Genomic DNA, 72,089 nt, shown 5'->3' with positions numbered 1-72,089 from the left:
TGAGTCAGTTATTAACGTTTTTAATTATTAATACTATTAGTCTAAAAGTTCATTACAGAGCCAAAGGCAATTTACATTATTCATAAATTCTTTTTGAATATTCGACCGTGTTTTTGTACCTAAGCTATAAGAACTTGATAATCACGCTTGTCTGATTGTTTTTCTGTTTTTCCACATTGTAATATGCTAATGCAAATACAATAAAGTAACGACACGATGAAGTAACAAACTAATTAATAGCAACATTTTATTTTCAACAATTCATTTAGACCGCGGTTAGTTCATTAAGGTTTGATTATCAACATCCTATTCTCATGTTGTGTATTCGGCTTCCCCACGTTCAATGGCTGAATCTAAATGTAAATGACCCTGAACAGAGGCTGGAGTTCAATGCCTCGTCTAGACAGGTGATATGTGTAATGTGGTAAGCCAAAACATGAGCCCCCAATTGATGAACAACCTTTACAGAGTGCGAGATATGTTTGATGTAATTATAAGTAATTGTTCTTGCCTTCTACAAAATACATTTGTGATCAATGTCGATGGTTATAATACGCTTTTTATTGACATTAGGTTTTGATCTCGGTTCCGGCTAAGTGAATGTAATTTTATTCAGGTTGTTTCTTTATACAGTATAAAGGGATACTGCTAAATTACAGTTTTCTAGATCCAAAGGTTTAACCTGGGCGTTGAAGAGTTAGTGAATAAGTCAACATGCATTTTGCTTTATATATAACTTATATCGTTTCTAGTTGTATCCTAGAATAATGTCGTCGACGCTGTTTTTAGCCGTCTGGCAACATGCAATTTTATGAAATAACTTTGATGCATTTCTCTCTCTTTGATATTGCAGCTACTTTTCTTCACATTATATATTTTTTTGATATGCCATTCCTTCAGTATTGTTTCATTTAATAACAACATTTTGCTAACTTTCGTTATAATCGAATCAACCAGTTGTGTTTTTGTTGACTTTTACTTTTTATATAATTATAATAGCACTAGATTTAAAATGGTAAACTGACTAATACTTCATTTAAGATTATCAAACTAAGAATTGAAGAAGCGCAACTTCTGTGTTTTCCGTGACTTTTGACTTCTAAAAAGAAGTCAAGGCTACAATCAGTCTGATTGTGTAATCCACAGCCTCCGAATTATGTAATAGAACTGCGTGAACAATTTATCTTTTCTTAAAATACAGCCTCGAGAAGTTTTATTGTAACAAAGTTCACTTTATGAGAATTAAAGGCTGAATATTCTATATTTGTAACAAAATGATACAGAATACAGAGTGACTAAAATTAACACAAAACTAAAACTGATATCCAACAGAATTATCTTCATTAATTAAGTGCTAATATATTACTTTGCTCTCTTAAATATGTAATCATGTATTGTTGAATACTAAGTCTAGGAAGTTTTTTTTTAATAAAAATATAAGTAATTTTTTTTTTTTTATTTAATTGTAGAATACTCATTAGAATATGATTTAACATAAAATAAAACGCACACACGTATTGAATATAAAACTCAAAGGCGTCCGTAGATTACAATCTATCTGCAGCCAGACAAATAAATTGCAGTTCGCCGAAGTGCTGCCCATAAAGGGAGAGGTGTTTTGGGCCCAGTGTCGCGTAAATCACAGTCTGGCGCAAACGCGAATGCCGCCAAATATTTTATCTACATGTGTACTATACACACCATGTGGATATATTGTATGGCTTCGGTTTTGAGAGCGGAGTACCGATTTACAAAGGGAAGCGTTTCGTAGCGTCATAAAAGCGTATGATACACATTGGTAGGAGTTATTAAATTCTACTGCTGCACACGAACGTCATATATGAGATACATTTTAGAGATGTGAGTGCTTACGTTTATCGCTCCGTCCTTATGCGGAATGATTGAATTCGCATAACTTTGAAATGCTTACGGCATTGTGTCCACCTCCAAACTTTGCATAAAATTAAAGCATATTCTATTCGATATAAATACAAAGTATTAGTCTTGTTTATGTGAATAAATAAATCAACTAATAATTATCACAAATTACTCAGCCGGTGTATTTTATGAGTCACGTAGTAATCTCAGCAAATTTTAAATATGTATATAAAAGTAATTTAGCTTATTGATGTCTATTGCTGTAATGGACCTCCCGGAGGGAGCCCCAATCGTCCTTGTCGGCTCCCTTCAATCTACACTTAATATTTGGCATGAAGGTTCTCTAGGGTGAGATTGGATGGCAAGGGCTTAAAAAAGATTTACACAAACCGTTATGCGGTTATAAATTTATTATCTAATCAAGATTTTATGGTACACTGAAAAGCAAGGAATAGCTACTTTAGCTTCATTGGATATATTTATGTGTAAGTATATACACAAACAGAAAAACATTCAAAAGAATGCTGCAACATTCTAAGCGCAAATCAAATAAACCCCTAATACGATATACAAAGAAACAAGGGCAAAAATAACAACGTTCATAATAACTACACTCGCACAAATGTAGTATTTTGCCATTATAAAATCAAGCCGCTTTCATGTGGGGCGACGGTTCTCAAAGCATCGTCTGCGTTCACGGAACAATGATTGCCATAACACTTTGCAGAAAGCATTCCTGAACACCACTCAGAAAACTATTGTGCGCTCAATATAGCATAAATCTCACAAGGCGATTCAACTGTAATGAATTTTCGAATACTATCGATATTTTCAATGGAAAATATATGGTTATATTTGTATTTTTGTTATTATGCTACTGGCCGGTTCGAATGTATGATAGAAAACGCAATTTTAAAAGTATATAAATGTTTTCCTCTGTGGACGACCGAAGGAAGTTTATTTTAAACTTCAGCGTTTCCTGATTTTCTATTGCTTAAAATAGCAACTTCATTTTATATAGTGCACTTTATTAATGTTTAATAAAGTTTATTATTATTTTCTATGTTTATATAGTGTCTATACATACATACCCATATTACTGTATCCGTTTATACCTATGAAATAAATTGAAGCAACAAGGGGGGATAGAACCTTATGATAGAAGAGCTGATAAGCTTAACACGTCATATTGTATCAAGAACATGTTATACTTAAATATTTTTAGAAAAAAAAAACACATTAATCGAATGTTTTAGCTACCCCATAAGGTATTAAACGAACCTTATGTTATGTATGAATTCATTAATAACCTGTAATTTATTATACGGGTAATAGTGAACATTAATCCACCGAAATACAATATATGTGTCATATTTTGTATTATGCTACATGATTTATAATAGTCGTAGTAATTTACGTAAAACTAAAAAAAATCTAGGTATAGACTGTGGAGACATTTTATAAATGAAAAAACTTACAAAAAGTGGTTCAGTAGCTGTTCGTCTGACTGATTAGATAAATGTTTTGCAACAGATTTTTTTTTCTACCCAAGTAACAGATAAAAGTTCTTATCTGTGTACACTTGAGTAGATTTTTACCTGCTCTCGCTAACGCTACATCCATTTAACCTTCGGGAAAGCGGATACGTGCATAAAAAATCGTATAATGTGAATAATAAAAGGTTCTAGTACGACTTTTTAACCTCTATGAGAGAACTTAAAACCAGATATAGAAATATTGTAGCACACAAATAAGATTAAAAATAAAGAACACGTGTTCGAAATGTTAAATCGATCATTAATTGATCTCATTGATCTTGCAAATACAAGCGTTATTAATACCACCTTCTTCTCAATTAGATAAATTGCAATTCTAATAATTGACGTCAATGTCCTCAAGGATAAAATATACGTACGTTTTAGAAGTCGAATCACATTTGAAATTATAACCGTAACACATTTTCGTGTTGGCACGATAAAATATATCGATAATTAAATAGCTAACTGTAAAATACGAAGGTTGCAAAAATAGGTGTGCCATTTTACCGTTGTCATAAACAAACCCCTTGGCACTCGCGCGGCCATTCCGAATGGTACGCACAACGCGTATAACGCATTCTATAATTACCAAAAATGTTATCGTGCCCTCGCAAACAATCATCCGGACGAGACGTGTCTTCCCGAAACTCAATTAAGGCAACTCGTAAAATGTCCCAACCCGACTATCACCCCCTGTTACTTCTACCCCCAATTTATTAGACGTACCACTGAAATGTGTTACAGACAGCGGGTAATTGAACATCCTGCGAATAATCTCCGCCTCTCGAGGTATAATTTAATCAAATTCTTGCGATAAAAAAGGTCCACAGATTTCAAAACGACGCCATGGCAGTCGCTATTTTTTGTTGCAAAAGTACCCCAATTTATCTTGGCTGTCACCTGCAATGGTTTCGCCCCACATGAAACAATAGGCATTTTAGCTTACGCACTCTCGGCATGGGTGGGCTGCAATCGATGTGCAGTCGAATATGGCAGGCCGGTTGAAATGGGTGCATATTTATAGCACCTCAATACGGGGAACTATGACATTGCTATGCACGCAGGCTCGAGAGTAGCACGTGACTTCCGTTGTCGAAATAGATTGACTGCGCCTGCGTCGCTCCCATGTTTGTTACAGTATCGTTCTTGGAAAAAGATCCGGCGCGGTATGGACATTTTGTTTGGATAGGGTCGAAAAAACAGTAAAATTTGACAGATGACAAAGTTAAACAGTATTGATTAACAGTATTATTTATACTCGATGGTGACTTGTCTTGTATTTCAGATACTGCAAGTAAAAGGGACGGAGAGAATAAATATTTAGGAGCTAGTTAACAACAAAGTAGAACATTTTCAATTCAAGATCTCAAGTCGTATATATCATTACATTTGACGGTTATGAGTAAACTTCAAGTGACTCCCAAAACTCGTAAATCTACAATCAAATTAGTTCATAAGGTCGATCATGATTTAGCACCTCGAGGTGAAGTCAGTTTTCGACCTAAAACATTTATAGGCCAACTAAGCTGGGATTTCTTAAAACATTACCTATATGAGTATAATTGTGTTATATTTATTTTCATTTTTTGTTTTATTTTATCTTTTTTATTGTACATGTTATACTAATGTTGTCCCAATAATAAAATCTTTCTTTCTTCTATGTAAATACGTAACAAAATCTATACTTTATTGTTGACAAGTTTACACTTATATTTTGCACGTATATATTATACTTGTAAAATTATTTTTAACTTATACGAGGCTCTATATCGTGAATATATCCTAATTATACCAAAAATTAAGAACCAATTTATCATAAGATTATTGCGTACTTTTTAACGTCCAACGTTTGTGTTAAATTATGTATTTGTCAACATGAAATATGCTGTTTCATCCGTTACGGGCAAAAATTTTCCAGAATATAAAGCGTTCTGATAAATATTTCACGCCAAAAACATTTCAGAGAAGTCGTTTTTAGAGATTAGGTGTCGCCCGTCCACATCGAAAGTTATAATTTATTATTAAGAATGTTCAACACAAAATTTACTTTTAGACGTACCGTTGCAATAACTTTACACTTAAATTCGCCTCATTGTTTTAGTTTTACGTACGTTGTGACACCCATAGTCTTAAACTCAATTAGAAATAAACACGCGGGTTGTTCGGCTTTTGCATTAGTCCAGATTTTCTCATACGTTTTAACTACTGCAATCTTTACATGTCGATTCCGTGCGCACACAGCATTAAAAAATGCCATGGTTGGAACGAACACGCTATTTCCATTACATTAGATTTTAAACCTCCACTAAAGTCGACGTTACTGTTTTAATCCCTGGTGTAATTAATGTTTCGAACATTATCATTTGGCAGTGCATTGTTCGATTAGGAAATTATAATTCGTTGGACTTTTCAATTTTATCGTGTTATATACTTTAATTTTACGTAATATCTCTAAAAACACTATACATAATATCTTACATGATTTGATCTCTCTTACAGCCCTGTAATTGCCATCAAAATGAACAAACGATGTCAACATTGCCAGAAAACGTATTATGTTTACTCGCGTTTATATATTTACACTCGGCTGACGTTACTTTCCTCATTCATATTACATTTCTTAGTAAAAATTTCGCTCCCTTAACATTTACTCAGCGAGGCGAATTTCTTGAATACCCACGTCACAGACGAGATGTATCTCGAAGAAATTACGTAATAACACGAGATTGAAGCGTTTTAATTAGTTTTTTGTGTGATGTATGAAAACGAAGTTGTTTGTTGGGGAATAATTAATGTAATGTTTCGGATGTTGTTATATTAAGTCAATTCACTTATATTTGAGCCTGGTTTATTAATAGGATTGCGTTTACTCGTGAAATGTATGGGTATTGGATTAAAATAGCGTGTAAACCACACCGTGAACACGCATTTACGGATCTTGAAAGTTTTCCTTCAACGGCACGCGAGGACCAATATCGCTGCCCTTTTAACCACATGTCCCCTATACAACTGAGGTCGTTCACCGATTTCTACTTATCGTTGGATATCAGCCTATATCCTTAGAGCCTAGAATGAGCCAAGTGCGTGACCTTAACTCGACGTTTCATCCATCACTGATAGTAAATACCCGTAAAGGAAGGAAGGGAGGTAAAGTTTTTGCAGGAAAATTCACGTTCCCACGAACAATTGTCGTGCGACAAAAAAGAGTTTTAATAAACAGATAGCATCGGGCACGCGATGAACTTTCTGGAAGGGAATTCAATCAGATACCGTATATTATTCAAGTTTATGATGAGTGTGATTACCAGCTGACCTAAATACGTGGCGTCGGATGTAGTACCCTTGCGCCCTAGGGGAATCGCGCGCGATTATCACTCTTGCTAAAATGTTTTTGGTGCATATTTACTTTTCCACAAAACGACGCATTATATTTTATATAATATTTGGTTATAAACGTTGCCGAGAAGTAAAGATATCACTATGCTAGATACATTTAATTATGTCTAAGCTACCTTAGCATGCCTTTCCCAAATACTCTATGTTGCCATACCAACTTAAAGCCTGCAGTAGTCCTCTTGGTCTCATTAGAACAATTCTTGCGTGCGGGACAAAGAAGTACTTCGAATTACTATTGACTACGATCCCTGTACGGTGTGGCCTTCCCCTTCGAATCAATGTACAGGGGACATATACGCCCCACACATCAAAGATTACCCTTGGCATCAACGGTGGAACCCTTGTTGCGGCCAATAACGAGGTTGAACGATGTATAAGTCATACACCTACAAAAAGTATAAAGAGCAAGTCCAAAGTCCACCCAGTGACCACTCGTGATTCCCGATGTCTCCATTAGATGCTTCTTTCGTCAGACGTTTGTTGTAGTTCTTCAAACGCTATGCATTTTGTTGCCGTAGAGTCGAGGCTCTTGCGCAGCGCGAACCGACATTACGTGGAGTTCTCTATGTGCCCTCAGCAAGTTGGGAAAGATTCTCCATGTTCAATTAATTTATGATGATATCGTCCCTGATAATAGAACTCATTACAGGTAATATCTATTTAATTAACGTGATACAGAAATACAACGTGTCGTAAGCGGTATGTGCTGTTATATTTTTTTGCTAGTGGCGTGGTTTTGCACGAAAAAAAAACAGGGCTTGAGTTAGCCATTCTTTTACTTTGATGAGTACAATTTTTTTAGTAAAATAAATTTTCAATATACATTTTTTTATTTTATTATCTTTAAATTGTATTCAAATTGCCTGATTATATTCTACAGCAGTGACGCTCGGACAGTCGTTGTGCGTCTGAATTACGACCTATCGTTTTATTGCTACTGTGCGTGCAATGTACACACATACTGATAAGGACATGACACAGGTATTCAAATTAGACCTTAGCATGTACTTTTGACCTACAATGTCATCTTGAACAAACAATATAAAGGGCGTATATCTATTGCATACTCAATTCCTGTTTTTCTTGTAGCTAAATTTATCCCATCTTAATGTGTGGTCGGCGCGACATACTTGGTCATGTTTGTAGCATAATCGATTTGACTGTTTTTACGAATGATCATGTGTGTCACCAGAGTATCATGGGCAACTCTTTTTAGAAAGTCCGCACAAAGGATTGCTTGAACTGGTATTCGAACCTAGTATCTCTGTCCACAGTTCCTATATCATGCCATTGGAACAATGCGACTATCCATACATATAATAATAAACTAATTTATATCGATTTTTCGTATCTAAGCAAGTTAAACTCCGTACCCTATTTAAATTTACAAACCCCTGTAAACTTCTAGAACATTCTAGAATTCTATGTTTAACAACACATAGTTAATCAATAGCGTAATAGTAAATAAATCTTAATTTAAAAGTATAAAAAAAGTCTAAATAGGGACTTTATTTTTACTTTATACAAAACTCAAATCTATATTTACAATAAACTTAATAGATACAGATCAACTTACCCTAAAATACACAGCGTCTAGTCTCCTCGAGCCTTTGGATCATATACTCGAGGGGTACATTTTTAATTTTTCTTATTAGTACTTCTATTCTCAGAAATTGAGATATAAGGGTAATGTTTATAACTCGTTAATGTGAGAATACGTACTGAGTCAATATTGATTCATATTTATCTCTGCGGTCTGAACAGTTATGTGTTTGAAATGACATAAATTGCCTATTTTTACTTGGATACATCAATGACATAATATCTGACTCACTGTTTAAGTCACAAGCTTAGTATAATAAAGGAAGTCTATAAATGTCTTAAGAATCCTATTCCAAATAAGTGTTAAAATATTTGCATAAACATTATGTGTGCAATTTATATAAGAACCTACTTCTGGCATCCATAAGCTTGTATAGTATTATTATAAGTCCAAGATATTTCCAATATGGCATCGTTTAAACAACAAAGATAAACTAGACTAGCATTTCCTTAATTATAATATACTAGCGACCCGCCCCGGCTTCGCACGGGTGCAATATTTCTCCACTATTTAATGGATGTTATTATACATATAAACCTTCCTCTTGAATCACTCTATCTATTAAAAAAAACCGCATCAAAATCCGTTGCGTAGTTTTAAAGATTTAAGCATACATAGATAGGGACAGCGACTTTGTTTTATACTATGTAGTGATAAATAAGTATATTGTTCGCTTTCAAATTCGTAACTAATGACCGTAATTCTTGACGTTGGATATATTATTTTGGATAAAAGTTTTCTAAAGGACCTACGGCAACAAAATTTATGAAACATTATTGAAAAAGATTATCGCCTAAAAGTGTTTGTAGCAACATTCACTCCATATTAAACTCTATGCTCGAAACATACAGTCGATCTTGCCAAGTGTATTTTTTCATTGTGTACATCAGAACTACAAAATATTGCCAGATTTGAAAGCTGCCGTAATAATATAAATGCATGCACGTTATATATTTGTACAAAGGAGAGTTTGTCGGGGGAGAGATCCATTGTGGTAACCCTCTTATTCGCCGGTCCCCTTACAAAGCCAAGGGTAAACCCGAGTGGTTGGCTGCCTCTAACTCGCTTACAAACTTGGAATAGCAAGTGCCTATATTTCACGAAACTTTGTCGGATAAATGTTTTTAAAAGTAACAATTTTGGGTATTAAACTTTCATCTTAATATTCTGAGATGGTTTGTAGTTCTCTAGAGTGTAGTTAATAGTTTAAATGGCGGATTAATCGCAGAGTTTTAAAAAAATATCGCCTAGATATTATAAAATTAAAAAGTAATTCTCAGATTTTACGTTGTTTAAAATAGAGGTCAAATAATTGTCTGGAATCTGTTTATTTCGGCAACGGAATAACGAATAAGTGAGAGTAATCGCCGTCATCCATAACCACAAAATTCGAGAGAAATCATGGATGCGCTGCTACCTTAAGAAAATCAATAAGGATTAGAAAAGAGGGGGTGGTTTGTGCCTCTGGAAATCTTACTCACCCCAAATTACCACATTTCGTTAATTTTCTTTAACAAAATGGTTGTACCCCGGCCAATCTAGCATTTTATGTATCCTAACAATTTAATACATACATAAGTAAATATTATCGCACTACCCCAAAGAATTCAAATCGTAACAAATATTTATGAGACAAAATGTAATTTATCTATTCCAAATCTAATAAACAAACCAAAGTTACTTACACAAAACCTTTTATAATACAAAAGCACACAAAAGTTTATACGAAAATTTAATAAATTCGTATCTCTGCGGTTATGAAATTTACATTTCAAGGAATGTTCAAATTTAACGGGTATTTCTTGAAGCGTGAAAAGATTTCGTTGAAATAATTTTCGCAATCCACCTACATCATGTATTTAAGAGTGTCTGCAAGACTGAATAATACAGATCGTTTGAGGAGAAATTCAAATTGCTGTCTCAGGAATCGGGATTTTGTAAAGGATTCGCTCGTTGATTTATATCGAGTCTTTGTGGCGTGGCTTCCGTTGCCTTTTGATTATAAGACTATTATTTGACAGTTAAGATAAATGGTGAAATAGGTCAACCCATTCTGATCAATACTACGTCCATACCATTATTTGAGTTATCAATGTAGGGAATTACTTTTCATTTCCTGAGTTCGTTGTGCAAGGTGTGTTTGCTGTTTGTAAATTATACAGTCATTCTTTTTACATGTTTCATTTTGGATTCATATGTGTGTTTAACACTCACCAACAAAAGATTTGAATCTTATTAAGAAATGAATTCCGCTCTTAGTTTTATTTATATGTTTTATACGCAATTATCCAATTATAATAAGGAGCAAATGAAAAAAAATCTCTAAGTGTGATTCTTTAGCTGATTTACATCAAATTTATATTGGTATTTGTTGGAAAATAACTTTAAATATGTTTTATTTGTTTCTAGTATGCTTAGATATTATTTTGAGCTATCGTAAATGTTATTACTCTTTGGTGTTAAAACATTATTCTGTTAAGACGTTTTTAATAAAACATGACAGTGTATACCGATAACCTTTTGTTCCTAGTATTCGTTGCTTATCTTTTTAATACATCTTATGCCAGTAATGCTGAATAAATATTTCTTAAGTTTATTTTATTGTTCTTTTAAGCCATAAATATACACAGCTTTCATTAAACTATCAACGCTAAAGACATTTACAAAAAGTCATAATTCCACTCTCCATATTTATCCAATAATTAAGCAAATATTTTTCCTTTTCATGCCATTTTTTACACGCCTCTTGCCAAACAACGGCTTCATACATATTAAGAAAATTGTCCACTGTGACAATGACCAAGACAAATATAGCTACAAAATGTCAAGATAAAAATGTTTTAACGACTATACATTTTAAGTACAAAGGACATCGAATTAAACCCGCGTCAATTAAGTGAAATTTACCTCGAGTATTTTTGTACCGGCGGGATTCATGATTTTAGCCTTTAAGGACTCTAATGGGCGTGCACTACTCAACTCGCACTTGACCGTTTATTACGAGCACGTTTTATTTCGAAATGTTTCCGTGTCTTCTTTCTGCTTGAAAATAATTGGAGTGGTCGAGTCCAGGACTTAAGACCCCGCCCGTAAATCATTCTTAACGAATCTGTTCATATCTAATTATGCGAGGCTTATTTAAAGTACATCTACCATTAAATGTGTCTATTTGTTTAGGTATTTATTTGTATAAGAACGGTGTTTTTGAAAGGATTACCTGCGGAAGAGATTTTATAAAACTGACCTGCGCACATCAAGGGCTCGCCATGCTCAACTTTATTTCGAGATTGATTTAGTTAAATATGGCTCTAATAGCCCAAGATAAGTTTCGTCTATTCTACAAGATCAAAGAGCGGAAGAAAAGTAAACATTTTTAAAAGAAAAAGAATATTATTCAATGCATTTGTTGAATCTGTGGGATTTGATTAATAAGCGCAACAAAGCGTGCATCAAAGAAAACCAAATATAAAAACAAATTTAGCTTCAAACAATCGTTTTAAACATTTCAACGGTACGTACGGCACATTAATAATTGTAAAAGGAATATAAAAGTATTCCCTGAAGTTGTTTCGCGACAGCATGCTAAGGAAGGCGCGGCTGTTCAAAAGCTCGTTCTATTTGTGTCCAATCATTATGCGCTGGCACGCGTCTTTAACTGTGTAACAGTACCCGACTCGTTTCCGTTTGCCCTCCCTGCTCTTTCTTATTTATTTCTAAGTCATTTGTACGCGGATATTTGACCAAAATTTGTATGTGTCGACTGTCGGGTAAGTGTGATTGGGATGAGACAAATTACTTTATTACGGAAATGCGTATAGGTTTTATATTATTTACATATTTCGATCCTTCTCTCTTCGACGTCTAATGAAATTCTTGGAATAGGAAGCACGTTTTGTCGATAAATAGTGAGTCGAAGAGAATACTTTATATTCCTATGTTAAATGAATGTGAGGTATATGTAAAATTGTTTTTATTGAGTAGGAAATAATAGTTTATTGTAGTCATAGAAACTACACGTTTACGTATTCAGTAGAAACGATCGTGAACTTTAATTTTCAAACACGTTTAACTTTAGATTAAGATCGCTATAATAAATTTATAACTCGAAACACGCAAACAGATTGGAGGTAAATAAACTGAAATTACATGGAAGTAATAAAATTTTATTGGAAGGTCACAGTTATTTTTAATGTTCCAGACATTAGTAAACAAGACACAATGGGTATACAGTATACAGACATTGTATTTGGCTCGTATTGTCTGAAGGTGCATTGTTGCAGATGATGTGTTTATGAGAGCCGAGTGTGGCGAGATGGGGCGCGCGCAGTACGTCGCGTGTGCGCTGTTGCTGCTGTGCCCGCTGGCGCTCAGCAGGCACGACGACGACTTCGCCTTTGACGCGAGCGAAGAATTTCAGGTCAGTGAGGATTATATTAATGCTAATGTACAAGGAAGATACAACAGTGTGAGACGGTTTAATGAACGTTTGCCTACATGAAATCTTTCGTAATTTAATGTAGCATTTGGACAGGATCAATACAAAAAATAAAGGAAAGTTCATAATAATGTGTCATTAAGTTGTTCAATATTACAACGTAATTATGAAATCGTTATAAAGTTTAAACATCCTAGTTGTATTCAAAAGTAAATTTATAAGTAGGAAATATAACATTATTTTTATACATCGCTATCAACAATATGGCAGAAATATGTGACTAATGCCTCCTCCTCGCGAGGATGACGTAACTTGCACATAAAATATGGCGCGAAAACTATTTTCGCACATGTTTCGCGGATGTTTGACAATAGCCCATTATATTTTAAAATAAATTGTTCTCAAACGCAAAGAAAATACATTACAGTTAACATTACTATTATGTATGTACGTCACATCGAGAAAAGGCAGTAACTCGTTATGACGTCATCATTGCAAAATGTTCCTGCCTTTAGAATCATTACTCACTCAAGCAGACCGTTATGTCGATGCATTTCCTAGTGCAATAAATCATAAACAAAATTATGAATAGGCATCCTAAAGTCGTAGAATACTAATGTTCCGTAGTCGCAAACGGATATGTGCCAAAATTTTGCGATTATGGATATCCATATACCATTGTATAGACTAATTCGGACTGTTAATTAGTAAACTTGTCACGGAATATGTCTTTTGATTATAAAGAATAGCGAAACCAATACAATTGTAACCTAGCGAATTGTTTAGGTACCAAGATTGGACAGATATGAATCTCTGAATAGCTCATCTAGTTCAACGCGTGTTTATTGTAATGAGGAATGTAGTGATGTTCTTTAAATTGTATTTATCACATCTGATTCGATCTTTATACGTAATTCCAAACTTTAGATGATAGAAAGATAATGGTCCTACATCAGCTCATTTAATACCAGTAATATAAAAACATGAGCTGTCATAAAAAATATCATCAACTAAACTTAGTTTAAATAATTTATTTAGAAATTTAATACCCACTTAGTTTTACTCTTCATTTCCCATACGAATACATATTATAATATACGTTAACAGAGTTTTTATATGCTTGTGTGTGGGTAACGTTTTCTTTTCTTTTTCCCCGGTCTAGATAATAACAACGGAATTACTTTTCAGGTTGAATTAACTGCCAATCATTCTGAAATAGCAAAAAATGGCCTAAGAAGGTTATGGGGTGTCCCCGATACGTCGGCCTACGTGGGACATTTGTTCCGTATGGAAATCCCGAAGGAAGCGTTCTCAGGCAAAGTTTTAGCTTATAAGGTGAGTTTAAATATTTTAATCAAAAACTTTGAACGGATTACGGTGTTAATTAAGTCGCGAGTATTCGAGGCTTACATTTCTAGAATTGTAGCGTACAAGATAATTTGTCCTGAGAGAGTTATGTCGCGAGTTGTGTTACCTCTACTTTATACATCTTTGGAAACATTATTCGCTATGCAGCAGAAATTAAAAAATATATTTTATCTTACCTACAAATAAATAATAAATACATATTGGTTATATATCGGTAAATTACATATCGGTACTTAAATCTATCCGTCGGTAAATTGATGTATTCAACAATATTAAAAAAATAATTTCTTATGTTAACGCGAATGCCTGACATTAAAATAAAACTACTTTAGGGTTATTTTCGCGATAAATTTATTTAATTTCGCGGTCACGGGGGAATGAGGTGTCAGTCCTCCGAAAAGTTATTGTTAGAATATCTACCTTATTTTTTTAATTATCATACAAAATTTTAAATAATTAATTATTACTTAGCCCCTCCCGTGACCATGAAGGGTGCCTCGAAACAACGGAAATAAAATTAAATAAATTTATTTCCAAAATATCCTTAATATAGTTTTATCTGAATAAGAAATAATATTAAAAAAATTTTATATCTAGTAAAATAGGTAGTGCGAAGAAAACTGTAGGTGGACGTGGGCTGATTAGATGGGCATATAAAAACAGATGTCCGTGATAAACTAGACAATGAAAGATTATATAAAAAGCTAACGCGTGTTGGGTACCCTATTTAACTTCGTACACTTAATTGTACGATATATTTTCAGTTTTTGTTGGTAGAGTGTACGAAGTTACTCGACAGAATAATATCTTTTTTGAGTCTGGTGACATTTTGATCTTAAATACTAAATATTTCTTACTGAAAACATTTCTATACCAATTTATTTTTATTAACATTATCTATAAAATGCATCAAAATATGTTGATACCCTACGAGTCATTTAGGTAGCGACATCTAGCGAACGGAGGATTTTTCTATCGTCGTACCTGACAAATACCAAGTAACACATTACCTATTTCCTATAGCTGATAATTACGCAAAATAAGTTGAAGTAATACACATACATCGAATTTTGAAATCAACTTATGGGAGTAACGCAAAGCATTGTGATTCCCGGTATTCTCTTTATTCTTGCTCAGCTTCAATGCAACCCAGTTATTTTTACACAAAGATGAGAATAATAAACTTTACTGGCTATTTCTACTTATAATGATTCTCGTATTTCTTGCACATCTGTACCGTTTACACTTTATAATAAACTAAAAAGTATAATTGTGTAAATAGGTTCGCAGTGAAGAGGGCCGACGCACGCCGAGCTGGCTGGCCGTGGACTCGAGGCATGGCTTGATCAGCGGCGTGCCTCAGAAGCAGGATCTCGGCACGCACACATTCACCGTCACCGCGCACGGCGCCACGCGCGGACTCACCGCCACCGACTCCTTTACTATTGAGGTATTATTGATTAAGGTTTTTAAAAAAAATATATTAAGAACACTAAAATAGTGATACTTTACACATTAATAATTAAAAACGTAAGGAGATTGCTTACATTAGATCTCTAACCAAAGGTAGTTTGAGTCTCGAGCGACGCCATCGCCATCTAGGGATAATTTATTATAAAAGATTTTGTATGCATACGTCTTTTTTAGGATATACATATAAAATTATTAAAAATAAAATTTTGAAAAGGGAAAATTGTTAAAATAAAGGGGAAATACTTATAAAAGTATTATACAACTAAATATACATACACACACACATACAAACATCACACATTTATCCTCGAAGGGGTATTTAGAGGCGCAACCAGGATACCCACTTTATATAACTAGATTTCGAATATTGAGAAATATTTATCATTAAACATATCTGTATATATATTGCAGGTAAAGAAAGCGGAAGAGAAGCCGCACTCGAAGTACGGCACGTGCGTGGGCGTGGAGAGCCGCCTGGCGCTGGCGCTGCTCGTGGACGGCGCCTTCCACAACATCGCGCCGCGGCACCGCATCCGCGCACTCATGCAGCTCGCCAACTTCATGGCCATCGACGGCGTTAGTCTTCACACTTATATAAGAGCATAAAAATTACAGTAGAAACTGGTTATAACGACTCCGGTTATAGCGACGCATCGGTTATAACGAATAAGTAGGAAGGTCTCTTAAAATAAATGCATATAAAAAGCGTATGGTTTATAACGACTATCGGATATAACGTCGAGATTCGGTGATCCCTTCGATGTGGCTATAACCGGTTTTTACTGTATATATATACCCTTAAAAAATTAACAGTATTATTGTATATTATGGTTATAGCTTAAGGTCCATTTTCATACATTTTGTTTCACCTTTAATCTGGGTAACTAAACAAGTATTGGCAAGTAAAGAATTTAAATTCACGTCTAGTTAGTGATTAGTTCTCGCAGTTGAAAGAAAAACGTAAAAATAATTAATATGCATGGATATTTCGGCCTTTAAAATTTCGTCGTATTAAATTTAGGCTTATAGGCATGCAATTTCTCCCACTCAATCTTCTATGAAAGCTATAAAAGAATCACAACATTTTATAGGAACCATTAGTCCATGCTCAGAACCTCATAAATGCCAAGAAAAAGTTTTTAAATTATGTTGAATAATGTTTTGTATTTTAATTTCCAGGATGAATTTTGGATGGAGCCATATAAGACTGAATCACACGCAGAAACAATACTGAGTGGCATAGGTTCATCGCAACGCAAGCGCGGTGACGCCACAACCGCTATTTATTTAAATGTAAATATATATCTTATAGACATATGTTACTAACATAATTCTTACTAATATTGAAAGCGCGAAAGTTTATGAATATATTTGAATTGTATGTATGTTAAAAAAAAATTCAGGAACTGTTCAACGGATGTCAATTTAATTTGGAAATTGGAACACAAATAGATCATAACTTGGATAAACATGATGGCTACGCTAAAGCATTAAATAATTTTCTGCAAAGAAAGCCAACATACACAGTCCTATTTGAGGAAGTACTTTATCGGACTACTCGGCCCGCTTTAGTCCAGTCCATATCTAAGCCAACCTTTTAACCGCATAATATTTCGGCAGGTGGGCTGCGGCAACAAGCTGTGGAGCCAGCACAAGGTGCTGGTGGCGGGGCTGCGCGAGCAGTCGCGCGACGGCACGCTCGCGCACGTCGTGCGCCTGCCCGTCATCGGCTGGCGGCTGCTGGCGCTGCAGCCCGCGCCCAGGGTCAAGAGACAGGTGAGCCACTGCGCTTCTCCGTGGACAGCCCGGCAGTGGAGCAGTACAATACTGTGCTAATATCACTATACACTACCAGTTTCCGACATTTTTCATTATCATAACTTAAATTTGTTATATTCCCAGATCAATTATGCTTTTGGAAACAAAATAAAAAAGACCTGGAACTTATTGACATCGAATCTCAAGTATAATAATTCGCAGTTGAAATACGCTACTACTGTTCCAGTTTGAACATGTCATAATGCAATTAGGCACTCTGCCGTAATTGTGTTGATCAGTGATTATCAAGATATACAACATCTAAACGAAATGTTTCCTATCCTCTTTTGTTGTTGGAAAACATATTGTGACATCTAGTACTGATCCATTGTTTTATCTCAACAGTCCCAGTTCGAAGGGTCGGGAATGGCTGTATACGACACTGAGTATGATAACGACGACGACGTGGACTACAGCGGCTACGACGACGACAAAGACGACGAAGATGACTACGGACACGACGGCGACAGCCCCTTCACGGTAAGTGTTACACATTCAGCCGAGGCTTATACGGTCGAGTTTAACACCTCTTATGGCTAGCGTCGACTAGGCTCGTCGAATCGATTTGAGTCGAATTAACTACTAAGCATTTACAATGGAGCTGCTTCTTTATAAAGCGAACCGAATAAACATACATAATGAATGCGATTCGATTCGGCGCTGCGCTCCTGTTCTAGTCGACGCCGCGCCTTACAGCGCGAGAAGTGCACCGTGCCTTTTGAATACGGCGGCTCTGGTCTCAAATTCAACGTGTCAAATAAGTCAGTGTTGTTACGAATGGCTTAAGTCCGATGTCATTGTTGTGAAGCTTTGGTCACGTTAAACATGACAGCAAATCTAAGAGCTAGAAATTGGTGCGTTCTGTGACTGGTTTTGAGTTTTCAATCGTAAATATGTATCAATATAATAACAATAATATTAATCTTCTCGATATGTATTTAGAAAGTTAGTTTTGTGCGATGAGCATGAATTTCTATGAGGTTTGAATAATTGTTTTAATCAGTGCAATCGATAACGGTGTGAAGGAAATGGTTTATATGAGTATCGATTTTGAATCATAATAAACATTTATTCATCATGCATAATGTTCAGTATGTCACTGTGAATTCTTTAGTACGTTGTCATCTGTATCATGTTGTTTAGTATTTGCATCGTCCAATATATTCGTTGGGTAACTACCGACATTATTATTTTATGAATAAAAGTTGCGATATGAGAGGTTATGTTAATTGAATCGATTGGTACTGTCAGTCGTTTCCCAAAGAATAAATCCATAATAATTATGTTTAGCCATCCCACAGATGTACGGAATGCATATCTTGCACTTATCTGTCACCTCATTATCATAGAGCATTCGTACTGAGATACCACATGTAGAATGGAATGTCGAATGAATATTTGGACAAAGTTATGCCATAATGAACAAACAATTTAGATCTAATCTTCTTTTATATGATAATGTCTGATAAAACTTTCTACCTTATTGAATTTATGTTTAGGTAGATTTTGGCTTAATTTCGTCCATACAATGTTTCATTTCACTTCCAAAGTCATGAACTCCGAGAAAAACAATAAACACAAACATACATCATTATTTATTTTAAACGATTTCTATCACCAGACCACTCTCTCAGAGCTCATTTCACTACAAACCACATTATCTAAGGAACATTTATTCCATTTTTCATTATCTTCATAAATGATAATTATGGGTTAGGTTAGGTTAGACAGCAAAGTTTTCAAAATAATTTTACAGTCGCATTAAGTAATTGTGAGCTTTGTGTGTGGTTATTTAACAAACGCTTTGGTGACAATCAATGTGCCACCGAAAATAATTCAGCATCGTTACATAATTTCATTTGAGTATGTTTTAAAAACTAAAATATATTGATATAATTAATAGGTGTGAAGTTAGATATATGTACACAGCTTATACAGCTTACAATTGGTGGAACACTTACAATATAATCACAATGCAAACGCGAACAATAAACACACCGTACCTATCCGTCAACATACAGCTTAGTCGGCACACGTTCCTACACGCTGTCCGTTCCGTGTACACGGCTTTAACCTTTGGACGTTCGCTGTGTGTCCGTCTGTCCGTGTACGTATAACCACAGACAGGGCTCGCTAGGGTGTACATCGGGTGGCACTGGCAGTACTAACCGAGTGTGTATGTCGCGGCGCCCGCGTGCAGGTGGACGCGTCGCTCCCGCCTCCCGTCCCCCGCCCGCACCCCCACCGGCACCACCACGGCGAGGCGCCACACACCACCACCGACACGTTTCAGAGCTCGCCGCCGCCGCCGTCGACCCCGGCCCCTCCCCTCACCCCCGTACCGTCTGTACCGTCTGTACCGCCACCCTCCCCCCCGGCCGAGCCCACTGCCGCCCCGACCACGGAGGAACTCACAACCGCGCGCGCCCAGGATACCACTCCCGACTCCGCATCTACTAATACGTATACCACGGAGGTTTGTTGTGTCCCGCTGTCGAGCTTTACGTGTCTGTTGTGCATGCTCTCGTCGCGACCCGCATGCGCGCTGTGTTATGTAGAGGAACCAGACCCGTGTGTATAATGTACCGCTCCTACCTACCCCACATCCACTACCTGCTGCCCATTACTCGACCGCCAAGATTCGGAATCGATTTCGCGAGTCGCATAGGTTAAACCACAAATCGAAGGTGGCGTATAAGAAAAATCAAAAGAATATACGAGGAAAATCCGCTTCAATGCAAAAAGATTTAGGAACTGAAAGAAGAGAAAAGGTTTTTCTTGTTATTACTGCCAAAGGCGGACGACACTGCAAGGCAAAAAACATTAAACATGTTTATTGTACCCGATTTCCGAGTCTTGACTATTAAATTATCCTAATTAGTAATCTTCTGTTTTGTACTTCATTTAATTACTAAATTTACAAATGAGCAGTCTCCTAGCGGCTCCTACGGCTGCCAATTTTTGGCACGTTTTATTTCACAAAACCTTATAAGAATGCAAGTAAGGCTTCAGAAAAAATAATAGAAAATTTCAATCCTTCCATTCGCCTGTTCCTTATTATTTTGCTAAATACACACATAGAATTACAAAGGGCCTTGCCCGTACGTGTGTTTTATTTATGTGATTTATGTTTATTTGCTAATAATACTGTATGCACCTAAAATTACTATCGGGCTAATCAATATAAGTACCTTTATTTAGAATTAAGATAAAATTTTATACTGTATATGTCGCTTATTTTGGGTAAATTGATAGAAATATTCATTTCTTACATAATATTATTATCTAATGTAATGCCGGTATTTTTAAATGTATTGTATAATTAACATAGATATTAGAGCACAAAATGTATAACTTAATGCATCATTTTTCAATAGCATGTTATTTCTGTAGAAATTTGGTATCCCCCATGATCAATATACGCCAAATAAAGCTAATATGTAGATTCTATATTAAAGTAATTGTAGTTGTCAAATCTAAATAAAAACTGCACTATTAATGTAACAATTGTCAATAGTTACATTTCATTTTACAGAATATACTTTATAACCGCAGCTCATTATAGAACAATACTATATTCATATTATCAAAATCTTAGAAAAAATATTAAAATAGATCATTTTACCAGTATGGCTAAGTAAGTATCCAGCTATTGACCATGCCATAAATGGCACTTGCACTAATACAGATAACTAAACCAATAAATTCTCAACAGAATGGTGAAGAAAATGGGGAAAACCCGGTATGGGAACACACTTCGGAAACAATTAACAATCAATTCACACATGCACCGGTGTCGCCAAGGAAGTTTAACGAAGTTGTCATCAGCCCGCAATACCCTGACGTAGTAGACGCGACCACAGTTGAAACTGAAGTTGTAAGTGCATTTCCAATAACTTGATATACTAATGGTGTGTGTGGTGGTATTGGATTAACTTGTAGACTAGAATCGCGTGTTTCATTATCGATGAGTAATTATTTGTACATACCTAACCAAAGGCGTAAAGACAACATAATCAAGATTCAAGATGTATAAAAAATATTAAAGAGAATTTAAGATGTTATAGTTATGCTATCGTAGAAATTATTTAATAGCATGGGTTTTGCTGGTTATAATGAAACTAATGAAACTTTGTAAATATTTGCTGCCCTATACACTTGTCACTGTAAGAAGTCATCGGTCAGTCTCTACAGTAGCGTATGTTGTCTTAACGTCTGCCCATCACGACACATCGTGTGAGCGTCCGCATGGCACTTTCAGCAAACCGTAGTTATACGTGCATCGCACGAAATGCCGCCTATACCTCCGTCGGAGCACCCCACGTCTGTGACGTCACCGTTGCCCGCCACCTCCTCCGAGTTCCCCACGGAACCGAGCACGACCTCGTCCACGACTACGTCGACTACGACTTCGACTACAACATCGACTACGCAGACGTCGACGGTGGCTACCACACCGACTACAGTGACAACTCCGACTACGGTTTCAACGACTACGCCGACGCCTGAGACCACGTTGCAGGAGGTTACCAAGCAGGTCCGTTCATTTGATGTATTTTGAGCGGGATTTAAATTAATTAACTGCCTCTATTTTTGAGATTCGGTTGAGTAAATCCCACTCATGATGTTCAACCAAGGTTTCCTTTTTTTGGTAATGGACATTCATTGTGTGAGTATTGTCAAAATTATTCGTCCAGAGTTTCGTTTCGATTGGTATGACATTTCTAACATTCATGAATTGGTTTATTTTGAGTTTGAAATTCTAATTGGCATTATTTGGTTTTAAACACTAACATACTTTTTTCCAAATTTCGTATCATACTTTAACATTGTATAGATGTACAAAGAACTGTTGTTATAATATCAAAATCTCTGTTTGAACATCCAATATAATTTTAAACGGTATATTATTTTTTACTATTTTATCATTCATCTGAAGATGGTATCATTCAATGTGTGTGAATTTTAGAACACGTGTGTATGTATGGGTTATAATGTATTTAATTTGTTAGACAATCGCAACGGGATCTTATTATATTACACATATCATTAAGGCGTTATAGGGATTCGACACTATATTATAACTATTTATTTATTTGTAATAAGGTACATCAACAGCACTACATATTACATCATTAAATACAAAAAAAAGCAATAACGTACAGCATCGGATATGTGTGCTACTAATAGATGAACACAGCATTTACCATCAACAACATATTTAATCATAATCATAATAATGAGGAGGTATAAGATAAAATTATGAAGTACTATAAATATGAAATCAATGAATAACGATTATATACTAAATAATTTGTCTATATAACTAATTGAAGTCTCTCGTATTAAAAAATCGATTTAGGTAGTACCACAGTTTAATCGATTCCTACATCCTGTAGCGTACTGTTGCTCCATTTTTGGAAAATTTCCATTTTATATCACACGATGACGGAGCGCGTCATTGCTTTTCAGAGTTTTGTACCTCAAATTTCTTGCTGATGTTGATACTGTTTACATCAGTAGGCGTAATACTGCGTTCAGGCGAGCAAGTTACTCGTCTTTTTTAATCTTTATTTAAGGAGCTTGGTCGTTTTTTCACGACTATGTCGCTCCGTACGTCCACTTTTACCCATGTCTACTAACTTTGATGATATCAAAATATTTTTAAATAAAGCCCTAGCTAGCTAGCTCTTCCGATAAAGGAACAGACAAAAAACTATTAATACTGCCCACGTTGTAGCTAAAAGTATGAGGTCCACTCCGCACACACTCCGACAAAACATAATGTATATCATCACTCACTCCACAGTCAGAACAATTTGGGGAATTTGACGCCCGTCTTACTTAATTACTCATCTTGTCATTTAGGACATAAAAAAATGGTGACTGTTTTAACTTCTATAAAAATCCATTCTACAATTGCCAGGACACAACAGCAACGGAAGGCAAAAGTACAATAATAGGTCAGACTACGGAGACCGTGACGTTCGCAATGCCAGTGAACCAACCACCATCGCTCAAACACCACATGAAGAAACTGGCCATCATCGCGGGCAAGGCGTTCAGGTGAATATAAGATCTTGAAATTATTGCACAATAATATTTTATAGCAGAACTATCTGTAAAGCGGCATTGCTAAGTAAACTCTGATTTACCATATCGAAATGAAAAACTAACAGTCAATGAATTTCGTTTGTGTTAGTTATCCATGTTACTGAAAAGTATTGGCTCAGGCTGACGTCGAATTCCTTAAAAATATTCGAATCAAGGGATAACCTAAAAGCTTATATAATTCGATCAGCGATACTGGCTCCAGTACAATAATGACTACAATAGTATACTGATAATGCAATCTTTCATTCAAGGTATATAATACCAACGGATCTATTCACGGACCCAGAAGAAGGCAGCAACCTTACGTTTACGATGTACGAGGCTGACAACGTGCGGCTCAGCAAGACCTCCTGGATACAGTTCATTCCGTCCGGACGGGAAGTCTATGGATTGTGAGTAGCATTTTGAAATAGACTTATAGGCAATGCTATGAGAGTTATTAATAGGCTATTAACCACCATTTTCAATAAATGATCTTAATCGCTTTTTTCGATCTATCTCAAAAATGGCCCAATCAGAACAAAGTATTTGTGACATGTCTACAAATGTGTTATTTTGATTGGTTCAATCTCGGAATCGCATTGAAGATTGAGATTGGGATCGATTATTAAAAACGGTTGTAAGTCCGCTTATTCAACATGTATATGGTGTTCAATATAAAGTGTGGAGCCTATAGAATATATGTACCATATATTTGAATAGAAAAATAATTATGATAAAAAAATTAGTAGTTAGCTTAGGTCATCCAGTGCGTCTAATGTTTTAGTTGCCATGAAGATTCCTGTTAAAAATACATCATTATTATATTTTTATTAAAAATATAATTCGCGCTATTCATTTTGTATTTAAAAAAATTACAAGCAGCCTTTAAATTTTCATATATTTATTACCCAGGCCACTGGAAGCCCACGTATCTCGCTGGAACTTCATAGTCGAAGCTCAGGACAGCGAAGGATTAGTAGCGCGCGGTCCCCTAGACATCACCGTCCAACAACACAAGAGCGGCCGCACCATCAACCACCAATTCATCATGCAGTTCAAACTCCTCAAGGAGGTCAACAACGCCATAGACTGGCAGATCAGAGCCTTGGAAGGAATCGTCAACCTGTTCCGGGATACTGATATGGATCATTTGACGGTGCTCAATGCTACGCAAAATGGAGATATATGCGAGTTCGTATGGACTAATGATACATTGCCGAAAGATGCTGCATGCCCCACTGATGACATTAAAAAGCTTATGAAGGTTTGTAATATATAAAATATTTTTATTCTAAAGATATGTATCCCAAGAACTTTTCCTTTCAAGTGAAATTGGCTTCAGTTAAAATATGTTATTGCCTCGGCCCTAATATACATATTTATTGCTGAATGTTTGCATTATTTTTCAATAAGTTATCTCATAATGGACTGCACCTTGCAGATAATGGAATCCGACACGGAAGCGGGCAGTCCGTCCGCGAGCCTGGTGCGCGTCATGTCGCCGGAGCTGAAGGTGTCGGGCGTGCGCTGGCGCGGCGCGGGCGCGTGCGCGGCGGGCGCGGCGGGCGCGGCGCCGGGCGCGGCCCCCGCCACGCGCGCCCCCGACACCTACCCGCCCGTCACGCGCAACCAGGTCGATCACATCAACGCCGCCGTGGGACAACTGCTTGTATACAAAGTGCCAGAGGTAACGAATTAAACACCAGTTGTTCGCAAGGTCATCATTATTATCATCATCGTCAGCATGAAGTCCACCGCTGAACATAGATCTCTCCTAAAAATTTCCAGATGCACATAATTCACAATTACCACTTCCGAGTTTCGATATTTTGATTCATAGATAACGTCAATTTGTAGTTTTACCCAATTTATTCCACCCAACATCTGGTTAACTCATAATTATTTTCTCCAATTGAACTTTTGTAGGTACTTACCAACTGTTAATTGCAGGACACGTTCTTCGACCCGGAGGATGGAGGTACTCGCAACCTGCACCTCTCTCTGCGGTACAGCGACCGCACGGAGCTGCCGCCGGGCCACTGGCTGCAGTTCGACGCCAAGAACCAGGAGTTCTACGGCCTGCCCGCGCCCGGCGACGAGGGCAGCGTTTCTTACCAACTGGTAAATAATATTACGATATTAAATACTGACCATTTTAAACCTTCAAACATATAGGGTACATTTGAGGATCGATTTGTTATTTTGCTTCGTGGTTTGGGTATTTTTTATACTTCAGATGCTTTTTAACTCTAAATTTTGGGTGGTGTTGCTACTGCTTATGGACAGTTGTGACGCCCACCAAATGGACTGTTTTTATAATCTTGTCAATAATTATTAACATAAAAAACTCAATTCAAATATTAACTTAACTCCACAGATTGCAGAAGACTCGAGCAAGAAGAGTGCACACGACAGTTTAATAGTTGAAGTGTCAAAGGCACCGGAAATTCGTCCCACAGTCGAGTTCCAAATGACTATGGAGTATCCGTTCCCGAAACTAGCGTATGACGCAAACAACAAACGTAAAGTCGTCGAGAAACTCGCCGCATTGTTCGGACAGAAAGAGACAGCGAATATAAGGATACAGAGCATTACTAACAATCCTACTACGATAATATGGTAAGTAAAGGATATCGTTTCAAATTAATGAATTTAATTCGATTCATTTTACGTAGAGTATTCAGACTGTAAAAATGTATAACATCGATTCAATTAAACGATTTGTTTCAGGTACAACACAAGCCTGCCAATGGACAGATGTCCTAAAAAGGAAATCGAAGACCTCCGCAATATGATAATAGCCGACGAGCGTGGCACTACAGGTGGCGCTCTTAAAGACCACGTAGACCAAATATTCGATAAAGACTTAAAAGTAATGTCCATAAGACTTATACCTCTGGGGCTGTGCGCAGAGCAGGGCACTAAAGTGGCCAAGCCAACGATACCGGTGCACTCCGGTGCCACTAACACTCAAGGCAGTAAGGCTGGAAGTGTACAGGACCAAACCTACCTCGTGACCTTCGTCATACCAGCGGTTGTGATTGTCTGTATGATTCTGTTGGCCGGAATCATCGCCTGTGTCTTGTATAGAAGAAGACGAACCGGTAAGTTTTTATTTCAGTATTGAAAGGGGAATTGCATATTATTGGAATAATTTTATTTACATTCCTATATAACAGTTGCTTTTCGAAATTAATTTGATTACTTTGTAAAAATAAACTTTATTAGTAAATACTTTAGAATACATAGAATCGAATAAGTATAATTTATAAATCTGATTAGTTACATAATCGATACTTTCGGTTATCGATTTAAAACAATATCGATTATTATCTCCCTTCGTTAATGTTTAATATTATTTTCAATCTTGTAGGAGGTGTGAGTGCTTGACAAAGACGAGGTGATTTTGCAAAAATAGCAAAAATTTTAATTGTTGGCGTTTTATTTGTTTCTATAAAATCACACACTGCAAATTGTGTAGGTGTAAATAGGAACACCTTTGGTAAATCACTGAAAATCCAGCTATCTGTAACGCACCTTCGTGTAATGAATTGCTTATAAATTAGAGTATTTTTGCTGTTATTATGTCTCAGATGTAACACGCGAGTTCGATTTGTGTTAAGTTGCTATGTAAGGGTTTTTGTGTCGCTTACCGAATCACACATTTATGCTGTAGTGCTCAAGATTTTAGAAAATTTCATACATTCATAATAATTATTTGTAAATGTTTATTCCGGCTCCAATATGTTCAAACCAATATTGTAAAACAAAATATATGTATTGACATAGTTTAATGAAGTATTAGGGCAATTTCCTTCGTGTGCTCTACATAGTCGAAATTAAGGCGTCATTCTTTAACTCGAACATTTCTGTTTGATATTACAAATGATTCTACAGACGGACAAATAAACTTAATATAAATTTTCAAATCCCTACCGGAATATCTGTTCACGTAACTAGGAACGCAATACAAAATTTTCCCATTACAGGTAAAATGAGCGTCGGCGACGAGGAGGAGCGACAGGCGTTCCGCTCGAAGGGCATCCCGGTGATCTTCCAGGACGAGCTGGAGGAGCGCGGGGACGCCGAGCCCGTGCACAAGAGCCCCGTCATCATGCGCGAGGAGAAGCCGCCGCTGCTGCCGCCCGCGCCCGACTACAGGTCTGCCTCCCTTACCGCCGCGACGAGTTACCTCTACAGTCAATAGTAGCGACATCTTGTTACAATACTCTTATTATTCAAACATTATATAGCTCCATATCTTTTATATTTCTTCGAACCGCACAAATTATAAACCATTTTGTTTTTATTTATTTTAGGACGTATTGTAGTGACGAGTTGAGTACAAAATGTTTTATTCCCTTCGCAGGTCTGGCGAGGACGCGCCGTACCGGCCGCCGCCGCCGTTCGCCGCATCACGCACGCCGCCGCGGCCCAAGGCCACTCCCACCTACAGGAAACCTCCCCCTTACGTGCCGCCTTAAGAACACTGCCCACTCTCCACTAGTACGTAGGATAACACGCTATCCACTTATTACTATTATTTCGGGCACGTCAGGAGCTTCGGGAATTCATCGTGTCAATTGACTCTAAATTCATTAGAATACTTTACGACCAACCACCCGGTCGAAGGGTTGATCGACATCAAACTTTTCGTATTTATTATTTCTTCTTTTCGAGTTCAACGTTGTAATTATAGGCGTTTATACGAAAAATGCATTTATAAATTAAGAAAACCTCATGTCAGAACAAGGAATTGCGCACATTAGCGTCGTGTCGCGAGAACGAATTTCTTTATATAATCGCGAATAGGTGAACTTTTAGGGTTCACAATGAAGTTTGTGGTGTTGATGTTTCAATTATAATGAGAAAAAAGTGAAGACTTCACGATGAATAACGTATCTAGTGTTATTGTTGAAGTAGGCGATGACGCATTAGCTCCTAGGATAATATGGAAGTTCAACAAGCGAATGAACGATATTCGTGCATTTAAAGGGATGTCGACGTCCCATAGTTTACTTTCATACCCATACGAAGCATGAACGATTCGAAACGATTGACAGACACGTCAATTAAACGCTGCGAGTTAAGTTTGCTAATAAACCAAAATAACAAAGGTGTTTGGCTTAATGCGTGCCATCGTTTTGTGAGTTGTTATTTAATGTAATTAAAAATAAAAAAAACATATCGAAATGTAACGTTTTAGCCTTTAGCGTAGATCTTCCATACACGATATTAATGAGTAGTGCGTGTGTGCGTTACGTTTTGAGGTTGTGTCAGGGCTCGCCTGGTGGTGGCGCCTGAACGTTATTATATGGAAGTAATTTTGCCGTTCATTATGTATGGATTGTTCATGATTAGATGGTGTGTACGCAATGAATTACAAATAACATAATATAATGAATTATACAACTGACTTTAGTAATAGGATACGTATAGGTATTTTTAAGGATGAAATATCATTTTGTACTTGTCTAATTACCATAGATGTAAGGTTAACAAAATCGTGTAACTATAGAACCGAACGAAATCACCTGTAACGATAACTTTCCTTTGGATGTATTTTTTTCTATTGTATACTTATTTAGAGTTTTGCATTTATAGATATTTTTAGTATATTATACAATTTAATGAGGCATGTCAAACTGAGTGTTCATTTTTGTTTACTTATTATTTTTAATAGGAGTACTTAATGTCCGTCAAAACAACCATGTCGTAATAGTTATCCTCGGTCTTCTTTTCATTTCGTATTCTCTCATTATACGCACATAATTTATGTAATTAATGAGCTTTTATTTTTAAATAAAATGTCTAGTAAAGGTTGTGAATTTTATTGTATGGCTATTTCCCGCAACCTTTTATCCTTTCCTATCTATTCAATAAATCCGCTGCAGATACTTTGGATAATAATGAACTATACAAAAAAAAAGATAAGCCCGTCTATTGTGATCCCTCTTTATTTCCAATGACATCAGATAGTTGAAAATTATATTGTGCCCTCATTATCAATTAAATAATTTAAGCAATATGTTGATACATATTGCTAATAATATTTTAACATCATGCAGTTTTTGTATTACGCTTCGGTTTACAATTTTTGAATTAAATTAAAACTATGGGAGCAAACTGCCATAAGAATATGTAGCCTGCCTATTAAAACCAAGACAGATACTAGATAATATATCCCAGACCATGATCATCCGTGAGTCAAATTAGATCCAAATTCGTTCAGAGATTTTGTGTTTACTTTTACCATGAATTGGGTGCGAAGTGAATAACATGACCCACTTTTATCCCGGGTAAGTAAAAAAGGGGATTTTTTATTACAAGAATTTTAAACGTGGGTGGAGCAAGAAGCCACATTCAATTTGAAATATGGGGAATGATGTATTGCACTTTTTTGATAATTTAATTTATATTGTTCTTTTTTAGCAATGTTTTACTTGGAATGACTTATTATTCAGGGACCGGCGCTTTACACAGGGAACCACGAGTAGAATCTAATCAGTCATAGTGTATTTTTGGTTTGTAAAACGAATTGGAAAAAATAAAATATAAATACGTTGGAAATGCTAATCCACAAAGAAACAAAAGTAATAATGGCAAACTGAACAACTGTTTTCAAAGAGAATTATAATACTGTTATCCTTAGCCGGATGCCGGCGGAATCATGCCCTGGTAACTTCGAACTAATTATTTTTTTTTAGAATAAGCGCCATCTCTCCCCTATACATGGCACTAATTTCTTAATATCTTTTCTCAGTGTGACTAGTTCATTATATGTTAGTTTTAGTACGTATAAATTTTGATAATTCTGGTATTTTTTTTTATTTAAGCTAGAACTAAACAAGCAGTTATGCTTTAAAAATAAATTTTATTACTTCCTATAAAAGTTATCTACAATACTTATAATTTTAAAATAAATTTGGACGAATAGCAATATTTTTAGTATTTTATAGTAGTTTACTGCTAACAAACAATAGCAACTTCTAGTAAACGTCATAAGATATTTTTCTGTCGGTAAATTTGTATACTCGTGCGCATTTTCTTGTGATTTTTGTTTTTTGTTGTATATTTACGTTGAATTGAGCTTCAGTTCTTCCGTATTTAAGAAATACCTATTGACTGTGTTTGTGTAAGTGTCAGTGACATACATTAGATAGGCTCTCTATAAGAAATTTGAACTATATATATCAGTGTAGTGTTGTTTGTAAAACATTTTACATAATGTCCCGGAACATCAGACAATGTATTAATAAATGTGTAAAAGAAATAAATTAGTTTAAAATATACTATTGTATTATTTATCTTTGAATTGGGTCAAACCATTACATTTCGACCCATACGTAGAACAAAGTTTATCTCCAAAACACTGATTCTGACACTTAATAAAACAAATTCCTAATTTGTTATTTACATAACAGCATATTATATTCCAAAAATTGTTACTAAGAACCAGTGTGTTACAATTACGACTTTTTCTACCGATGGGTCGACATAGAATTAAATATATTATTTTGAAAGTTAGAAACCTATATATGCATATACATGCATAGGTATATTTATTTTATTTCCCTGTATGGCGTCCAGATGTCGCTCAACGTTATGAAATTTCAAACTGAGAGTTGCCAGTCTATTTCCAGTATTATATATTAGTCTATGGGCGGAATGAAATAAAAAAAAAATACAGCTGACTTGCGACGAGTGATGGAGACCAGAATCGTGACCATAATCGAATTATTCACTCATTAGTACCACATACAATCATTTACCATAAAAGCAATTGTCATTTATGCATTATTCAAAATACATACCGATTATCCCTAGGTCTTGTAGAATGATATTGACTTCGATTATACAACTTGTGGCTGATATGACAATACTTTATTACATGATGGGATGGAGTACACAAGGTAAGCCATATGAGTGTGTGTACAAGCCTATAACGAATTAGTAAGAAAATCTATTAAATTGTAAAACCAAATAAATATCGAACGTATATTTTTCGTCATAAAATCTCAACAACAATTTTGTTTATAAGGTTAGAAAAATAATAAAATATTATATTTTTTAAATTTTAATACCTGAGATACGCGTTTATTCATACAACGAATACAAATAATAATTATCATTTGTTGTCCAAAAATTTTAATCGAATGATTTTATTTACGTACTTCACTATCGATCAAATGTCATCCGTCATAATTCATAACCTCAAATTTTCATTGTAATCAAATGAAAAATAAGTGATTTCTGTTTTTGTATAATCTGAATTCAATGCACTGAATGTTGAAGTGTAAAATTAATATAATAAATAATATAGTTTGATAGATTAATTAATAATATGCTCTTTGTATGACTGAATCTACAAGACGCAACACAAAATGAAAAAAATAAACATGAGAAATCTTCGTATTTCGCTTAAGTACAGACCAGAAGTATTGAAACTAATTTTTAAAATGAGACTATGCATTCATAGAAAAAATACTATGATCAAGAAACTGAAAACGGATCTTAAAGGAATGGTAAAATAAAATATTGCAAAAATATAAATAAATAATTTTCTAAATAGATATTTCAAAAGCAGCTGTATATTTATATTTAATTTCCTTTATTTTATATTGAAATTTAGATTTCAAAAGTCAGAGAAGCCTTAGTCTAAACAATGAATACAACTTTACTTTATTAATATTTATTTCTTACTTACGTTACATTCAAAGTGTGATAACAAAAATTGTCTTTCTGTTTCAGAAAGTAACACATAATAAAGAAAATGTAGCAAAAGATGAAATATGCATAGATAATCACAGCTCCGCAAAACTAGTTGATAATCAAACAAGCATTAAAAATACTACAGACTCGTCAACACAAACCGAAAACTTAGCTGAGGTGAAAGACTCAGCTGAACCAAAAAAGGAATCAAATAATGTAGAAATAAAGACTGATTCAGAAAAAACAGGATGGGATTTAAAGAATGACAGTGGTGAGAAGAGCATAGCAGAGCAGGTTAAAGAGGTGGCACAGAGTGCTCTGCAGCAGACTGGCATGGTGTATGTGGAGTCAGCAGGAATGTACTATGACTATAAGACTGGGTATTATTATAACTCTGTGAGTGAGGCTTTTTTGTCATGATTTTTATTTACTTTGCTATCATTTTAATTGTCTAGTGTCATTTGTTAATGATATTATAAAATAATATTATAAAGATTATACATCATATTGTAACTCAAAATTTAAAGCCTAACCCCCTTATATTGAGATACCTCAATATTAGCCAATAACAACGGCCCTATGTCTTCGCACTGCGAAGGCTGCCACGCCATCAGCACTGAGAAACAGACTTGTTATCACAGCTTTACTCCGTCCTTAGGTAAAAAACGTCTATGAATAAGGGGGTAAATTTAAAGACTCATAGGTGCACTCAGTTTGAATAGTGTTGTTAATGGGGTTTGAGATATTAACCATGAAGCAAGCATCTAGCTTTACTTGTCATTTAGTTGTTCATTGTTATCAGTTTGCTCTCAACCACATCATGAAATGGAACACATGTAGTAAAAAGTTTTTGCCCTGGTTGCACTTCTGCCTACCCCTTAGAGGATAAATGAGAGAGTTTGGTTTAATTGGTCATTTAAAAAGAAATGTTTCAAAACCCTATTATTATTTTCAGGAACTGGGGCTATATTATCACACAGACACTGGATGCTACTACTACTATTCTGATGAGAAGCAGTCATTTGTATTCCACTCGTACCCTGACAGAAGTGCTGAAAATCCAGCTCTAGCTGCTCATGAGAAGAAAAAAGCTAAAAAACATAAAAAGGTATGAATACACATTCATAAATGCAATGAGTGTTCCTGTTTAAATTTTTGAAATTATTTATAAATAACAATTTACAAAATATAATATAATATGTATTTAAATACTAAACATAAATCTCAATAGGGTATAAAATTTTGTATGAGAAAATTGAACATTTTATACTTAATTATAAAAAGTTAATAATTTAATTTTAATTACTTTTATTTTTTTTTTATTTTTCAGGAACAGAAAAAAGAAGTAGATATTGACAACCTGACGAAAAACATGTCTCAGGTTTCACTTCGAGGCAGAATTGCCTTCGGTAAATAAAATGTGCTTAGTAACTTCTCAATGCCAAACTTGAAAATGTTATTACAGGGAGAAGATGAGAAACCAAGCAAGCCCAAAAGGAAAAAAGTATTGAAGAAGAAAATAGCAAAGAAACCAAAAACAAATGTCGAAAATATAGAGAACAATGATCAAGCTGAAGAAACTGATAGGGAACTGAATAAGACAAAAGAAACATCAGATAGTAAGATAGAAGAAAGTAATGAAAAAGGACTTGATGAAGATAAAGAGAAGAATGTTGTGGATCCAGAGCTAGAAGATGGTGAATGCAGTGAAACAGAGAGTGAAGCATCCAGTGATGAAACTAATAAGTCCAAAGCTAGCACATCCACAGATAGTGATGATGGTAATTGGAGTTAGATATACATTACAGGACTTTTATACCTTAAGACCCTCTCGTGATTTAATGCCTTTGGGCATTTATTCCATACATTTACAGCACACATACAGGAGAGACATGCAAATATTTATGAATAATTTCTTTTAAAAATAAATGTTAGGCCGTTTTAAAAAAAATTCACTACCAAAATATCTAAAGTGAAGATAACATATTGCAGAAATATGTTGTAAATTTTTTTTGGATATCTATTATAAATTTTGAATAGATAGCTTATAAAAATACGGTTAGGGCGCCGTTTTGCTGGGGAGAAAACGGCACCCTGAGCTAGGCTTATTGTTAACACGTAAATCTTGTGGATGGTGCTACATGAAAACTTTCAACAGAATGATCTACATGGATTTTGTTCTTGAAATTCATTTGAAAGGGCTGCTATATCTTTGGTATATCAAAAGAGTTTAATTTGCGGCACTACTATTTACAAAGAGCTGATAATATTTTACAGAATACTAGGTACATTACAAAATCGCATTAAAATGTTATTTCAATTTCAGAATCAGTTGCCAAACATCATCCGCCGTCGATGCGGGTGATCGTTCGAGAGACGAACCTAACTAAGCTGAAGGTGGGAAATCTATTTCTGATAACGAAAGATGGCGGCACTATCGGCAGAGAGGGCGACCAGCATGTCATTATTATCAACGACCATGCCGTATCTAGGGTAAGACACTATTTGTGTAGGGTTGGTGTTGGAGTTTGTAGTTATGAGAGTCAGAATCCTAGCTTATATAAATTAAACTCAAGGATGGCACTGATTAGTATTGATTTTCAAAGTTCTACAGTAAGTTAAAACACATCGGCGTACTTAGGTGGTAATAGTAAGAATTTAGTGGACGTACTGAATTAACAAAGTCGCACATCGCTTTTATATGGGAGGCATGGTGTGACAGCGTTCCCACACAACTACGTATGTGCACTTACATAGCTGCGCAAGTGTGTGTGTTCCTACAATTTGTTTTACTATTATTTATTTATTAGGTCCACCCATAGTTCCAATATTATGGCATGTTTGTTAATATAGTTTGAAACTAAATGTGACAAATCAGCTCTTATGTAAACATAGCTTGCATACATAAGGGTGTACTTTAACAAATTAACGGTTATAAACGATGCGGTATAATCATGGATTTTTATAGGATAGAGTCTATGCTAGACTTCTTCGCTCACTGGCCCAGAAACAAACTCTATACAAAAAAAAATGTTAATCATATACTGTCCCACTGCTGGGCACAGGCCTCCTCCACTATTGAGAGGAATTAGGCCTTAATCTACCACGCTGGCCTAGTGTGCTATAGGGAACTATTTACGTATGCAGGTTTGCTCATGATGTTTTACTTCATCGTTAAAGCGAGCAATAATTCGCAAAGAAAACACACGTATGTAACTCTAGAAAAGTCAGAGGTGTTTTGAACCTGTAGACATTCGTCTGGGCAGTTCATTTCACTCCCGACTAGGCTATAGACGTTACCTTAACCATAATTCGTTCTTATTATTGACCAAAAAGACTTAATAGTTTTTATTAAACAATTTAAAAAAAGTGGATGTTCTCAATTCGAATGTATTTTTTTTTTTATAATGTAAAGCATTTATTTTATTACAGAATCACTTGGACATAAAATACGATATGGCAAGGGGAACATACTTAGCAACCGACTTGGGATCGAAGAACGGGACTGTGCTGAACGGCATTCGAATGTCAGAGAGCCAAGATATTAGCGTGCCTATGGAGGTAACATTTTATGTTGAACAAAAAAATATCCTACTTTACTAATATTACGTATAAATGTCAATCTTTTTGTGAAATTTTTTAGATGCTAGGAGTAAACGTAGGAACTGCTTGATATAGAGGCTATTTTGTATCTCGCTAATTACTTCCCACAGTTAACACAAGAATTTTTTAATTTGATTTTTATAAGGAAAATGGTGCTGACGTCGTACAGATGGTACTGTGAGTAAGAAGGAAATTTGTAGCAGGTAGAGCTTTTCACGTAGACGAGGCCGCGAGCAACACCTAGTCTCTAATATTTTGTAACTTAACTTTTTTTCCTAACAGCCGCTAAACGATCCCAATCTCAATTTTTGAGATAGATCGATAAAAGCGGTTGGGATCGTTTGTTGAAAATGACGGTAAATCTAACATGTTATTTATTGTAGGTAATGCACGGCAGCACAATACAACTGGGAGAGACAAAGTTGTTGTGTCACATCCACCCGGGGAATGATACGTGTGGCCACTGCGAACCGGGACTCATCATGGAAAGTAAATACTCTAACTATAATCACTATCCCCCTTATTCATAAAACAAGTCTGTTTCTCAGTGCTGACGGCATGGCAGCCTTCGTAGTGCGTAGACATAGGGCCGTTGTGATTAGCTAATATTGTTGTACTCAATACTCAGCTTTACTCCGTCCTTAGATAAAAAACGTCTATGAATAAGTCGGTATATGTAATAGCCGGGCGGTATCACCGCGTATACGGACGCACTACGATTCTGCTCAGATCAACGCCAGCCTTTACATTAAAAATTGTTGGTTGGTGACTAAAATCAAAACTTGAAATATATATTTTATATGTGAATCATACCCCATTCCAGTAGCGGGGTAATTTTTTTGAAACGCAAGCGTGAAAACCTAATGTGCTCACACAAGACTCGCGCATTTGCTGCGTTCAGAAACAACAGTTGGTTCTGGCTCGGTTAACGAACTAGTATGTGCTAAATATGATCCCAAAACATATTTTTATATAAGAATCACACACATCTACACTCACGCCTTTATCGCTGAAGGGGCAGGCTGAGACGTCAATAAAAATGTTCGTCATGTAAATTCCGTCCCTTGCTGAAATATGGGGCAAGCGAGAATATAAACACAGCTATATATTACTTAAGTATCATTTCAATTCTAAAAGTGTTACTTTTTTCAAACAGCGCAAGAGAAACAAAAAGTAGCGTATACACGCACGTGCAACGTTCAGAAGCAGCATCAGTTGGAGTTGGCGCGGCTGAAGAACAAGTACGCGCCCAAGCAGTTGTCGATCGACTCGGTCGCGTACAACGACAGGGCGCAGGCGCGGCGCCACGCCGTCGGCTCCTCGCACCACGCCGAGAAGACGCACAGCAGCGATCTCGACACGTTAGTATGCTTATTTATTTTAGTTGGCGTCACAGTGAGGAGGAAACGGAAATGATTTCGAATATTCACCATGTTCTATAACAGGTTGATTCTGACTTGTACAATATAATTATAAAAAAAACAATTTTGTGGTCGACGTTACGATAGACTTGACGGGTCGCGGCGCGGGACACTCAGTATCAGGCCGGAGTAGAGAATTTGTGCCTAACAAGGCAATAAGCTCCCCATTACATGATGTGATGAAATATACAGAACCAAAATTGGATGTACTATTTGCCTCCTTGTATGTCCCTGTAAGTATAAAAAACGTTTGCGTGCGTGCGTACGTGAAAGATTTCTGAAGATCAATAAACAAATAAGACAAATAACCTCCTTCCCCTTTCGCCTATTTCCATATCACAATCTTTATTTCGCCGACAATTCGGAGTGAGTAAGGAGATTCAGATAATGTGAAAACAGATGGCGCCACTGTACATGTTTTAACACTCCTCAATTATTATTTTTTTATAATAAATATAAAAACTTATAAAATAATTACAGTGTCGATAATTTCATAAATATTGAATAGACATATTTGACGTCATGATTATAACTTGCCGATATCTCGCCGATATTTCGATACGCTTCGATTGTTATGGGGGTCCCATTATTTTTGACAGGTTTATACCAGCCGAGAACAAAGGCTTCAAACTTTTGGAGAAAATGGGCTGGTCGAAGGGCGAAGGGCTCGGCAAGGACAACCAAGGAGACACAGAACCGGTGAGTGGACGTTCAGTAGTTTATAAAAAAAATCGTTTTTAATATCTATTATCACATCCGACTATCTTGGTTGCGTAGTAGCATCGCGTGCGCGGTATGACTGTCGCGCTTAGGTTTCGGGTTCGAATCTTGGGTCGGTGTATCAGTCCGGGCTCTGGAAATGAGCCCGATAAACACCATAACAGTTGGCGGTGTGGCTGTGTTACAATTTACACCTCTGCCTACCCCTAAAAAGGAAAAAGGTGTGCTATCTATGAATGTACTACTTAATATTGGCGAAATTACTTGTAACTGTGGAAGTCAATATAAATAGAAGTTAAAGGTCTGATTTTTCAATCGTCAAATAAAAATTAGGTATTTATCCATAACATCAATCAGAAATTAATCAGTACTTATAACCTGAATAAAAGCGGTGATAGCCTAGTTGGGAGGGGCACGGTCTGCCGAGACGAAGGTACGCAGGTTCAAAACACAGAACGCGCACCTCAGACTTTTCTAAAGATATAACGATAATGATATGAAGATAACGATATGTGTATTTTTTGTGAATTATCGCTTGCTATAACGGCGAAGGAAACAGTCGTGAGAAAACCTGCATACCTAAGAAGTTCTCTATAACAATTTTGAAAGGAATGTGAGGTCTGCACTAGGCCAACGTGGTAGACCAACGCTTAGACCTTCTGTTGTAGAGGAGGCCCGTGCCTAACAATTGGACAGTAAGACAGGGTTGATAATATTGTGTATTATTATATAACCCAACGGAAGGTAACAGTAAGCAATTGAATATTAATAATTTAAAGTTACTTGTAATCTATACTTCTATACTATTATATAAAGCTAAAGAGTTTGTTTGTTTGTTTGTTTGAACGCGCTAATCTCAGGAACTACCGGTCCAAACTGAAAAAATCTTTTTGCGTTGGATAGCCCTTTGTTCGTGGAGTGCTATAGGCTATATATCATCACGCTATACCCAATAGGAGCGGAGCAGTAATGGCTAATCTCAGGAACTACCGGTCCAAACTGAAAAATTCTTTTTGCGTTGGATAGCCCTTTGTTCGTGGATTGCTATAGGCTATATATCATCACGCTATACCCAATAGGAGCGGAGCAGTAATGACTAATCTCAGGAACTATCGGTTCGAACTGAAAATTTCTTTATGCGATGGATAGCCCTTTGTTCCTGGAGTGCTATAGGCTATATATCATCACGCTATGACCAATAGGAGCGGAGCAGTAATGGCTAATCTCAGGAACTACCAGTTTGAACTGAAAAATTCGTTTTGTGTTGGATAGCCCTTTATTTGTGGGGTGCTATAGGCTGTATATCATCACGCTATGACCAATAGGAGCGGAGCAGTAATGAAACACGTTGCAAATACGGGGACAATTTATTAGTTTTGAAAGCTTCCGTTGCGTGCGCTGCGTAAACGGTTAAAGTTATGCAACAATGATGTATGATGGGATTGTTCCTCTTAAAAAGTTCTAAAAAATATATTATAAAACAAAGTCCCCCGCTGCATCCGTCTGCCTGAACGTCTTAAACTCAAAAACTACCCAACGTATTAAGATGAAATTTGGTATGGAGACAGTTTGAAACCCTGGGAAGAACATAGGCTCCCGGGAAACTACTACTTTTATAATGGAAAACTTTAGCCTGAAAAACTTTATAACGCGGGCGGAGCCGCGAGCAAAAGCTAGTTATTAATATAGTCACGTTGTATTTTATGCTGCGAAATGTGAATAACTTTTACCTCACGGTTGAAAAATCAACCTTATCTTAATCAGCCTTAGCTCTTAATGTATAAAAATCGTATCGACTGCATAATGACGTCCGTCAAACTATACAAAATGAATAATATATACATACCTTTCGTTTTTGACGTGACTAATTAGTCCAGACCAAATAATGTCTTTAACCTTGCTTTGGTATTGTAAAAATTATAAAATTTGGTCAAGCGCGAGTGGTTATTTTGAATACGGTTCTTTGTGTTTACGAAATGTAGAGTCGCGTTTAAATAATATTAATATATTATTTTATTATTTAATTGAATGTTGAGACGAGCATGTCCATCGCCTCAAGCGCTGCAAATGTTAATGAATAAAAGGTAAAACCATCAGCCCTTAGAAAGTCCGATAAAATGCAAATCGTAGTTCGATGTCGTTTAATTTTGATGTTTGTGATTGGTCGAGAGACCGATGCCTCAGTCACGTATCTCGTTTTTTTGCCACATTCTAAGCGCAGACACCATTAAATGCAATACCTCATAGTACTATACTGTAGTTCAGTGTTGCCAACTCTAATCTAGGAAATTTAGTCAATTTACAGTAAAAAGTTGGTAGAAATCGGTAGATTAGTATATATGCCGCCACAGTTTTGCGAGCGGCAATCGTTTAGCTTCTGGTATTTTTGCTAATATGTTGTAATGTTCTTATCACATTGAAGCAGAAGCTAAAATAATTAAAAAAAAAAACAGTATTTTGAATGTTTTAGCGTAACACAATATTGCTTTTACGAAATAATGCGTTCACAAAAAAGTATAAGCGCCAATTCCAAAAAAAAAGTTAATAAGTTTAAGATTTCACTTTTTAATGTTTTTATAAAGCAATAAAGTTTTTAAAGTGTTCCTTTTTGGCCGACACCGGCGGACCCCGAAAAGATTGTGAATTTTTTCTTCGTTTTCGGCAATAACAGACCGTCTGTAGGTCAGCCGGGCGGACCTACCTGCCCATTTAAAACAATTTACGCACTTGTCTTTTTTCAGTCGCGCATTTCGCATTAGTCTCGAACGAATGACGGAATGATTAAACGAAAGGTCGTGTGCAGTATGACGTCAGATGACACGACCTATGTTACTATCCACGATCACAGTTTGCTTCTGAGAACTTCGTTAGTCATTGTTGAAAGTCCCGATTGTTCTTGGACTGATGTAAGTGCAGATATGCATCATCGATGCATGATCGCTGCGACGTTTTTGTTATAACTATTGAGGAAAAAACATAGTAGGGTTTTTGATTTGTTTTTATTTATAACTTTTATAAAATGTGTACGTCGTATAAATTCTAAAACAGAAGAAATCATTGTAATCTGGTGAACAATATCCAAGTTATGAGCCATATAAATATACAGAAAAGGGACAAAATACTTGCATGTGACGTGATCGGGAAATAGAAGGAGTACAAAAGAAAGAGATGGAGTGATATCCCCACTTCGCGCCCACTCCTGCATGCAATATTTGAAATGTGAACAACTGTCTCATTTCTGATCGAATTTTAATGCTGTTTTCACAAAACGACTTTTTTTTGTACTAATTACTGTTACAGATAAAAAAAATGCACTAAATAAAACATATTCAAATGCCCTATTTGAATCTAAATATTAGCTCGAATAACAGTCTTCATCTCTGAACCTCCTGGCCTTTAATGAGCACTGTGAAAGAAGTGCTGGGTTCATGGCTTTGAATGACTTTGCATTGAAATGTTTGATGTCTCATGATAAAAACGCTACGTAGCATTTAATACATGACTGTGGGCAGACGCAACGCCTACCATCAAACGAGGAATGTGTATCGTGTATTATGTATATGTGTATTATAAAATGTCGCGTCAGAGTTAAAAAATGTACCAAAAAAACAATAATGCAATACCATCTTAATCATGACAACACTGTTCCAAATATTAATCTTAATTTCACACAAAAAACCGTCGAGACGTGTGTAATGGCCCATTTAAACAGCAATGATCAGTCATTTGTCACGTTATATTAATGCCTACACACGGTCTGTGTGACTCATTATATTTTACTTTTTGCCTAAAGTATTTACTTTCAAAACACGGCACATCAATCATTCACAAGGACTCTGTTAATAAGGCCCTTTGCATTCGCGTACATCGTCCCGGCAAATATAGTGGGCTCCGGACGAGCCGCGTGGCTTTCGGTTCCGTGGGGTCGAGAAACCCTTTTTAGTCTCCGTGTCTGTTACAATATTTATGGGCAAATCAAAAGACATTATCATTTTTTATATTGCTTATGTATTTATTTGATTTTTATGGAAGTTTTACGTGATTCCGTCTCCGCCGCGTATCCGACCATTTTAAGCTCGCTTTATCAAATGTCTATTGTATTTAGAGTAATTTTGTAAATTGTCGCGTAGTTTCACTCTGTATCTTCGTGACAACTATAACTACATGTAAATCACCTATAATTATGGTTGTCTTACCAAGGCAGATTTCACATAGCCTTAAAGGAATTAGTTGAAAGTGGTTAGTTTAATATTTCTTATACTGATGAACAAATTGATGAATACACTGAGGCTTTATTCTCTACGCCACATGTTATTTTAACAGTATGTAACTCAACGTGTCACGTTTAACACAGTAGAAATTGTCATACAGAATACCATTCGACGGTAATTTCATGAAGATAACGTAACACGAGTTACGAGTTTACGCTGTCAATAAGGCCCCTATAGTTGGTTGATATTTCTCGCATATATTATTGCATCGTTTCCATAAATCAAATACATAATTTGTTTACTATATCCTGTAAACATCATTCAAACATTTTCTACGTAATTAGTAGAAACTTTTAACTGCTTTCTATAGCAGTAGATGAAACATAGTAATAAATTATAATAATGTGCATAAATAATTATGAAACGGATTTCTTCATCGTGAAAAGGATGCAGTCAATTATACGTAGAAATTCTACAAGTTAAAATCTCTGACGTTACCTCATGTTTCGTGTGACCATGATCAATGGTTTTTTTTTTATAATTTTCCTGTAATAAATATTTTTAAATGATTTTTTCAATTATGATATTTCTCTACCTTGAGTTCTACAGTTGTATGCAGGAAATATTCGTAAATTCCTCGCCAATAAGGAATTAATTTACTAAACAAAATATTTTTTCGTCATACTCTTAAAAAATCGATAAATATCGTTGCAATTTATATCACCGATGTTAATAACAATGTTCAACTAATTTGTTCATCGTAAAACATTAAAATAAACGATAATCATTCCTTAAAATGCAAATTAGTAATTATTAAAAAAACTTAATAATAAACGTTACCCTACACGTACTATCTCACATGAAGTATCTTACCGTTATTGGTTCCGAGGCAATTTAGTCATTTGTCGAGTGTCGGCAGTGGCGAGGTGCCCCGCCGAGCAACAATGTTGCAAAGGCCACGTTTTACACGTCGTATATTATACGCCAATGAGCTACAAGCACTTTTAGAGCCACTTGTATTATGTATCATTATCCTACATTGAACATACGTATTTTAATTTAATAGGGTATTTTCAAGCAAGTGTCAGCTTGATTGACAGCAGCGGGTAGGAAGCCGGTGAGAAAAATCTCCGACGCAACGATCCACGCACGATTGATTGACGTACGGATTTCTCAATTAGTTGGGAGGTTGGAACGGTTGTTTGGGTGATTTTTGTGGTTTTAAGTGTGTTGGTAGCGTTTGAATGCACGCTGGAGGGGTGTGTTTATTCATCACTGGATTTTGAACCAAGTAGCAACTGTCGCGAGCATCCTGCAGTGCCTTTTGTTTCTTTTGTCAATGCAGGCGTGTCTTAGAAATCCGGCCTGACTTGGAATGATATAGGATCTACAATATTAGTGATATAATATATATAGATAATTTTAGAAATAGGCCTCAGTACACGTCACATTAATTCCTCAATCACAACCTTTTAGAACCAATTTTTGGACATAGCTCAGAATTAACTAATGTTTTGCTGATGTCAATTCGGCGGTTGTTAATACATAATAAAGTTGTATTACTAATATTATTAAATATTCTAACTCATACACAACTATATACCTAAACAATGCAGTCATATATATTTTTACTGTCAAGTATATACAAAACGACTCCATTTCCCAGCTCTTCAGCGCGTTAGCTGATGAGTTTGCACATTTGTCGCCGGTGTGGCGCGGCGATACCGTTCTGTCGCCTCGTGCGGCGCGGCTCGTCCGCACGAGTGGTGTGTCAACATCGACACACCACTCGCCGCGCCCGCCGGCTAATGTGCTTAAAATCATGTATTTCTGAATATTATTATCCTTTGCTATACGTTTGCGCAGCACTTTCAGCTAAAGAGCGGCAATATTGTGTGCGAATGCGGAATTTTCATTTGGAATGTCAAATGACCTTTTCAGAGTACTGTTGTGGAACTATAATATGCAAAAATGCTATAAACTTATAAATAAATTGTTATAATATACAGACGATTACTCGCCTACGAAATGGGCTAAGCGAATGGTAGGGCGGAGGCGGCGTATCAAACCTTTATATACAAATGTGAAAAGTCATTTTGTACCAAATCAGTTGCATGAGGCTGCATCAGCGAAATAATACAGTATTTTTATGTTCTACTATTTACTAAAATTCTTTGCGTGTGCCTCAACATAACCCAACGATAGAGTTCGTCTTAGAACAAAGAGTCTGACAGGAACATAAAAATCCCTGTTGGAAGCGACACGTTTGTTTTTTTGTATCAAAACAAGATATTAGTTCCATATTTTACAAAATGGCGAGGTTTCGTATTTTGCTGGGCAGGCTGTCCCGTTGCATCCTTACAAATAAAATATTGTTCTTTAATACCTGTCTTGTATAATTTTCGAACGTACGTTTTATATAAAACATACGTGTAATAATATTCTATACGTTCTAAGAACTGACAACAGTGTGTGACGTGACGCTCCGGAATTGTGGGTAATGTCAACGATATACATTTCAAAGGCGAGCACGACAGCGCTGTCTCCAAAGCCAAAGCCCGCATACAATGTTGGTGACTCCTGCGCCGTTTTATTGACACCGACGCGGTGTCCGAGACACTTTGATTGCTTCTCAAAATCAACGCGCACGTAGTTGACATTTTACATGCAAATGTAATTGTAACAACTGCGACAAGTGATCGCATTCGCACCTCGGATGTAATAAAAACATAAGTGTTATGTCTTTTGGAGAACCAATATTATTAAGCACGGTTTGTTTTCGTACCCATTTAAAAACAATCCGGCAGTCTTGCGGCCGTCTGCATTGTAATTAACATAATAAATTATAATAACGCTACGTAGCATACATTCGCCCTCGTCGGACGCATTTAAAATTGTAATTATTTTAATATGCTCATTTTGTATGTATAAAAAATAATTTAACCGAATTGCATGTCATTCATAATGGCGGTTCGTTATTGTAAATCCATACAATGTTGCAAATTAATGAAGCTACTAATATTCGGCGGAATGCATATGAAATGTGGACGCCTCAAATCAAAAAGGGAATATTTTTTTGTCGACAAAATAAAACCTGTGCCGACCCACGCACGCTGACAATAAACTTTATTTTGGGACTCCACAAATGCGATGTCTTAAAAATCTCCCCTTTTTACTCTTACTGAAGCCGCTTTTTAACCGGTCAGAGAGGTGCGGCAGTGAACAAAATAAAATGTAAGTAAATGTTTACATCCGTGGCCGGTCGCTCGCCGTGCGGATATGCACTCTACAATTGTATGAAATTAAAACATTATGTTTAATTTCCATAATTCGCCTAGATATTTAACAACCACATCATTATAGTGGATGGTTATTACCGCACTCTTTACCGGCACACTATTTCGCGGTGCGAGAAAACGCGACTCAACATTGTTGCATTCGCTTCGCTATGGAGAGGCAATTCTCGAAAGCGATAGTTATGGTAATCGTGACATGAAGTCGTGCACAAATTGAAACAACCATTTATCTAGTTGTGCGGTAATTAATCTACATTTTGTATATTACTGTCTGTTTAAACGTATCCACTAATATGATTATAACGTCGCGTCGTATAGAAAATGTTTCAATATTTGCCTCGGTTTAGTGTAAATATTTGTTTAAACGTTACAAAAATTATACCGGCTGACGCAAGTTTCCGCGTCTACATTTATCCGATAATTTTCCTCAACTACGTCGAAGCCTTTAATGGTTTGATTTTGTGGAATCCTTAAAATATATTGGCGCATTTATATCTGCAAATATTTTTATAAAGAGCTGCAAGTATTCATTAAAATATGATTTCGTTGTGCACTGAATGCATGGCGCATTTTAGTGTGAGCGTTTGTCGAGTTATCCGTCTCATGCATCAGTTTTGTATGTAAAATCTGCAACGTATCTGCATGACAATGATTTGCAACATCTGTGAGATTTCTGAATCTATTCTCTGCGTGTCCAATGGTGTGTTAGGAAGCTTATTTGCAAGTCCTTTCAAACGCGCACCTATCAGAATAAAATGCAATATTACTCGTTTGAATGTATTATCATTTGTAATGTAAATGGGAAGGACGGTTCCTGGATTTTATAGACGGGTTCTTGTAACTCGAAAATTGATAAGTTACAATTACCTTCAATTCTGATTCAAAAGCCGTAGGCATATTGGTATGTTATATAAAATCAAGCAACTCTTTTCCATTAATATTATTTTCACGTAACACGTGTAAGGAAGCTAGTGTTTTCCAGCGTCTTTTCAATCACTTTCACATTGACAGTTTATTGTCTCAGAGTGTTTTACATTCTACGTGCCTGAGCCAAGCAACCGTTCCAACTTACCCAAGGCATGTTGGCAAATGTTTTGGATTGTTCTTATTGTATTGCTTATCCAAATAGTAAATAGCATAGCAGGAGTTTATGTTTTCCCTCTTCATAATGTTCAGTATAATTTATAATACAATAGTTAGGCGTTTTAAAATGCGGTTTATTTTTTTCCAAAAGAGGGGAGAAAATTCAGTAGACTCAAATTAAATATCGTCAATATTGTAATAACTTTCCGTGAAACCTGTCATTTTCCTAAAATCATAGTGAAATTAGTTTAAACCGTACACCCGATATGTTGTACCACACGATTTGAAATTCGCAATCTGTGTCGGCCGACAGAATGCATAATTGTACGACGTCTGGATTTACGCGAGATAATGTTTAGTTAGTGGTATCCGCAACAATGTTTCGCGAGACGCGTCCGTCTCACACCCGCTGTGGGCTAATCGAGCTTTGTTACACGAAATGTTGTTTGAACAACTTTTCAAGACTTCACCACTATTATTATAAATCAAATTGTCCGCTGTTTCGCATTTAACTAATTTAAGGGACAATAACGGTGATCTGACCGTGGAGTATCGTGTTACATCGGATACGAAGGTTTAATATAAATTATTTGTTACGTTTAATATTCGGTCTCAAACGACTCATGTAGAAGTTGGATTTGAACTGATGACTTTGGAACGTTCTTTTCCTTCTCCCGTCTCGATACTACGGTTGTGTGTAAGAAATTGCCGCTAGTGATTAGATCGTTAATATTATAAAAAAAAAATCTGTAGATTGCTTTATACATTTCAAGCTTCGACGATAAGTAAATATTATGGTGTCCTGATTTAAAGGATTAGCAGAGAGAATTGAAAGGTTAGCGTCTCATTGTGCCGAGCTCCAAACCAACCTATAAAGTCTTAAATTAAATAAGTTTAAAAACCAAAATTTAAAATTCCAAATGCCATTGCCACTGTTTATGGGCAGGCGCGGCGCTTACCACCAACCGAGCGACCAAATCACCTCATCATTCAATTGCATAAAACAAATCCTTTTTAAAAGGACACAGACGCTGTACGCCTCTGCTAGGACATGAGTCATATTTTTTGCTGCACCACGTTAATAATAGTTGCAGAACAATGATGTCTAACGAATGCACTGATCGCAATCTGAACTATCATATCTGCTACATGACAGCCAGACACCGACACGCTCAATTAACATACACGTAAAAACGTGTCGCGAAATTAACATAATATCGTGCTGAGTTTTTTAGTGTCATTATATTTCGTAAATTATATCTATACTAATATTATGGTGCTGAAGGGTTTGTTTTGTGTTGACGCGGTAATCCCAGGAAGTATTAAACCGATTTTGAAATGTCTTTCACTATTAAGAGGCTATATTACTATAGATATAGGATTCTTTTGTCCAGGAAAACTTTTAACGCCAGCGGAGTCGCAGACAATAACTAGTATTATACAAACTGAAAAATATTTGAGTTTTAGGACGAAGATTTCAAATAGTTCATATCGGAAATACGACTATTTTAAGTCGATATACATTTTATACCAAAATATTAGAGTTTAATTTCGCCTAATCTTAACGTTTTCGCAGCTTATACTTGAAATTAATTTCTTCACGTAACTCGATTTCATGTCATTTTTCATTTAGGATAACGCTACATCTTCTGACATATTTTTTTCGCTAGACCGCCACCAGTTCGCCTATCCACTATTGCCTACGATTAAAATTGCGTCTGTTCGGAAGAATGATAGAATAAATATCGAGAAACTTAAATTTGTCAATTAGAGTTCATGAAATACTGTGCAATAAGTCTTTCCTTAAAAGATTAATCTTTCTCAAGTCTATCTATGGCTATTCTATGTCAACTTACACAATACATCATGTTCTATATTCTTACTATACTATGAATTTTATAAAAAAAATTTGAAAGCTGAGGCGTTTTTCCAAACTTTTTGTAGAGATCATTTCAATATGAGATGCAATTCCATTTTAAAATTAGCGTCACGCTGCCTTATTTCGCTCACAAAACCGTTTCATGACCAATTTAAGACAACAAACATATTTGTAATGTGCTCAAAGAATTGAAACACAGTCTTCCATATTGGATATAGTGAATGCATGCATGAAGTCCTAACAATCGTGAAATAGAACGTAACTAATGTCAACGAAATCTTCTATATATTTAGAAATGAATACCTATTTCCCTTGCTCACGCCATCACGCGTGAACGGCTGGACCGATTTCAATATATTTTTTGTTGTTGTGTTTGTTATTGACAGGAGATGGTTCTTATGAAAGAAAAAATTCAAAAACTTACGCGGAAAGTTAGAAAATTTAAGAAAACTTAACGAAAGTATTAATTTTATATAACTGTCAATTGTTTGAAATAACTGACAGCGATTGACAGAATGCGCGCTGAAAATTCATAGTTAAGGCGGGACAACGTCTGTCGGGTCAACTAGTCGCTTAAATAATATGACGATAAATAGTTATGGAGTTTGAAGTAACACAATATGATAAATGATCATATTCACGTTATTTTTTATTGCTTATTGCTTTGAACGACGAGACGAGCTTAGCGTTCGCCTGATGGTAAGCGATACGACCGCCGATAATTCCAAAGTATTGTTTGGTATTCCACTTCGCTCGCCATCCTGAGACATGAGATGGTAAGTCTTATTATGTGCAGTAGTTACATTGGCTACATTGTCTTACAAACAGGAACACAACAGTGACTACACACTACTGCTTGGCGGCAGAAATAGACATTGCGGTGGTACCTACCCAGGCGGACTCTCACATAATGAATCCTTAAAGACATTGCTAAAAGCAAAGCATTCCTTTTGCTTAGGTCACTGAGATTAAACTACCATTTAGACTCCTTGAATTTTGAATTTCTCTACCGCAACGAAATAAATTATATTACGTAAAAATAAAGCGTAAAATAAAATCAAATTATCTGAAATCACTTTTAAATTATACATGACTATAAAAATAAATAAACACTAACGTCATGCTTATATGGGATTAGTTCAATTATTTTGAGAATTAAATGAGGTTCAGCTCAGTTCAGTTCAGGTTGTAATTTAAATTCGCATAAAAATTAACTAAAATACAAGGAGAGTTTGTTTGCGTGGTCTGCAGACAGTTCGGCCGCCGGGCAGTCTCCCTGCCGGTGTTATCAACCCCACATTTCGACAATCAGAAATTATGAAGTGCTTTAAAAATATAATTCATGCTGTTCGTAAAGTAATTAAATATTTTACTGTCTCATTTGTAAAGCTTTTGCTTGTTGATGCGAAAATAAATGTGGTGACTGTGTGGAATATTAATTTAGTCCGTAGCAACATCTCAGCCAGACAATGCAAATTGGCAGCGTGCTCAGCCTGGCCGAGCGGCGGCCACACCCGCTGTCCGCTCCACCATCCAACCACTGCACTGTTTAATTATTTCATACCATTTACAAACGGATTTTATTTCGCTTATACGTCTACGTACGTCGGTCGATGCCCTTTACAAATAAAACTGTAAACGTGCACATATTTTGTGCATTTCATACATTTTCTATAAAAAGTAAGAATTCTCTACTCGTAACTGATGCAGCTTTTTACTTCAAGTAACTCGGTTGTAAAGTAAATTTAAGCAATTATCAACAACACTTTACAACACATAAAAATATAAGCTCCTCAACACGAGTACTCGTGTCCATACAGTCTATTTAACTATTACATTACGTTTACATCGTTGTCGCGCGTAAAGTCAAAACATTATCAGATCAGGACGCCATTATCATTTTAGTGCACGTATATTTTATTTTTTAAATGTGCGTATACTGGTCTCGTACCATTTGCGACGTCTTTTAGCACGTTCCACACTCTCATTCGTATGAAGGCTGCCAGTTCTCCGACTGAAACTACCTAAACTTAGACTCACCGCCATTTAAAACGAGAGTTTACGGTTGTCTTTATCGACGCAATACCACGCTTAAATGTGGATACGACGATACGGCACATAAATGTACACGGGCCGATTCAAATTTATCTAGCATTTTATTGATATCACTTAACACTTTTTACACTCTGCATTTAATACCACAATCACGGCTTGTGTGAATGTGTTGTGGTTGCGAGTGAAATAGCTGGCAAAAGTCACCGAGACTTAAAAATGAGATCTTGAAATGTATGCGCCGTGTGAACACATGGGCGCACGCGCAGTTGCATACAGTACAGGTACATGTCTGGCAAAAAAGTGCTCGTTTATTTGAACCGTCTCGGCGTAATCAGTAGGTGCTCAGAATATTTACATGTCCGTCATTGGGTGCGCTGTACACAGCAGTGTGCAGTGCGCTGGCAGCATTTGTGTGCGAACCAATGGTCGTAAACCGCTGTGCACCAGAGGTCCGGCAATTCGTATGCAGATGTGGAAATGCCACGCGAACCGTCGCCAAGCGTTATTATTCTCCCTTGAACAGTTGTTTACACGACATTCAAACTAGTAATCCTTTTAATGTGAGTTAAAACTCGTAGGGTTAGCTTTATCCACCGTGGCGTTGTTCGAAACAATTATTTGTTCAAACAATTGTGTTTGCAAAAACAAAATAACATTAATTATGTTTCATTTTATTATGTTACCTATCAGTTTATTGCCAGACTTACCATCCTGGTCTGTTTTGTATCAATTATTTTATTATGCCTTATGCATACATACATAGAACTCATGACCTTTTAAAAAGCTGCGTAGGCGGACCTACCTCAAGATAAACAACTTAAATAATCTAAATGGTTGTAACAAGGCCCTATTCTGTTGCAACAAAGTGAAAAGATAATCCACCATCCGCAGGTCTTTCGTCCGTGCATTATGTTCTGTACAATATTTTATAAGGAGTCACTTGCAGTATTTAATGCAAGTGGCTAGATAAATTAATACTGGATTGAACTGGCGGGAGGCCACCGGATACACTCTGCTTCATAAAGACAACTATAAACATGCTGAAAAACCCGCCACAGTGGCTGAATAAGTCGCTTTGCGATTCAATAATTGTAAACTGACATAATTTTAGCGACCGAGGAAGGACCAGGCGTCTCTAGTTGAAGAACATTTGAGTTAAACTATTACCGTCAGGTCGGAGAAGCCTCTTTGCCGAGTCGTCAAATTTAGTCACCGTCAGACTGACGTGGATATGCCTTTTACAAGATTATATTTACACCTTAAATAAGAAGGATATTGAAATATATATGTAAGGTATCAATATTGCCAACAGTCATTTAATATAATTTGATTATGAAAACAGGAAATTTCATTGCATAATTAATTAAAGCGGAAATATTTTACAAAGACTAATAAAGTTAAAAGAAAAAAAGCAAAATGTGTAGTTAACTATGAATGTCTATTGAAAGCCTCGTCTGCTATACAAAGTAAGCACTCTCAAAAGCCAACAGACCTTCATTCGAAACACTCAAGTCGCGTTTATAAAACTGCAACGCGAAAGCAATCGTCAGATGACAATGCTTGACACACTTTTTTATATTCGCATGTGAATTGTAATATTTTGCAAATGGCATATTAATCCTCTTAAATGCAATTCTTGTCATGACTGTGTGTAATGAAAAGGTAAAGCAACAAGCTTTAAACTTTGCATGATACTCAACTTTTAGATAATGATCGTCAGGCAAGATATATACTAATTTAAATTGCACCGTGCGCTGCGCTCGTAAAGATTGTCTGGAATATTCAGTACCTGTAAATGTGTATATGGAATATTCGTTGAATTTGGTAAGAAAATATTGTTATTTAAGCGCCTAAATCAATGAATCCAATCCCAATTGATATTTTTGGAAAAATGCTATAAGTGACGTATTGGAATAAAGTTTAGTTAGCGTGCTTAATTACGATTGGTTTATTAGAAGGATAACACCAATTAAAATGGAGCATGGGGCACAAAACTTAATTTCGTTGGTAAATTTTCACCAAAAGTCCGAGTATAGTAATTGGGGATGTTTATAAATTCCTGCCATTTGTTCGCATATTAACACAATTCGTAACATAAATGTGATCACCCATTGTTATATGAAAATCGCAATGAGTATAGTTAATTGAACTAAACTTCAATTTTTTTTTTTGCTACTGTATACATAAAATTTGATTATGTCAACGATATGTTAACGAAAAAAAAACATACATAATATATAACTAATGCCAAGACAATAAAATTTAAATTTAAAATAATTCTGTTGGGTGGAATGGGTGGAAATTTTGGAGATACTATAATAAAAATTATCCTCCGTTTTGAATAAAGATTCCCGGACCGCATACATACACTTTAATCTTTCATATCACCTATATCGGGCATAGTCGGGCGGTCCCTTTAAAGTCGCATTAACCAGCCTCAACAACGTCATTCCGTGCTCCACATAAAGGTTTATTGCGCTTTGTCCAAGTTAATAACTTGTTTGCGACACTGCATCGTGGCCGGCATCGCGGAGTGATCCCGGCACATAGGCGGGGGCTATCTAAATGCATCGGTCGATCTGCGCCCGCGCATGTGCAACGCAACGAGCCTGCGCCGACCCGCATCCGACAAATGTTATTGTCTTAATGCCCATATTAAGACAGTCGGTTTTAAAATACATTTACTATCTTAATTTTAATGTAGGCAGACTGTACGAGACTGAGTCATATCGCTGCGGCAATGGTTTTGAAGGATGGATAAAGTTATATATAATTGTTTTAGGATTATTAAAATATAGAGATCATTTTAAAATATGACGTAAAAGCCACGTAAACGTCTTATTATAGTAAAACCACCGTAATGTATTTTATGAAACAATGTATTAAATGCTGCAATTTAAGTAACGTAACATCTCGTGGTGAACATAAATCTGATGAATCGAGTGAAAAATATTTTATGGCAAATAAATATAAATTCTGAATTGACGAATCACATGTGGGTAACGAATAGCATTTATTTAATTATAATGTTTTAGTTAATTATCTATGCATTCTGTAAATATTTAATACAAATACCATTTGCTTTGTAACTAAAGTAGCACATATTGTTGAAATAGTTCACAGAAAGGATTAATGTCAGATATATTTTAGCCGGTTATTGTCAAATAGAATGTATTTCGATATAACAAGAAGCTAATTTTGTATAGAAATAGGGTGAGTACTGTCGGCAACGGCAACATTGTTAAATGACGCGGACGAATGAGTCCGAGTATCCGAGATGAAGGATCGTATTACTGCGGTCGCTTTCTAAAATCTCGGTATATCTGATGCTCATTACTTTACCTATTTTTACTTATTGGTTGTGTGATTTCGCAGATGGTTCAGAATTTGAAGAATGAAGTTTTTCGTCTTATACTTGAAATGTTGTCTGCTTATAGTAAATGCATATAATGTTATGAGTATCGAAAGGAATCTATTCATCATTTTAAAACTATATTTATATTTTCTGTTCATTATTAAAGCTATACTTTCGTATATCACAAAGATACCTAGGCTATCAGGTAGATGACGAATAGAAAAATCTTTCTGCATAATTTCGCAACATTTTGAATCATATATAATAGCAAAGGCAATAATAATATTATGTAACTGTAAAATATTGCCAAGCATGATCAGATTTCAAAAAAGAAAGGGGGTAATTTGAAATCCATCCAAGTTATTACATTTACAAACAGATGATGAAGTCAAAGAATAATCCGTAGACTTTAAACCTAAGTGCAAGTACATATGTTTTAAACGGTACAACATTTCATTCAACAAGCCTAGCGGGCGCTCATGCAGTATTCACTTGGCATTCCATATGTGAACCTGGCCTCCAGACAGACTAGATTTTTTCATTCACCATCGTTTTATGAGTTTTAGCGTGCAGACAGACAAACGACAATAGATCAATATAAAATAAGCGTACACGTAATCTGGGATGACCTACGTGACTAGAAAGCATTGCTATGCTATTGTGGGTGGCATTGAAAGCGCCCAACATGGGCTTGTTTTGATCCATGCCGTTGGCCCCATCAATCACTATAGGAACCATAAAACAGAGACGTATTCGATGCTCTATGATTTGTCAATTTACGTTAAGTCATTCTTGTATTCGTTTGTTTAACTTTATTTTTAACTTGGTCGAACAAAAGTATATTCAACGAAATTGTAATTACTATATGTTACTGTGCTGTAGTTCTTTCTCTACATACCGCAGATTTGAAGTAGAGAACTATAATATGAAACAAAAGATTCCATTTAAAAGATTGACTGTTGGCACTTAATATCTGCGAAAAGATTAAATAAACTAAAAATCCTTTGTGAAAAAATCCTTAGGGTGATTAAGTCCCGTTAAGTAAAGTCAGGTACGCACCTGTCGTTGATCAGCGCGTATGGTGCAGGAAATCTGGACTTCCGCCCTTCTCGGATGTTCACCCGGCCGGCTAGACGGTGAATCGCTAATAACACATTGTCTGCGCGGCTGTCTGTCGTTTGATATAATAGATGCGTGGCTGCTAATCGTTTATGGTCTAGTGAACGTCGGTGCATTTTTTGTTATACGCCACATTGAATTGCAAGTGAGACATTAATGTCTGTGTCTGGGTTCGAAAGACTATCGCTATTGTGATCAACATCGATCGAATGAATTGAGAGCGATCGATAGTGTCTTGCGAAGTCTTCGCATAATATGGAATGTATCCCATAATAATAGCTAACCAACAAATTGTTCAAATTGTTCTTAGTAACAATTGTCGATGACGTTATCATTTCGCTAAATAATTAATAATAATAATAAAATAATTTGTCTTTTCCAATTATCAAGAGTATCTCTTTGTTATTATGATTGTATTTCATTTAAAAATATTCCGGATTTGGAGGTATCTGCACACGGTTAAAAATGATATTTGTTTCTGAGAAGTACATTCGGCACATCCCGGCACTCTTTATGCGTCAGTACTCAGTACTGTACAAACCTGACTACAAAACAATTCATTTCGAGACATACGTAGACAAACAAAAGGACAATGCCCAAAACCAGGCTATCTTTGCGTCAGTCATGCGTCTTAATCAAATAACCATGTAAAATCATAATTTTAATTATTACTTCATTTGTATTTATTTCAGTCACGAGCAAATAGGGGTTTTAAAGATATGAAAAAAAAGATGTTTAATTGTTGCAAATCAAACACCGGATAATTTACTGCCAATATGGCGAATTGATACCAATTTATAACAAATTCCCCTTTTAAATGGAATAAAAAAGTTAATATGCACAATAAATGTGCTTGTACTTGAATCTATAATCTATACTTATAATAAATCTGTAGAGAGGTCAATTCTGTACATGAAATATATTTCCAAAATAACTATCAGGGGGTGATTAGGGATCGATACTGATGCCAAAAATGCAATTAGTAAATTTTTGTCTGTCTGTCTGTCTGTCTGTCTGTATAACCGTTATAGAAACAAAAACTACTCGACGGATTTTAACGAAACTTGGTACAATTATTTGTCATACTCCTGTGCTGGTTATAGTATACTTTTCATCACGCTACAATTAATAGGAGCAGAGCAGTGAAGGGAAATGTTGGGAAAACGGGAGAAGTTACTCCATTTTTAAGCTTCCGTCGCGTGTGCAACCTTAATGGTTAAAGCTACATAGAAATCATGTATGACGGAAATGTTCTCCTTAAAATTATGTAAAAATATCCACGACAGCATATGTCTATCTTTTATGGTTGACTCACAATGACACGTGTAACTCCCGATAGCTTAGCAGTTCGAAGCTTTCTCATTATATTTGTTTACTAATCTTAGGAACTATCGGTCCAAACTGAAAAATTCTTTTTGCGTTGGATAGCCCTTTATTTGTGGATTGCTATAGGCTATATATCATCACGCTATACCCAATAGGAGCGGAGCAGCAATGGCTAATTTCTGGAACTACTGGTCCAAACTGAAAAATTCTTTTTGCGTTGGATAGCCCTTTGTTCGTGGAGTGCTCTAAGTTATATATCATCACGCTATGACCAATAGGAGCGGAGCAGTAATGGCTAATCTTAGGAACTACCAGTTTGAACTGAAAAATTCGTTTTGTGTTGGATAGCCCTTTATTTGTGGGGTGCTATAGGCTGTATATCATCACGCTATGACCAATAGGAGCGGAGCAGTAATGAAACATGTTACAAATACGGGGACAATTTATTAGTTTTGAGAGCTTCCGTTGCGTGCGCTGCGTAAACGGTTAAAGTTATGCAACAATGATGCATGTCGGGATTATTCCTCTTAAAAAGTTCTAAAAAATATATTATAAAACAAAGTCCCCCGCTGCATCCGTTTGCCTGAACGTCTTAAACTCAAAAACTACCCAACGTATTAAGATAAAATTTGGTATTGAGACAGTTTGAAACCCTGGGAAGAACATAGGCTCCCGGGAAACTACTACTTTTATAATGGAAAACTTTAGCCTGAAAAACTTTATAACGCGGGCGGAGCCGCGAGCAAAAGCTAGTATATGGAATAAATATATTATTCATTAACCAAAAATATTGTTATAAAAAAATATATTTTACTTAATAATTATGACCAAACTCCAAATAGCTGGCAAAAAAGATAAAACATTAATTCTTCTAAAAACAAACAAATGGCGTCTTGTACTTGCATTGACCGAAATACTAAAGTCAGCTAAAACATGTCTGGACTTTATTTTTAATTAAATGAATATATGGGTACTGATTTTTATTACACTGGCAACTGAAATTAATGACATTTTGACACTTTAGATTAGAGTTGGGTAGGACATGACATAAAAAAGAGTTTGTAAGAGTAGCCTCTTTTTAGCATTGAGCCGGTACAACGTCCTACTTCAAATGAGGCGAGGCGTAGTGAGGCTCGGTGCTTCAATGCGTATCTTACAGTATTTTGTAATGTTAACCCTCAAAATATTTCCCTCTCGCTCGCGACTCGAAACGCCGTAATGCAATGTCCATTGTAAAATAACGTCCTATTTCAATTTGTGGCATGTGGTTCTCTACCTCATTGTCTTCGTCCTACAGTTTACCAGAGACGGAGAATAAGTAACGCGACTGCCGCGACATAAAATTTGAAGTAGTGCAATATATAATTTTGAGCCACTCTTACATTTTGACGTCATGTCCCGGACAAATGTACCGCCTCTTGTATGTCCTACTCAACATTACTTTAGATTTGACTGAATGAAAATATTTCATTATTAAAATATTAGTCAAGATCAGAGTGTTATTCTTATATATTTTAATGTTGAGTCCAGAAATTCACTGTTAAGAAACAAGGTGTAAAGTGTGTGTTCCGAACTTTGAGACGGAAGGCTTTTAGTTAGCAACACAATGTCGTCTAGAGCCTAGACCCAGGACAGATAATCGAGACGACATATCCCGGCGGTGTATTAACTGCACCATTGCGGTGCCACAGCAACGATAAGTATATTTCTTAGACAAGCTATCCAGTTTGTAAGTTATGTAGATTATTATTAACCTACCCACAATGTGGGAAAAATCTTTCAAAAACTAAAGAACACATAATAACAATAATAATAATCTGAACATGTTTACTCAACTTCTACATTATATTTTAGGTTTCAAGGCTGGAATGAATTTGTGCTGCTTGCTGGAGATCAGTTAATAGAGAGGTTCACAGACAACAACGACATGACATGACCCGACCAGCACTGCAAGCAGTCATTCACTCACTTCAGCAGTATTATAAGCGTGTTGCGGCCACATTAAATTCTTGTCTGTTTTCTGGGAAGCCATATCTATCAAAAATACACATCTACATAAAAATATACATCGGATTTCGTATTTCTTGTTTTATTTTTCTTTTCCTATGATAAGTAACTATTAGCCTAATCAGGCTGTGAAGTTAGTTCCTGGGTTCCTGTTCGATTTCCAGGCCAAGCAACATTTTATCTCGGTGTTTCTGACATGACTTGTCTGGGATCGGAATCCTCCAAAGAGGGTTGGCGTCAGGCATGCGGCCGGTCATAAAAACTAAGCTGAATCTATTCTACAATATGTGTTGACGCCATATTGAAATGAGATAATGGTAGGTGAAAATAAAGATTAAGTTAATCCATGTAATAGAATAAGTCATAAGTCAGAAAAATATGTACTTACACAAAGGGTCGGGTAGTATATGCTCAGTGGAAAAACTAATATTCCGCCATACTTTCTTAGAAGTTTTATTGGAGCTTCGTCTCATCAGATATGTTAATACCTATTAGTTTCTTATAAGGGCGATTAAAGCTAAGTGAAAAAAATGTCCAATGATTGTTTATAGCAATATCAAGTAGGTACTGCAATACTGAAAATAATTAGACACGTAGGTACTTTCTACCGTACATTATTGCAGTCCATACTTAACCTCAAAATAACCGAGTTATAAAAATTCTGATTACTCCGAACTCCCATCGAATATCCAATTGTTTTCAATTTGTATAAGATTTAGCATTTATTCCCTATAGTTTAGTGAAGGTTTTGTACAGACGCAAGCGTAGCCCAACTTTCATACAAAAATGGGCATTCTCCTTTAACTTTGTGCCAACTTGCGAGCATTATAAACACCAAACACGTCCGGGTACTTATAAAAAGGAAAACATTAACTGCCTTCTATCATGCCGCTATCTCTCTTGTTTACTTCGTCCCAAAACCGAACAGTTTATGCTTATGCTTAAATAAGTATGTGTGCGAGGGAGGTTTCAAAATGGGAAGTGAGCTCAGAATGTAATATAAAATTAATACCTGTGCAAAATTATGAGCTGTATAAAAAGTATAGGTTCAAATAGGATCAGTGCAAGAATATATTCTGAATTTATAATGATAAACTTTATGGCAGCCTTTGGCATAAGGAGAAACATTTTTTTTTAAATTTATCAATAATAAAACTTAAGGTTTTAGGTTTAATTTGCTTAGGCAAAATAAGTATCTAAATTTATAACACCTACGGCGCAGGGAAATTTGATATTGAATTGTAATCGCGTGAGACTTTTTGTCACGTACCTAAAGAAATAAATCTATGCTGCCTAAACGATTCGAATATACTTTATTTTATAAAAGATGTGGTAAAGATGGGAAAGTAGTGGTTTATAGGTCTATACACCACTACTTTCCCATCTGTACCGCCTTTTCCTCTGGTCACAAGAAACGCAACAGCAAAGATAGGTATTTCACTACGTGGCGCGATCTTTCGACGGTTCCTACGTAAAGTATTGAATCTGCAAAATTGCATTTTGCAGATGCAATACTTTACGTAGGAACCGTGGAATAAACATCGCTTGTTTAGTGTTAATTACCATGGCGATAAGCACTTCGATCCTTATTGTCTTAAATAAATGCAGTTCATTTTAATAAGGGCCGTTTAAATATCGACAGTCCCTACGCAAAGTATCGAATCTGCAAAATGCAATTTTGCAGATTCGATACTATACGTAGGTACCGTCGCTTTGTAAGCCAATGATACCCACACCCCGCTCGTGCCTATCCATTCATGTTATAGAACTGGCTACATCATGTCCCTGTCGCATGTAATTTAATTAATACTTTCAAAATCGTATGAAATTAGGTATTTTGTTAATTGTTCCTCCGTTATTTCCCAAGCCTATAAAACAGCTTGAGTTAGAAATTTCTTCTTAGAAAAGACATTAAACGAGACAAAAATCTATCACAAAATATCTTAGTCGTGAATTTTTATTTTTATGGAAGAATAAATAAATACTTTAAATACAAATGAGCAAATTTAAGTGATACGACTTGGGTATCTTAATACAAGTATGTCTTTAAGTCTTAAAAATATAAAGGCCCTTTCCAACTGTATGACGTACTTGTACAAGTTATTCTATGCAGTTGTATAAATGTTTCCACAAACAGACATTCCGTCTCGGTTGGTTAATCTCTTAAATTGAACTTAAAATCCCTTACATCTAAGATAAGTTTAAACGTATCTACGTGCGCCCAGCTTTTTAGACGATTGCTACCATAAGATAAGGTTTAAACGTCATTATGAATTAAAAATGACCAGATAAGGAATTAAATAGTTCGTATATAGGGCCACTATATTTCATTAAACAGGTTGTGTGGCCTGATAAGATAGTGTATGTTAATAAGTTTGCAGTACAGGGCCCTTATTCTGTATGATAGTGTAAACGCGTAACGCGGCCGTGTCATGTTATTTTCGAGAAATGTGCGTGGAATGGTATTCTGTAAGCCAAATTTCTATAGTCCTAAACATGATGTCTTGTGTTACGTGCTTGTTACGCACTGTTAAAATAACGTGCGGGATAGAGCATAAGGCCCCAGTTTGATATGTATAAACAGCTTAAACGACGCTTTACTTCAGTATGTTTATGATGTTTAAAGTAAAGGATATTTTTATTAATATTGATTTCTCGATCTTTACAAATCCGGTAATAATCGTAATATTTGATGGCCTTATTATTTTACGTTGATGTGAAAAATAAGATTCTTGTGACCAGTTTGGTTTTTACGTTCATTGCACAAACCATTTTCCATAGAGTTCTGCATAAGTCCCTTATTTACTGCTTTAAATAAAACAGAAGTATATGTCGACTATTATAAGAATCTTCTTAAAAATCCTATAAGACAGCTAGCGACAAATCAAACTCTACGGATTTTTTTTTGTTGCAGATACCACTAGTCAGCAATGAAGGAACCTCCGGTCTTGGTTCTTCGGGAGGAGGTGCACCTAAACCTCTCCCCATGAACAGAGTAACCAACACTCTAGGACCAGCCACTCTAAGACTAGCTTCGAAGACTAAAATGCTGAACAAACCAGCCAAAGCATTCCAAGACCAACTAGATGATGAAGAATTAGAATAATTGGTATTCATGTATACATCTATTTATTATAATTGAATGCATTTGAATTAATTCGATATTCTACGATTAAAACCATTGGTGGAATTAATTAAATTAACGATTCTCGATGCCACACAAACAAAATGATTAACACAGGAATGTGAATGTTTAATGTAAAATAAACTATTTCTACGGTATGTTGTAAATAAATATTTCTGACCGGCTCTGTTGTGTATAGTTTAAAAGCCGGGACTGTACTTATTTATTATTTGAATAAAAATAAGTTACCGCTGATTGTGTTTGTTTATTTCATACTATAGTATGAAACATTTTTTTCTTATTGAATTAAAATTCCTATCTGAGATGTTAATAGGACACTGTCAATTGCCTAAGATATTTTTAAATTACACACTTAAGATGAATGGCAAATAAACATAAATTATTCAAATTATTGGTTTAGAGTCCAATATGACCCAACGGTTTATTGCATCCTGATAAATTTATCGGTGATATGGGTTTCAAATTATGCCAAATGATCCAACCATTGGTACTATAAATATTAAGAAATACATACCACTGCGATGCCTACTCCATAGAAACATAGATTTTTGATTGCTTTGATTGACGAAACGAGCTTGCCGTTCGCCTAATGGTAAGCGATACGACCGCCCATAAACAGTAGAAACTCCATCCAACACCTTGAATTACAAAGTATAGTTTGGTAGTCCATTGCGCTCGCCTTCCTGAGACGTGAGATGTTAAGTCTTATTATGTCTAGTAGTTACACTGGCTACGAAGTCCTTCAAAACCGGAACTCAACAGTGACTACATACTGCTGCTTGGCGGCGAAAATAGACATTGCGGTGGTATCTTCCACCAGTAAAAGAAAAAAAAAACCAGTACCATCACCACCAGTAAAGATTTAATATAAAATAAGCACTAGTATAACACAATTTTAAGTGTATATACATGTAAAACATTCATGCATACAGTCAACGGCTAAGACCTCCCGTTAAATTTTCTTACCGGGATATCCTGCTCGAAGGATCAATCTAAACAGATTTCCTGTATCGATAAATTCAACTTTCCCAATGAAATATAAGTCCGTCGCGTTGAATGCCACTTAGTCCCGCTTCAATGGCTGACTGAGCCGCGGTTGAGTCACCTCTGCTCACCCCTTAAGGTAACGGACGTGAAGACGCATAACACGTATAATTACATTCATTCACTTTGTAACTATCAATAATTATAAATACTATAATGGAAAGCTATTACCATTTTAGTTCTGAGGGTTGATAATTGCAGTGTTGTTACACAGTACTATAAATATCTAATAACACACTCGTGTCGAGCGCATTGTAAGTGTATTATTTGCGCAACAAGTCGTCGGGTAGTCACAGCAGTCAATTGAGGAAACCTGGCATTAGGGCCGCCTGTCTAATGGCTACAAAAGTAACAATTAATCTAAGTTCTTGCGGAATGGGACTAAATGACACGCACCACATCTCCATTGCGTTTCCTAGAAGCGGCAAGCGTGGGGCGCGGCCGCGGCAGCCGCCACGTTCGACCAGCCTCTACATTCGCCGCTCAGTAATTTAGCTGTCAATGAAAAATTAGGCACGCTCAAATTTTCATTGTGTACTGGTTCCGCAGATTGTTTATCTCAGAGTTGAGACACGAGACAACGCTTTACCAGTGGGGATATTTAAAAAAATAAATTTTATAAAATATTTTAAATATCATAGTAGTTTTGAGTTTACAGTTCCAAATTTCTCAATACACTAGTCTACATCTCCATCCTTGAAGAAGTAGGAAGAGGACGTATGGTTGATATATGGTTGCCTGAGTCTATTCTATTTTTTGGAAGGGGAAAACCTGAATATAACTGCTTAATTTATCTAACAAATAATATAGAAAAACATGTGAGGATACAATTTTTTGACACATTATTGAATATTCGTTATCACAATATAACTTCAATGTATTTACACACTCTACTACGAAAATAAATTCTGTGAATGAAACCTAGTATAGGTACCCTTTAATGGTCAACTTATTCATTTTAAAATTATTATTCAGGTATTATCAGAACGGTACAAATTTCTTTTCGAATATTAAAATGCTTTACCTATCTCTAAAATTTTACTTATTGAAAGATAACAGCCAGCGGGCGTTTACGTGCGTAATACTTGCAAACAATAATTGCGTTGCCCAAGGTGATGGCTCACGCAGGAAATGCAAATGATCCATTGCACAGAACGCAAATTACGTAAAAAATACACAACACGTCCCCGACAACTCATTAGTTCATCTGCCATAACTTCCTCTGTTGCAAACCATTCTCATACAACGAAAATAAACATTTTTAACACTGCCGACTGGCGGGCAGTAGCTGTTTTCTTTTGTCACCTGCCATGGCCTCTGAATTACTCTTTACCATCACGTACATACTAATTGTACCAATTGGCATACGCATTCTAACGATGTCCCACAGGTGTAGAAAATATTCATTGAATTTCAACGTTCGAAGCTTTGAGAGATTCTCAGAACTGTCTGGTGTCTAAATACTTATTCTCAATGACCGACAATTCCTTATAGTAATAGTTTTCTGTAATAGGTAATAGTTAACTCTTGGTCTCTCGTGGCTCGCCGGCGAGCCAAGACAGCTACATGACATTTGCGTGTGTCACGGGATTATAACCTTATATACTACATAATAAGGTTATTTTTCCGTAACACGCCTAGCTGTCAATGTTTGCCGGCAAACATTCAGCTACCTCACGGGTTAATTAGCGTGAGGTTGGAAATCAAATGACGGGATGCCGTCCAGACTTGCGTGCGTTTGTCGTCTCAGTAATGTTGGTTGGGACAGTTCTTCTCAAATGTTGTAAATGGCCCGGAATAAGTTTCGTATTGTTATAATTTATTATGTAATCTTATACAATAATCTTTTTTTCTGTATCCAAGATATGAGAGCTAATTTTCTTTTATTTATATGACATACAAATATTTATATCATAAGATAAATACGCGAAAAAAAAATATTTGATTTAACCGTTTTTACCCAGGAATCCCAATCCATGTTATTATATCGTATTATCGTTAGTTATAACAAATTTTTATACAATAATTCAATTTAGCGCCAAGAGGGGGCCACGACGAACACATTAGGAACCTTTTGAGTAGAGTATACCGTGCACTTTCAAAGTGCAGCCTTGTCATTATGGTAACCGGAAACGCTAGTCGGCTTTCGATGGTGGCATGTGATCACGCGAATAACAATCTCGTATAAAAACTATAATGTTCTCGCCGATTTTCATTTTCCACAAAGCTATTTGCTGTGCACGTTTACAACATTACATTTGTGTATTTTATAAGTAACTTGCCTTAATAATATTTTTTACAGCTAATAAAAACGACATCATATTTTCAAATATGCATTTATCGATCCGGATGTGCATTTCACGAAATATAAAACTGGAAATCGACATAAAAGGAACATATTATTTTCAAAATAACAATATAAACTCCATGCTATCTCGGCGAGATAAAATTTAAATTGATCAGGTCGTGTTCGCAGCGAATGGTTTCTGGATTGGGTTCAATATCGGTGCAACATCCCAAATTGCCACAAACATCGACCATCGTAAACATTACGTTTTATATCAATTCGACCCGAATTCGACTCGCTATGCATTTATTTAATTATCGGGCTTTACAAAAGGAAAGGAGTTCAAGAGTTAGGAGCTTTTTACAAGACAAATGACTTCGCAGAAGGATTTCTGTTAGTCACTCAATGACTGGACATCACGTGGTTTTAAACACACTTTATTAATACCCCAAGAATAAAGAAAACGTGAGGGAAAATTATCATGTACCAGAGGAATTTGTTTACGAAACTTAACAAAATGTGCGTTAAACCATATTGTATTTGTAATTTTTATTTATAACGTATGTGTCTACTGCGTATACTTAATTATATTGTCCAGGAACTACTTACGCAAGTTCAAAAGATTCATATTATCATCGTCAACTTTATGCGTGCCAAGATTATGTGACAGCGCAATTACAATATAATGATGATTTTATTTTGTTGTCCTAAAGTAACTAGTAGATTATTTGAGTTTTAAAGCATGACAAATAATATTACTTATAAAAATTCAATGCAAACATGATTTTTAACTATTTAACAATTTTATGTTGGTACACATTGCAGGAATAAATACTTCATATTTACTTATAGCTACTCGAAAACCTACACATCTACTCTGTTTCTTTACTCATCTAAAATTTACGATCTTCATTCTAGACATCAACAAATTTTCACCTAAATAATTGCAATTTATGGTGCAAAACATAAAAAATAGAATTTATAAGCCGTAGGTGAATTCACCACGTTTTCTTAACAATTACAGTCAATGGTAATGGCGAGTGATGGTGTCTCGTCAATACGAGTGTTCGATTAACCAAACGTTCAGTTAACCGAGAATCCTTTTTAAATTGCATCCACTACCTAATTACTGACCATTGTGTGTTTTATTTTGTTTCCACGATTTGTCTGTGTCTAATCACCTTTATATATTGTGGTAAAAAATTAAACAAATTATTTATTTCTAAATAGTAAGACAACAAACGATTAATTGAGTATCACTGATGTCCACCCAAAACACCAAGATCCTGGGTTCTGTTCATTTAAATAAGGAAAGGAATTATCTTTGAAGGAAGGTAAATGATTTTAAAGTCTTCGGGAATTACACGAGACCGTAATATGAAGGCCAAAGTTGACCGTTCACTCCAGATTTTGGATAAATCTCCACACTACCTCAGCATAGCCAGACAGGTGTACACAATATTTTATAAACCATAGTTCTATCACTTTTTTAAATGAGACGTACTCATAAGTACGGGTACAAATAATCAACAGTGATTTGCTATAATTTATTAGTGACTACAAACATTTATTATTCCTTTTTTTTCGATTTTAATTTCCAAATCGTGCACAAAGACTCTAAATTATTGTCCCAAGAGCTTGTAAATGTTTTGACGTAAACATAATTTTTTAGTGAGCGATTAAAGGCATTGTTGTAGGGTCGCAGTGGCGCAGTGCCGGGGGGCGGGTACGTGGCGCACAGGAAGCGCGGCAGACAGCGCGCACCCGCCGCCCGCGCATAGCTAATGTCCCGGCGCCACCTGCCGGACCGAGGTCACCCTGACCTTTCGCTCGCCATGTGCTTTGTTTGGAAAGTCTGCAAGAAAGTTTCAATTATCATTACTAAGTACGTTTTTATATTTTAGTCAATCAGGTGTGTTAGTTACTTACAAGTGATTTTAATTGACGTTTAATACACAAGGTAAGGAAACTAATAAGTAGTCTCCTGATGATAAATGATCCTACCATGACCTTACACAACCTCAAAGAAATTGTGTATGCGTCGAATTAAAACTATCTTCGGATTTTATCGCGGTTTTTTACCGATAAAATACGAAACATGATTTCGATGTCTAACATTCGGGTAAACATAATAAATCACTATAAGTTGTGTATGGCCGTTACTCATTAACTTATTTACCTATTAAATTTAAGCCTTTCACAATCTCACTTATATATAATTAGATTTTTTTTACAACAAAAACCTTGTATTAGTCGAACCACTTTAAAAGGAAAACTTACTGAAATTCGTAAGTAAAGTGTTCATTCAAAGTTTATGTTCATATGTCTAATAGTCAATTAAAAACGCTGTATATATCAGACAGCCTAGAGACTTTCTAACATATTGCACACTTATTTAATTCTAGTAACCTCAAACACCGTACTCTACGAATTACGTGTTTTACGCGAAAAGAAAAATTATTGCATCGACATGTTATTGCAAAAACTGTGTCTAAAATAACTTTGGTCGACTAAACAATCTAAATTTAGAGGATAAAAACATTAAACAGTACTCCGGGACGACCTCAGATTGTTTGCTTTCGTCTCGACTCTTGAATACGTTTTCCTTGCCGACTGACGAGTAAATACACAAGAATCGCCAATGATTGTTTATCTACAGAATTTGGGCTGTTTAGTGTACACACGGTCTGCGGAGATGGTAAAATGCTCTTCGTTTAATGTACATCCGACGGCCGCAAGCATTCTCAGCTCCGATAGACGTTTAAATAAACAGACGTGACATTTTTATATGGATTTGTAACTGCATTTTCGTGGTAATAAAAGTTCTGTGCTAAGGTTGATGAATCCACCAAGCAACAAATTTATGTTTTTCAATGACGATTTGCTACAGTTGTGATCGCCTTGAGAGAAATAACGCCAGAAAAATTTGCAGTCGTAAAAACTAGGAAAACATGCACTCCAATCGAACTCTAGTGTACAATCACTAACTTTAATCTGTAAGATATATTATGAAATCCAGTCTGAAGCAATAATTTTCAGCCAGCCAATATACAGATTTGTAAAATAAACTGCAACATTGAACTAGCACTAGTGTTAAAACATGAAGTCAAAATTCCCAATACAATACGGTTTGCATAAATCTTGGTTCCAATATCCACATCTTATAAGCTTGTCAAATCACGGCCCACGCTTAGCAGCTTTATAATGCTCAAATCGTTTTGTCAATTGGATTTATTGAGTAAATATTAAGTGCAGTGATGGTAGCCTAGTAGATAAGCCACTGGGCTGCGCGGGCGTTGATTTAAATTGTTCTAGACCTTTAACTACAGGCTTACACGCTACGACTGCATTGTGTTCACGAAACTTGATGCAAGAGACTTTAGCTGTATTTGTCACGATTTGCATTACGTTTGTAGTTTTTTTGAGGTTGAAAAATGTCAATCAAATGCTTATTGTATGATTCTCGTCTTATTAATTAGTCAATATTCTTGAACAAACATAATTTAGTTTCGCATTATCCGCAAAAGACTCCGCAACCTATTCTTATAAAAATAAATGTATTTAAAAATACATAATAATTAGTAGCCGATCTATAAAATGGCTAGTCTAATATTTTAAAATATACTTTTAACTTTAACTTTATATAAGTAAGCTTTCTTTTAACTTGTAATATTATTCCACTACCTGATAATCTATGCCATGCAGTGTTAAAGCAAAGTTGAAGGCTGCAAGCGCTATTCAAATAATAATCCCATTATACGTCGCATGTTTACTTCACAGTAGGTATTCCGCCATGTTATTTAAATACATACATATACAAACAATCATAGCGAACAACATTTGCACGACACAGACTCATTACGATACGTATGTTATTTTAAGACCATACTGCTAATGTCTATAATGGAGCAAACCTTGGGCTACAAACATTAGCCTTTTTACACGTACAAGCACCATATAGATTTATTTCTATTACCACTGAGTTATGGTTTTCAACACATATAAATCGCCGAAACAATCTTTAGGTCTTTGGAGTTTTAAAGTGAGTATGATCATGTTCGGAAGGATTCTGGAATAATCAATAAGATCAGTTATTATAGTAATGATTGTGAAATTATTACAATGACTCATTCGTGTGTCGCAGAAAAGATGTGTGTGCACATTTGGGATGATATTATGTAGCGCCGACTCTACTCTCCAGTGCAGCAGGCCCTACAAACTTATTCGTGCATGTTCTACAAAAGATTTTCTTTAGTTTTACACTTGTCGTCCTCTTGACGTCTTCTAAGGTATACAACCCTGAATTAATTATGTTCCTGGTTAAATTGAACGCAGCACTGATCCACAATATACACTGATAATAAATCAACAAAGTTATAACATACTTACATGATAAGAAAAGTTCTGTCATATAATCTAAATCTATTGTACAGTAATTGAGGAGTACAAAAAACATTTCTTTTGAAAACGACGCGTCTCTTGTTCAGCAGAGAGTTAATCTTTGCACGGCGTCTGCCTGCAACAGGTGCGCGCCAAGGGTACGCCGCCAGGATAACGCATCCCTCGGGAGCGTGTCTACCGCCTGACCTTCGTATTTGTTGCCTATAAATTATTTCATGCAAGTTGGCGCGGATCTAAAGTTACTAGAATGAACAGTTTCTATTTAATTACACTCTTTATTACACTATTATTTAATTACACTCTTCGTTCTGTGAAATATATTATATATGTTGATATACATATAAACACGTGCGAAAATCAGTAAATCATAAATAATTCATTTTCAATAGGTACCTTATATTTAGTTAAAGAATAGCGTGAGAAATAAGCACGTACTTGATTTACATATAAGTCTTTAGATGAGCAATAGTAACTTGAACTTGACTAATCATGGGAGTATTTATTTATTTCAAATTCTATAGAAAGAAAAGTCTAGAGTTACAGTACAGTTCACAAGCAATGAGCATGATTACTTTTTTTTATAAATCTGAACTCTTTCTACAGAAAACTGAGTCTATAATAGAATGGTAGAGAAGGCTTGAAAATTATTTTACCATAACTTTATGCAAACGTTAACCGTAAGTGGGCACTGGACTGAACGGTGTACTTCGCAGTAGCCATAAATTAATATGACTGGCGCAGTGCCAGCGTCTCGAACCTCAAAAGCGCCACCATTTAATAACAATAAGTATGGAGTCCAACTTTAACCTATCATTTCTTAGTCTTAAGTAAAATATCAGGTTTCACGGTCACATTTCCTTATTAATATAAAACATATTACGGAAGTTTTTGTGGTACTTTAGCAAAATACTCATGCATTACAGCGATTTTATTTATAACGCAAGCGAAACTGTCATCAAAGTCTATTAAATTCTATTTTAATCCGTGTCCACTATTACTACAAAAGGTTAAACTGGCTTAGCTTTGGATTTAGACTAATCCGGGAATATAATGAAGCCAGAAATAGAATTGCTCATTACTCGTACTAACCGCAGAGGGGGCGGTGACATGCTTTTATCAATGCCTAATACAAATTATAATCCTACGAAACTATATTAAGCTGTTGGATCATAATTTTGTAAGGTCAGAGCGTGTTATATATTAAATCCAACGACATAAGTCGTCAGCTTTGTTGGCAACGTGCTAGTCGGCGACAATTTGTTGCTAGTCGGAAGTTTTAGTCGGGTATATGTGATGGTGATTCAGAATGATCAAATCTTTAACAGTTACCCCAGGCTAGAGCTCGTCTCCAACATGATTTTATCACTTCGCACCGGCACCAAATCGTGAAATTGTGAGCTTGTCGCAAAGTATAGTGAGCACTGTGTATAGCACTTTATAAAACTTCGTGATACTAAAACCTATTGCAATTTAATCAACTATCATTGATTAAGAAACGCATCGATTAACTCTAAATCAATTATGATTATTAATCATTACGAAATACCTAATGAGCAAACATCACATCCAGTAGGTTTCGTTTAAGCGTGTTATTTTCTAAACCAGTGTTTGCTCGCATCTTTCCCTGAACTGAATACAGAAAGATAGATCATCATCTTTGTCTTATGATGAATTCAAAAATTTGCCAGTGTAGGTACTTATTATTTTATTTTGTCTTTTTACACATATCAATCCTAGTACACAGACAACAAAGCGACATAAAAACTCGGTAATAAATCGTTAACGAAATTACAGACGCATCTAGTTTTAATAACAAACAAGCAAAACAAATATAAAATGTCATTCGCTATTTGGGAGTGTAGTGCGTTTTGAATTGAGAGGCAGGTGCGCGGGAAGGTCGATGGGCAGACGGGCCCTGAGCCCCGAGCTCGTTATGCCGTCTACGACCTTCAGATTTGCTTACCCTGCATTTATTACTTCGGAACGGCGCAGATTTGTATACAATATAACAATGAGTACATTAAAGAATTTTTTGCCTTTTATTATTTTTTGTTTTTGTGTGAGTTTGCGAATTAACGCGTATTTTAAAATGCATTTCAATAATATGGTGCTTGGTTAGTAGTAACGTAATTAAATAAGTCACACAGGTAATCTATAAAATCAGATTATATTTATTTCTTTTTTCTTACTGCTTACATATTTTTATAAGTAAGAATACAACTTAGAAATGAGTAAATCAAAATTGGTTTGATCAATCGCCGGCTTGCCAAATTTATTTACGGAATTACAGTTTTAGCCAACTTATGACTCAGTACTTTAATTCAGATGTAGATTTCGTAGGTATCTCCATAGGCGTATGCAGAGGGGGGCTGGGTAGGTCGTGCCACCCCTGGATTGTGCAGTTCCCACCCACAGGACTTTGATGCACCCTACTACTACTATAAAATTGTAAACACCAAAATTATCAAATCTTAAAGTACAGGGCAGTCATTTTATTTTTTAAGTGTAGTATCTCTTTTTAATCTACGTCAGAGATTCAGATTTCAATATTTTTTACAATATGGGTTTTACAATAAAATTCTTAATATTTAAAATAAAATAATATTAATGCAGAAAAGTTCGGTTGAATTCCAAAAGTATATTCAAGCATAATTGCCTGACGCATTTAAATTAAAGGTTGACATTTTTGAAAGCGGCTACTTAAGTTTAATAACTCTTAATTACTAAGTAATTACCTGAATCCATAAACTAAATTAAGTTCGAGTGAGATTGTAATGCTTTAAAAGTACTATAAATGGTGTCGTTGAACTTTGTTACCTA

The 72,089-nt window shown here is 35.8% G+C and overlaps 2 protein-coding genes across 7 annotated transcripts in view; both read left to right on the top strand.

Moving 5' to 3' along the window:
- The window catches only part of LOC115443236 (dystroglycan), a 119,515-nt gene extending 90,090 nt beyond the window's left edge, over nt 1-29,425 (top strand). The window contains exons 3-21 of one of the 5 annotated variants that reach the window (XM_037439066.1): nt 12,696-12,832; nt 14,039-14,185; nt 15,501-15,668; nt 16,103-16,267; nt 16,871-16,984; nt 17,312-17,467; nt 17,855-17,989; nt 19,710-19,985; nt 21,225-21,386; nt 21,771-22,046; nt 23,436-23,575; nt 23,875-24,015; nt 24,518-24,869; nt 25,047-25,292; nt 25,556-25,726; nt 25,983-26,224; nt 26,336-26,709; nt 27,595-27,766; nt 27,975-29,425. In XM_037439066.1, coding sequence (XP_037294963.1) covers nt 12,707-12,832; nt 14,039-14,185; nt 15,501-15,668; nt 16,103-16,267; nt 16,871-16,984; nt 17,312-17,467; nt 17,855-17,989; nt 19,710-19,985; nt 21,225-21,386; nt 21,771-22,046; nt 23,436-23,575; nt 23,875-24,015; nt 24,518-24,869; nt 25,047-25,292; nt 25,556-25,726; nt 25,983-26,224; nt 26,336-26,709; nt 27,595-27,766; nt 27,975-28,089 — 3,678 coding nt within the window. In that variant the 5' untranslated portion in view covers nt 12,696-12,706 and the 3' untranslated portion in view covers nt 28,090-29,425. The remainder of the gene's footprint in view (nt 1-12,695; nt 12,833-14,038; nt 14,186-15,500; nt 15,669-16,102; nt 16,268-16,870; nt 16,985-17,311; nt 17,468-17,854; nt 17,990-19,709; nt 19,986-21,224; nt 21,387-21,770; nt 22,047-23,435; nt 23,576-23,874; nt 24,016-24,517; nt 24,870-25,046; nt 25,293-25,555; nt 25,727-25,982; nt 26,225-26,335; nt 26,710-27,594; nt 27,767-27,974) is intronic. The other 4 variants (XM_037439065.1, XM_037439068.1, XM_037439067.1 and 1 more) reach the window with 4 other exon arrangements.
- Nucleotides 29,426-31,807: 2,382 nt separating this feature from the next.
- LOC115443249 (angiogenic factor with G patch and FHA domains 1) lies at nt 31,808-61,771 on the top strand. 2 transcript variants are annotated; one of them, XM_037439359.1, is made up of 11 exons: nt 31,808-32,130; nt 32,357-32,713; nt 33,273-33,425; nt 33,648-33,698; nt 33,783-34,098; nt 34,644-34,810; nt 35,750-35,878; nt 36,304-36,409; nt 37,077-37,281; nt 37,941-38,040; nt 61,307-61,771. In XM_037439359.1, the coding sequence occupies exons 1-11, from the start codon at nt 31,990-31,992 to the stop codon at nt 61,496-61,498; spliced, it is 1,917 nt and encodes a 638-aa protein (XP_037295256.1). In that variant the 5' UTR covers nt 31,808-31,989; the 3' UTR covers nt 61,499-61,771. The 2 variants fall into 2 exon arrangements, with proteins under 2 accessions (XP_037295256.1, XP_037295257.1); XM_037439360.1 differs by lacking the exon at nt 33,783-34,098 and having other exon boundaries at nt 33,648-33,726.
- The last annotated feature ends 10,318 nt before the right edge of the window (nt 61,772-72,089 follow it).

Source organism: Manduca sexta, chromosome 16 (genome assembly GCF_014839805.1).
Source record: "Manduca sexta isolate Smith_Timp_Sample1 chromosome 16, JHU_Msex_v1.0, whole genome shotgun sequence".
In the NCBI taxonomy this organism is placed as follows: Eukaryota; Metazoa; Arthropoda; class Insecta; order Lepidoptera; family Sphingidae; genus Manduca; species Manduca sexta.
The sequence above is the reverse complement of the archived record's forward strand: the minus strand, read 5'-3'. Positions and strand labels throughout refer to the sequence as shown.

Excerpts from the sequence above, each read along its gene's own strand:
- LOC115443249 (XM_037439359.1), top strand. The coding sequence starts at position 31,990 with ATGAAAAAAATAAACATGAGAAATCTTCGTATTTCGCTTAAGTACAGA. Across the intron at positions 32,131-32,356 it reads AAACGGATCTTAAAGGAATG|AAAGTAACACATAATAAAGA; the intron begins GTAAAATAAAAT and ends TTTCTGTTTCAG. Across the intron at positions 38,041-61,306 it reads ACCAAGGAGACACAGAACCG|ATACCACTAGTCAGCAATGA; the intron begins GTGAGTGGACGT and ends TTTTTGTTGCAG.